Source organism: Peromyscus eremicus, chromosome 4 (genome assembly GCF_949786415.1).
Source record: "Peromyscus eremicus chromosome 4, PerEre_H2_v1, whole genome shotgun sequence".
NCBI lineage: Eukaryota > Metazoa > Chordata > Mammalia > Rodentia > Cricetidae > Peromyscus > Peromyscus eremicus.
This window is the reverse complement of record NC_081419.1, coordinates 103,365,563-103,437,651: the sequence shown is the minus strand read 5'-3', so window position 1 is coordinate 103,437,651 and position 72,089 is coordinate 103,365,563. Positions and strand designations below refer to the sequence as shown.

At 46.9% G+C, this 72,089-nt stretch overlaps 1 long non-coding RNA gene across 3 annotated transcripts; it reads left to right on the top strand.

Annotated features, from left to right (window-relative positions):
• The first annotated feature begins 35,336 nt into the window (after positions 1-35,336).
• On the top strand, positions 35,337-64,773 carry LOC131909650 (uncharacterized). Of its 3 annotated transcripts, XR_009378894.1 has the most exons (7): positions 35,337-35,483; positions 35,756-35,829; positions 39,071-39,127; positions 48,142-48,320; positions 54,146-54,215; positions 59,610-59,694; positions 64,562-64,773. It is a non-coding gene; the product is annotated as an uncharacterized LOC131909650 (long non-coding RNA). The 3 variants fall into 3 exon arrangements; XR_009378895.1 differs by lacking the exon at positions 54,146-54,215; XR_009378896.1 differs by lacking the exons at positions 54,146-54,215; positions 59,610-59,694.
• Positions 64,774-72,089: the final 7,316 nt, after the last annotated feature.

Sequence of the window (72,089 nt, the reverse complement as noted above, 5' to 3'; positions counted from 1 at the left end):
AGAATTCCCTATCAGCAGGTATACATGGAAACACAACATGGGAGCTCAGGAAGGCTTATATGTATGTGGGGGTGAGAGTGACCCTCTGGAAGTGACTATCCTGGGATCACACAGTGCCAAAATATACCTGAAATCATGTACCTTTGGGGCCCTGACCATGTACCTGGTAGGGTATGGTATCAAATAGAACACATCTCCCCTAACTGTGTGATTCTTAGAGGCCAGCAGGGCTGGCAGCCCCTCTGCCATTTCCCTCTTAAAGATGCAAAGAGAAGATGGGCATAATGGTGATAGGCAATGCAGACACCTGGTAGGGGCCAAAGCTGGTGCAGGGACCTGCCAGAAGGTCACTTTGTTGTCCCTAGCCTTGAAGGTCCTGCTTGACTTCCGTTCAGGCACCTCCCACTTCTAGCAGGATTTGCTCCTGGAGACCCACCCCAGGCCCAGACTCAGCATGCCTACTCACTAGCTCCCTCTTCCTACTCCTGCTTGTTTCCAAGATTTCCCCAAACCTATCTGCCAGTTTCCTTCTGGGCAACCCCTGCCCCTTCTGCCTAAGCAGTGCCCCTCACTGTCACTGCGCAGCTGGGTCCTGCCAGCCTCTGGAACCTGGATCTTTCTGCCTTCAGTCTCTGCTCCAATGCAGCCAGGCTGTGCCCCAGATAGTTTTCCTAGTGACAAGATGGTGTCCTCCACACTTCAATGGCTCCCCTGTTGTCCTTAGGGTGCAAAGCAGTCCTTCAGCCTCCATGTCACCAAGAGCTGCCCTGAATCTGTGTGACTGTCACATGGCATTTCTGTGAACATAACTGTACATCTTTGTATAGCTACTCCCTTTGCAGAGAGCCTTGTTCTCACTGCACCTGCATAGCTAACTCTTACCTATTTGTGAGACCAACTCTCAGGAGCCATATTTAAAGAAGGACTTCATCAGACTCCTTCTTTCTTCCTCTTTCTCTCCTTTCCCGCTCTCCCTCCTTTCTTTTACATTTATTTATTTCATTTTATGTATATGTATGAGTGTTTTGCCTGCATATATGTATACGTACGGACCATATACGGGTTTGGTGCCCACAATGGTCAGAGGAGGGCCTTGGAGTCCCTAGAATTAGAGTTAAAAATGGTTGTGAGCTACAGTGTGGATGCTGTGAACCAAATCCAGATCTCTGCAAGAACAAGTGCTCTAAACCGTGGAGGCATCCCCCAAGCCCCAGCAGGTTCCTTTCTATTGGCCTCCCCAGGCCGCGCAGAGCCCCTTCCTTGGGGCATGTACCCTTGAATGTCAATAATGCTTTTTTTCCCGCTCTAGACTGTGGGCTTCAGGACAAAGAGGTAGGGCAGTGAAGCCAACAGGCTCTGGGGCCTCCACCTCAGTTCCTGACCTGGCTCTGTCATCTTCTAGCTGATCGGCTTCCCGCAGCTGTTCTCATCTGCTAAATGGAGAAAGAAACCGTGTTATTGCTTGCGAGGAGTTGTGAGAATGCAGTGAGTGTGAAAACTTCAGAGAAATCGTAGCACATAGTACATGCTGACTAGGCACATTTTTATCGCTACCCCCAGATCCCACATGGACAGCCCCCCCACTAAGGACCTGTTTACTTGACAAATGACAAGTTACTTCTGCTGTGTCACAACTGTCTCTAAGTGATTCTCAAACGCAGGTGTGTTTCAGAACCTGCTAGGGCCATGTTAAAAGAAAAGAAAAAAAAGGTAGACTAGCTGTGATGATTGATGTAGATTGCCAACCGGACTGGATCTAGACTACCCTAGGAGGAGACACATCTCTGGACACATCCGTGAGAGGGTGTCCCAGCTGGATTAATTGAGGTGAGAAGACTCATTCCAACTGTGGGCAGCACCATCTTATGGGTTAGCGTTCTAGAATGAGTAAGAAGGAGAACATTGCTGAGTGTCAACTTCATCTCTTTCTGCGTCTTAACTGTGGATACAATGTGACCAGTCACCTCAGGCTCCGCAACCACGATTTCCCTGCCATGGAAGATTGTACACTTCACTTGCTAGACAAAATAATCACCCGCTTTTTAAACTTGCTTTTGTTCGGGCAACAGAAAAGTAACTAATATACAAACCAAGTCCATTAGGATAGACCTGGGCTGAGCCTTTTAGAAAGCTTTTGTACCATATTCTGATACAAATGTTTCACCCCTGGGTGTAGAGCAATACCATGAGTGATAAACCAATCTTTGCCAGAGCAACCTGAGCCCTGGGGAACCTATCCAGGGAGCCCCTACAGAATGATGGTTGGGGTGTAGCCTGAGAAGGAAGAATTCTCAACCAGTCAGAGGGCCCCGGTGGTTCCCTTTCCTGGATTTATCTTCTCTGGGTTACTTTCAGCAAGGGCTTTATTTTGTGCTGATGGAGTCTAGCTCTTGTTCAGGGCCCAGCACCTGCATACAAATGCCAAGAGCAGTGGCCTGCTCTGGCTCTCCATCCTCGCCAAGCCCTGGGCTGTGAGTTCTCAGTGGGGCGTGGAAATCCTGGGACTCCTATGAGGCGGGGACCACCATGCCTGTCCAGCAGGAAGCAGCCTGCCTGGGGTCCCTTTGAGAATGAGTGTCCCCATGAGAGAGTGGCTTCTGGAAGGACTTCAGGGAACTTGGGAGCCACTGGGACAATTGGAGGCTGTTTGGGGGGGATGAAGCTGGCAGGGACCTGGCACTCGGCTTTGAGCCCCTGCAAGGCTTTGCCAAGCCTAGGCCTGGTTTCCCATTGCCTGTCAGCTCCAGGGTGCTGGAGAAAAAGGCCTGTGGAATCCAGTGCCCTTCTCCAGAGTCCACTATAGAGCGGGAAGGCTGTGTGCAGCTTGTTTGTTAGTTGTGAATACACTCTGCCTAGGCCTTGCTGTCTGGCTGACTGGGGAGCAGGTATGCTTAGAACCAGCCTGGCCACCAGATGGCTAGAGACGGGGGCTCCCCTTCTGAGCTGCCAAGGGTATGCATAGGCCATGGAAGCACAGAGGTCTGGCATGAGCTTCTATGGGCTTGCTAACTCCGGGTGGCCTTAGTCAAGTGCCTTGGCTGGAAAACAATAGTGAAGGAAACAAAGCATCCCCCTCTTCTGCAAGAGGCTGGGAGTGGGAGCTGGTGGGAGTGCAAGGGAGAAAAACACAGGCTGAGTGGCATCCAGGGCGGTGACATAGGACCAGTTTCTGCCAGGAGGCCAAGGAGGCCTCTAAGCAGAGCTATGCGGAGGAAAGGCTTTCAGGCTGAGGGAGCAGCATGTACAAAACAAGCTGATCAGGGTCAGGTCCTGCCTGTTAGAAGAGCCCCAGAGGCCAGTGTGGCTAAGCAGAGGGATGGAGATGGAGAGGGAAAGGGGGCAGGCTCAGCAGGAAAACCCTTCACAAGCACCATCATGCCAGAGCCACAGATGGGAAACAACACACGCACGCACGCACGCACGCACGCACGCACGCATACAAGTTAGACAAATGGTTGAAGGCCGCACAGCTGGTAACTGGAGGTACCTCGTTGGACACCCGTTCAGTGTGATGGTCAGGGTCACCAATTCTGTGGCTGTCATAAAGTGAAGGATCCCGGGTAAGACCAGCCCACTGGGTGCTGGTTGTTTCTCCTGTTACCTGTAAGCATATTTAGCAAGTGGTCCCTCGACTTTCCTAGGCTTCAGTTTGCTTCTCTGTGAACTAGGACTAATTCTACCTGTCAGGTGGCTGGCTGGGAGAACAGCCTGCCTGAGACATGGTGAATGATTAGAAAACATCACCCCCATAATTCAGGTCTCTACAGTGGTTGTCTGGGCCCCCAGGGCCCCCTCTGTCCCCAGGCACTGAGTCTGCAGGCCGGGGGCCTTTACAAAGGATGTTCTGTGCAGGGCCTAGAAGACTAACCTTAGGGCTACAGAACCTCATACAAACGGAACGGGAAGCCCTGGTGTCCTCCTCTGTCGCTCCTGGAGGTCTTGCTCTGCAGTTGCTTTGTGGCATCCACCATGCTTGTAATTACTTGTTTAACATCTGTCTGCTTCTCTTGGCTGCATGTTCTTATCTCAGCTGGCCTTGCTCGTTCCTGGGTCCCCAGCACTGAGCCGTCTGCCTGGAGCGTGTTTGTTAAGAAAACAAACAGCCTGGCGGGTGGATGGGGCACATATGTGGATGCTCTTTGGAGCAGCTGGACCCAGGGTCTCCTGGAGGCTCTGTTCTGAGGCAGACTTGCTGGCCACATACCCAGTGCAATCTTGGGCTCAAGTTCTCTGTGAATTGAGGGAGATTAGTGGTGCTAGCGGATCTCAGGAGTGCTGGAGGAACCTGTGCAGCAGGATTTGGGGGGGCAAGGGAACCATATCAACGAAGTCAAGGAAGTGGTAAGGTACACAGCAGGTCTGCAGACTCCCGACATTGGGTGGATGGGAGCTCTCAGTGCACGGTGGGATCTCTATGAGCTATGGCTGCATGTGTTGAGTTTAAGTGTGTGACATATTACTGCGGACAGGGAGGTGTGTGCTAGGAAGCTGAGGCACAGAGAGGGTACAATTCTCACTGATGTTTCTTGGGTGTTTTGTGGCAGTTCCTGCCACTTTGAGGAACTATGCCTTTGGCCTCCTCCTTTCTTAGCCTCACAGGGAACTAAGTGGGCCAGATGCTGGGTGATTTGTGGCAAAAAAAAAAAAAATACAACTCTTACCCCTTGGGAAGGGGTTTCATAAATCCACCAGATGATGCACAGAGAAGTAGGACAGGGCAGAGATGCTAGGGGCCTCCAAGGTCAGGCTATTGGGCTTGAACTTAGGCCTCTTGAGTCAGCAGCCTAAGGGTGCCCTCAGATGGCCCTGACCATGGCGCTGCAGATGAAGAGATACTGAGAGTGAGAGCTCCCTGCAGATACTGAGCTTTTTTTTTTTCTTGTGGGCAGCCTAGCTCAGCACCTGTGTGCGTTCTGCATCTGAGTGTGTATGGTAGTGTGTGTGTTAAGGGTGGACCCAGTGCCTCCGAGAGGGGGAATTCAATCACAGCAATCGTTGCCGGTCCTCCGTGGCACAGGGTCGCGCAGCAAGCTGGCACTGGAATATTTTGAGCTTGCGGTAATGAAAGAAAGCTCACAGCAATTTGGCCCATCTTCAGTCTTGAAAGCCGCAGCGCGACAGTCAGTCATAGGCGGCTGGGATTATCCGCTGCTAATGGGGGCTGCTGCTCCCGGGCCGGGGAGGGGAAGGAGGGCTCAGAGAGGTTAAGTGACTTGCCCAGCATCACAGGATGGGTAATGGGAGGGCAAAGTCCGAGGCGCAGTTTGGCCTCTTCCCCTCCCCCAAGGCAACCCGGCTCCCCAGAATGGATCTTTGCTGAGTTTCCTGAGCGCTGGTTTCCATAGCAGCAGGCCATTCCTGCACAATAGATTCCTCCTCTTCCCTGGGCTTCCTGGCTGCGGAGGCTACAGGGGCGGGGATGCTCCATCGTAGGGGACTGCTGGGTGCAGGCTTCCAGGAGTGAGAAGGGCCACTGAGGTGGCTTGGGGACCACCAGCCCTAACAGAAACCCCACCCCACCCCATACCTTGATCAAGGTTTCCATTTCCACTCCAGAGTTGGCTCTGCTTTAGATTATGAGTGGGGACTGAGGAGAGAAATACAAACTCCACAGAAGCAGAATGGGAAGCGCAGGCAAAAGCAATTATAGGAAAACTAAGGCAGGACAAAGGACATGTTTGTCTGCGGATAAATCATCTCACTTCTGCAACCTTGGGAGGGAGGCTCTGTCCACGCCTCTTACAGACAGGGAAACTGAGAGAAATGGGTGCTTCCCAGAGTACAATCCAAGAGCCAGCCTCTCTCCCCTGGGAAGGCCTGGTTAAAAATGCAGATTCCCTGACCACACCCCCGCCTACAGAGTCCAACACTCTGGAGTGGAACCACAACTGTACTTAGGCAGCTCTCTGGGAGAATTTTCTAGAAGGCTAAGTGTGGAACTAGTACTGGTTAGAATGGCCATCCTAGGCTCAGCTTGAGTTTATACAGCAGGGAAATGTAGAGCTAGGGTTTAGGGCCCAGACAGGAGCAAGAAAGAGAAGAAATTGACAATGAGAGGATTCTCAAAGCAAGACACATGCCCGGGAAGAGACGGCAACAAGCAAAAAATGTAAGGTAGTAGGAGACGAGACGCAGAGACAGTGGGCAGAGGTGCCCTGGGCCAGGAGGAGGGGCACGTGGGATGATTAGAGCAAGCTTTCAGTGAAGGTGGCTGCCTGTCACTCCAAACATGGCTCCTCCTTAATCCCCATGGCAGCTTCTCGAGGGAGGTTCGTCTGAAGCTTCGATTTTCTGGATGAGGAAATTGAGGAGGGAACAGATTACCTTTGAACCCTCTGGCTGCTCAGGAGGGGTGCCGCCTTTAATCACTAGGCTGCCTTTCGGGGGGGGGGGGATGCTCAGACCCACCTTCAAATCTTGGTTCTAGCACTGACTGACTAAATGGGGGAGGGGTTCTTATCACCCTTTGCCCTCGGACTGACTGACTGGGTCAAGGGGGAGGAGGTTCAGCCAGTGGATTCTGCTAAACTGAATCATCCATGGGACAGAACCAGTCATCACCTCGTGTTCACATCTGCTGATGTAAGTCACCACCGGACTTCTAAGGGAGTTCTCCATCCTGAGACTCACGAAGTTCATTCCCAAGGCTCTTTGGCACAGAAGTGGCTACACCCACCATGAGCATTGTTGTGTCTGTTGGACATCTGCCAGGTATCCTACCCACGTGGCATGGGTGCTTGGGCCATAGCTATGGGGACTGCATCCTCCAGGTACACTCCCAAGGATGTACTTGTATGGGCTCATTTTTCCATGTCACACTATGTGGGGCAGAGGGACGGCAAAATCTGGGTGGTGTTGAGCTGCTCTACTCCTCTCTGTTTCTGTCCTCAAATGTGAGGGGACTTGGGATGGGGGTGGGTAGCTAGTTGACAAACAAACCTTGTGATCACAGAGTTCTCTCAGTGGTGACAGCTTCTTGGTTTTACTATTGCAACAACACAGACCAACTAAAAGTGCTCATGTCTGTTAACTCCGTGACTATATTGTGCTGCATTTTATAGAACCAGATATTTGGGACCCAGCTTACCCGGGGTCTGTCCTTTGATCACATTTTACAGAGGTGAAGACGGGGGTGGGGGGGCACAGGAACTCTAAGTAGAGCGAGAGAGAATTGCACCCCCCCCTCCACTTAGGTTCCCAGACCTATTCCTAACTACCTCTTGGTTCTCAGAAATGTGTGTGTGTGTGTGTGTGCGCGCGTGCGCGCATGCGCGCGCGCGCGAGTGCACAGAGCTAGAGCTCTAAGATGGTTTCGCAGAGGAGCAAGATCTAGACTGAGGCTTGAAGGACCCGGAGAAAGGCTGACAGGCTGGGAGCATGACTGTAAGTGTAAGGTACCAACGCAGGTAGCTGGGTGGCACTGGTCAGGGCCGGAGCCAGAGCAGACATCTGGCCAGTTTGCAGAGGCACAGGGCTCTATGAGCTGAGAATCCGTTGCAATCTCCTCTTGTCATCTGGTTACACTCAATAGGGGTCACACACGATAGGGGTCACACTCGAGAGGGGTTACACTCCCTCCTGCTCCCAGGATACTTCTGTGCTCTCCACCTACAGAGGAAAAGCTGGGTCCTTGCAGTGGTCTGGGAAGCTCCGTCCTGGTTGAATGGAGCTGCTTCTCTTCCTTCTCGTGTGGCCAGTCTCCTCCTTGTTCATTCAGCTCCAGCAACACTTTTGTAGGTGTGTGGGGCACATTCCTGGCCCTTCTGCCTGTAAGGCACTTCTCTGAGATAGCCATGAGATACCGATACCCTCACTTGCTGTATCCATAGAAAGGCCTTCCTTGACTTTCAAGTGCACCCCACTGCCACACTTATCGCACTCCCCACTCCCCTTCCTTCATTGTTCTTTCACAGTACTTAATCACTGTTGACATGCTATGCATGTTACTTGGGTATTTGTTTAGTGTTTGGCTGTCTCCAGTCGCCAGGATCACATCAGCTCCAGCATGAACAGGATTTTCGCAGTATCCCTAGCACTGTACCTCACTCCTATTATGTACTTAGTGTACATAGTTCCTGCACAAATAAAGATGGACAGCAGAGACTGACGGTCACAGCATTCATTACTCTACAAGTCACTTTCTCTGGTTTTGCCAGTTTGGGAAATTGAGGCTCAGAAAAGGTACAGGTGCAGGTAAGAGTGTGTGTGTGACAGGCACCCAGTAAGTCAGCAGAGAGCCCCCTTCGGGGCTGTCCAGTCGAGAGCAGCCTCATTTGAGGTCATTCCCTCTCCTGAGGCACCAAAGACTTATCCCTCCAGGGTCTAATGGTCCGAACTAATGGCTACAGCTCTAGGTTGATGGAGAAGAAAGAAGTACAGTTGAGGCCCCAGGGAAGAGTGTTTTAGATGTGTTAATAAACTGAATTGTGATCTCTCCCACTTCCTCCTCCCCATTCCTACATCCTAGTGCTTTAGGATGTGATTGTATTTGGAGACAGGGTCTTTAAAGAGGTAATTAAGTTAAAAATGAGGTAATATGGGAGACTCTTAATCCATACCATGATGTCTTTATTTGAGGAGCAGATCAGGACACAGACATACACTGAGGGAAGACCTATGAGGCCAGAGGGAGCAGATGGCCTTCTGTAAGCCAAGGGAAGAGAACCCCGCAGGAACCAATTCTGCTAACAGTTTGATCTTGGACTTCACCCTCCAGAACTGTTGAGAAGATAGATTTCTGTTGTTGCAGCCACCTGTAGGACTCTGTGGTGTATTAATTGTGTGTATTAATAATGCAGATGCATTAGCCCATCCAATTCCTACATGAACTACAAGGTAAATACTATACTGTTCTTATTTTACAGATGAGGAAGCAGGCTCAAAGTGGGGAAGTGACGCGTCTGGGATCGCACAGTTCAGGTTTGTGTGGAACACAGAGCTACAGCAGCATGTGGTCTAGTGGGAAGGTAGGGGATTTCCTAGAAGTGACCTAGACACTGACATCTGGACCCACTATCAGGCCAGTGTCATAAGAATCTTAAGGACTAAGGGATCTACATGGTTGGAGTAATCATCCTTACCGAAGAGAGAATGGTTTCCACCATTTGGGTCTCAAGGCCCTTTTACGCTCTTTTAAAAATTAACGAGAACAAAACAAATGAGAAAAAAAATTCAGTTTTTATTTATATCAGTTTATCTTCTGAAGCTACCATGTTAGAAATGAAAACAGAGGCATTCCGTTAGTTATCAAAATAATGGAGTTATCTTTATAACAACCCTCCAGTGTGGGCATTATTAATATCATCATCCCATTTTATAGGCAAGAAATCAAGATCGATGATGCTAAATAGTCCTAGGGCTCCTAAAGCCAGGATTGGACTATAGGCAGCTTGGTTCCAGAGCTCAAGCAGTGAACTACTTTTTATGATACTTGGACAATGTCTTAGTTGCTTTTCCCATTGCTGTGATAAGATACCCTGACCAAAGGAAGACAAGGTGTATTCTGCCTCACAATTTGAGGGTATAGTCCATCACGATGAAGAAATCAAGATGTCAGGCCTTGAAGCAGTTGGTCACATTGCCTCTGCTGTCAGGATAAAGGGTAACAATGGATGCTTGTGCTCAGCCAGCTCTTTTTTCTGCAGGCTAGGACCCCTGCCTAGGGAATGGTGCTTCCCCCTCTTTTGGGGGGGATCTTCTTATCTCAGGGTACCTGATCAAGATAATCCCTCACAGGCATGCCCAGAGGCTAACCTAATCTAAACGATCCCCCCACAGGTTTGTATCCCCTTCAGATCTAAAACTTGTCAAGTTGACAATAAGCACTCCCCATTACAGACATGATATAGCCATCCCTTTCCTACTAGGGAGTGGCCATTGGAACATTCTTCTGCAGACTTGGGCTAAGTCTGTAGCCTGTCTGGGACAAGGACAGGGCACAAAGAGTTAACCTTTCTCAAGATAAAACTTGAGATTGAGAGAAGATTTCTTTCCCTAGAGGCACACCAGGCATCCCACACCCAGGCAAGGGTGAGAAGTCTGCTCTTACAGCACAAGCCTTCCACGAGTTATTTATTGAAGTGTTGTGGCACCCTTGCCACATCCCAGAGCCTCTGGATGGAGGCTCCTCTGCAGAGTCTGTGATTACCCAGAAAGACCAGGAAGAAATGAGTTCTTTGAAAAGGCTGAGAGGTAGGATAAAACGTGGCTGAAATATGCCCTCCCATGAAAGCCTCGCCCAACCCACGTTTGCCTTTACTAGCTCATTTTCCCTCTGTGAATATCTGCTGAGGACTCCTGTGTGCCGTGTACCTTCTCAATCAGAACAATGTTTAAGCCTCACAGCAACTTTGTGCATCCGGTCATTTGCAAATTCAATCTATCAGCACTTACTAACACTGACTGTGTGCCTAGCACTTAACTGGGTACCTGGAGCATGGTGCAGAGGAGAAGACAGATAAGGACCTGTCTTTGGGGAAACTCTGACCATATGGAGAAAACAGATGAGGAGAGAGGCAATCATGGGCAGCGCGGGATAAAGAGAAGCATAGGAGTGAGGACTGGGCTAACCTAGACTAGAAGCTCAATAAAATATTTGCAGTCATTAAACTGAGGACCCCCCCCCATGGTGAAAGCTCTAGGCTAGATCAGTACCCACAGTTCCTCTAGATGCATTTAGCAGAGGAAAGTGATGCTAAGTCTTGAACAAGGAGGGTAGGGATGTGTTTAGGAAGCTGGTATGGATTCCGGATGGCCACAAACCTCCACCCAGTAGGTGCCCATTGCAGTGTGGGAATCGCCATCGTTACACTTCTGTTGATGAACCCAACTCATTGTTGAGAAAAAGCAGACTTTGAAGGGTTACTTTTTTTCTTTAAAGATGATTTTTCGGAATGACTAGACAAAGGGACCCAACAGGGCTGTCATCTCTGCTTGCCTTTGTCCTGCTTGCAAGTTTTTAGCATTTAGAAGAAAGCATGGTCACTAACAGGTAGCCCCAAACTTACGTGCTCCAAGATGATCAAGTCCGCTGGGAGAGAGGTTTTCTTTCTCCTACACAGTGAGTATGTGCCTATGTGTTTGTCCAGTTTTTAGTTTCAGAAAAAGCATGTTGTTTCTACACTGAACTCATGATCACCCTTGTTTGTGTGTCTTAACAAAAGCCCCTATAGTGTTGAAAGTACACGTTTCCCCCAAAGAGACTCAAACAAATAATACTATTGTTGTGTAGCCATTTTCTCTGACATTAAAAACCTTCCATTTTGGAGAGAAACTTCTTAAGACAACAGGTTCTAAGGGGAAGTAACATGCTACAAAGAAGCTCATTTAAGTTTAGTATCAGAAGTCAACAACTCAAAACAGTTTCAGGAAGTCCCTGAAAATGATCAGATTCACAAGGACCCTCCCCCAAGAGTATATAAACAGTAAAGACTGTTGAGAGTCAACAAAAAAAGATTCTCAGACAAGCCCCCAGAGATGCCTGAAGGAAGCAGAGGCAAGGCCAGCAGCCTGTAAGAAGGAGAAACCCGCTAACCTGCCCAGAAGAAACAAGGACCAGCAGAGCTGCCTGGAAGAGGACCAGACCAACCTGAGCCACCTGGGAAGGACACTTTCCAACCTGTTGAGCTGCTACAGGCTGTGCCATACACTCTAGGCTTCTAGCTTTTGGGAACTGTCACCCATGTTGGGTGGGCTTTGGTGATGCAGCTGCCTTTGAGTCATTTCTGCTCCTTTAAATAGTCCCTCACTTATATTCCTGTAAGTAACCCCAATAAAACTCGTTGGTTCACTAAGTTGGACTTTGGTAGTATCTGTACTTGGAGTGAGTAGATGTGTGTGCGTGTGTGTGTGTGTGTGTGTGTGTGTGTGCGTGTGTGTGTGTGTGTGTGTGTGTGTGTTACATCTCCCCAGGAAAAGTCTGTAACGCAACAACTATCAAGCCCACAGTGGGGCACCTTATGAGAACTATCCAAGAGCAGCTGGCCTATCACACAGTCCTGGAAGTCAAAAGGGGATAGATGACATGACGAACAGGTGGCTAACGTATTTATTAAAGGCCAGTTAAAAACTCCTAAAAGAAGACGGAGGCAGACCGTGTGATTTTTCCAGTGTTAACGGTGTCTTTTTTTTTTTCTTCTTCCCTGGCTTGTATTCAGAATAATCAGTCACAGGAGCCCAGAGAAGAACAAAATGCCAGCTTGTTACAGACAGAGCTGCTTGGAGAACACGGCTTGGGCAGACAGGCACCGAGAGCTGACCCCTGTGGTGCTGAAACCACAGCCTTATCTCTGCAGACATCGATGAGCCCAGGCTCTCCTGAGGCTTGGCAGGGCTGTCTTCAGGGGCTTGCCCCAGTTGAGGAGAGGATGAAACTCCTCTCCCACTCTCATCAGTCAGTCCAGGATATGGCACTCTGATGGAGACATCCCCTTCCTCAACAGAGCACCGAAGTTAGCCATCAGAGGTACAAGCTGGTTTCCCCTTGGGGTGGTGGTGTTCTTTCCTGGGGAAGCTAGTGGAATTTGGGATGGGTGGCAAGTCAGAGAAATGAATATACTCATTTTCCTTCTTTTTCAAAAATGATGATGCAAAACACCACAATCCAGTGTGAACATAAAAATTACAGAGAAAATTACTGTAAAAACGCAAGCCACCTGCCATGCATGATCTTATCCTAACTAGCATTATATGTTGGTGTGCATCCCTTCAGCCTTATGAGTGTTTAAACAAATGAGGGCATACTTAATAAGTTTTTATCTCCAAATTTCTATATGAAGCATTTGAGCATGCCCACAAGGCTGCATGCAACACAAAGAAAACAATCATGCCTGTTTGATCATTGCTGATCCCCATGGCTAAGCACCTATGCTACATTCTAAAAAAAATAATAGTCACAGGTCATTGATTAGGCAATGTGTAGCTATCAAAGCATATCATTTAATCACCTCCTACCATAAGTAAGTACAACGAAGTAAGTACAATAGTCACTTCTGTGAACCACGTCTTATAGAAGAGGAAACTGAGGCCTGGAGAAATGACTTAGCACCTCTCCCCAGACACCACAGTGCAACATCTTCACAGGACCATTTCCCCACTCAACATGTTTGCTTACATTTCAGTCTTCATCAGAGACTGGGGGGACAGCTCTGTTCCTACCCTAGGCAGGACTTAGCAGACTGTCCTGGGTTGCTCACTGCCCCAGGAGTCCTTCACCAGCATGGCTGTGGGTCTGCTTTCACTTGGGCCATGTGAACTATGTCAAGCCTTTATCCACTAGCTGCCCCGGGGCATCTGCTTGCATAACAGATGTCAGGCTTTCACCAGGACCACTTCCTGCCCTGCAGAATTGTGCAAGACCACCCTCCAGTCAACACTGCTGCCATCTTCAGGAGGGCTGGACCTGCTCACAAAAGATCGTCATAGCTGGGCTTGTTGACTCTTATATTCTTTCATAGAAGGAAGGGGAGGTGCTGAGGGTTATGGGATGGTCACCCAAGAATCCAGCCCCTCCTCCCAACCAGCTGTACACAATTCTGCTCCAATTGCATGTGGCTTTGAGGACTCGGGAAGGGCTGCAGCCCTTTTCAATCCGTGGGTTGTGACCCCCACAGGGGTTGCATATCAGATGTCCTTCATATCAGATATTCACATTATGATTCGTAACATAACATCACATAACTGTAGCAAAATTACAGTTTTGAAGTAACAACAAGAATAATTTTATGGTTGGGGGTCACCACAACTTGGGGAACTGTATTAAAGGGTCACGGCCTTAGGAAGGTTGAGAGCCACTGGGCTAGAGTATGTTGGTGGGGTAAGACTAAAGGGGGGACCTCAGTTACATAGCCACGAGAGCGTCATCATCCCTGCTGGGTTCAGATCTTCCAATGTGGCTGCTTTAAGGTCCCCTGTGCCCCTGCCTGTAACCTCTCACCCCTGCTCTGTAAGTAGGGTTAACTGAGTAGACTTTGGTGGAACCACATCTTGGTCTGCATTGGGACCTAAGGAGGTGGGGTAGACATCATCACATCCCCCCAAGGAAAGAATTTGAGCAGCAAGAAGCCAATAGGCTGAATGCTTTAGATGACTCCCCATCCCCATTTGGCCTTTCTTTCCTGTCACAGGGTCTGCGTCCAAATGCCCATCTGCTAGACTTTCTTTGTTTTTTTTTTGTTTTCCCCTATAAATGAAGTCTAGTTTTTTTTATCCAAAGAAGTTCCAGTAGCCATATTATCAGTGCTTTTACATTGGTTCCCTAAGTTCCAATTCTCACAGCATGACAGAGAAAGAGCCATGTAATCCCTACACAATCTAATATGTCACATTATAATAAAGAAGGAGCAAGCTTCAGGAACCCAAGCCCTTTACAACTTGTAATAAGCTGCCCTGCTTTTTGATTCAGAGGGGTAATGTGAGTCTCTGTGAGGACTCTTTGGCAATGGAAGCTGCTCTGCTTCTAAGATGCCCTGGGAACTAAAGTCCCCTAAGAGCAGCTTCTGACCAATAGTAAGGACTTGTCACTCCAGCTCTGGGGCATGCCAGGAACTGGCTTCAGAACTCCCAGTGTGGTAAGACTCCCGTTGCCCAGGGTGGTAACTGGTTTGTTAACAGTGTTTCTTCCCCTTCCAGGCTGGAGCATTCTGCTCTGGGGTCACCTCCATTTGAACCTGGATCCTTGGTTCCCTTCTCCTCTTCTCCTTCACTCCAATACCCAGCAATGATTGTGAAAACAATTAGCTCCCCCATAAGTGCAGGTAAACTCTCCTGTGTACTCAAATCCTAGGATGCAACGAGGTCAGGACAGGATGGCATCCCTCATGAGGCTGAATCTGCTGTCCAGCACTATGGTACCCAGAATCAGTGGTTCCATGACTTTGAGTGGCAAGGCTACTTGGGAATGACTGGATGGATGGATGGATGGACGGATGGATGGATGATGGATGTGAAACCAAAACTGAGAATGCTCATCAGCACTGGGCACAGACTGCATGAAGTTGGTAGAGAGGAGAGAATGTAGGAACATGGAGATGCCAAGCCTGAGCCAAGAAAGTTGTTTTGCTATGGAATATATTATTTTTGCAGGTTGCTATAGTTACCGCTGTGAAATTAAAAATTAAAACCTTGTGAAAGAGAGAGGGTTGACTGAGATGAGGCAGTTCCTTGACAGGCTGAGTTATTTATCTTTTCCCCATGTAACATCTGGTTACGTGCTTGCAAATTTATTTTTAATTCAGAGCTCTAAAAAAGATTTTGCATTGATATGCCATGCAGAAATGAATCACTTGGGAGAGAAAGATTAACGGTTAGTATCCAGTGGCAACTGGTGACCTCTGGTGTGTCCCTTGGCCTTTGCTTCTGCTTCTCAGGCAACCTCTAGGCATCAGTGTAGGATTGGCAAGCATCTGGAACCCCTGCCAATCAAGCAGCAGCCGTAACCATGGCTCCCAGATACAGAGCCTTGCTGGTGGCTGCTCTCAGTTCTAGTGACTCTGACCAGGAGGATGAGTGTGGCTCCTGGAAAGAGGCTTTGAGATCCTTCCTCTCTAGTCTGTTCCCCAACCTGTGAAACCCTCAGTATAACCCAGGATCTTTTTGAGCCTTTGAATCAGATCCCCAGAAAGACAATGCTTGTGGCTTAGTGGAGGTGATACTGGGTGGAGCTAGAAGATGTGGGATCTGGGTCCAGCCCAGACACAGCAGACTGTGTGTGCTTGTGAAAGTAACCCTTCTTTTTGACCCCCCCTTCACCCACTTCTTCAGGGAGAAGTTGGAGTCTGCAGTATTCCCTAAGCTGGTCCTAGAAGTCTCAGGATTCACCGGGCATCCTTGTTTCCTCTCTGTCACCTAAAGAGTAAGGTTGGGGTCCCAGGGTGGGCTTCTCCCCACCTTTCTCTCACCTCAGGCCTCTGACCTGGGTGTCTCCAGTACACAGGGATCTCTTCACTCGTGTTCCCAGGGCTTTCCCACAACCCAATGACCTCTGCTCTCCTCTTCTGGCACTCATCCCAGCTGGGCTCCCCAGCTCATGATGCACAGTTTGGGGTTCTATGCTCTCTTACCATCATCAGGCATCTACCAGGTGGTCCTCTTCTTGGTGGATTAAAGATTTTCCCTCAATGCATTGCTGCAGTTAATTCTATTTGTAATTGTTGCTACTAATCCCAGTTTCAACTTTAGTACAAGTTTACATGTATGTACAGGAAAAGGTGTGCATGAATTTCAGTCATCTCCTGGGGACAAGGGGTGACTACTGTAGTGTAGTTTCTTCCTACCTTCCTGTTGTCTGTATCAACAACAAAGATTATCTGTCCTGTATGTGCAGAGTAGGGTCTACAGTCTACACAGCATAGGACTTAATGTTTTTTGAGTAAGTGAATAAATGGAGTGAGAGAATGAAGAAAACATTTCTCATTCCCCACTGTATGCTAGACCAGGTGGAGATAAGCTACGATGGGAAAGGAATGTGACCCCCACCCCACTCCCAAAAAAGCCCCATAGGCTAGGGAAATAAATGCCAAAGGCAACTGTATAGGAAGAAATCAGTTCCTTATAACAGCCGAGGCATGTGCACGCATGGAAAGGTCTATGCAGCTGAGGCATGTGCATGCATGGAAGGTCTACAGCAGGGGGCTTTTCTGCAGTGACAGCACCCATCCTGTTGGGCATAAAGGCTAAACAACGAGAGTACTAACAGCCACTCTGTACTGAGTATTCCTTATTATCAGACACAGTGTTTTAGAGAAGTGAATTGACTCTTTTAGCCCTGTAAGATCACTATTATTATTTTCCTGTTGGGTCCCCAGTGCCCAGGAGGGGCACAACACACATTTATAGATGAATGAGTCTCCGTGTCATTTTCAAGGCATCAGATCTGACAGAATGGTGTTTTGTCTAAGAACAAAGAGGGAGCCAAGTCTGTTTGGCTCTGTCCATGGTGGCAAAGGGGACCTTCCCTGCATGTTGACTTATTTGAGTCACCTTGGACCCTGAAGAAATGACTCTCCATCCCCACCCCTCATCCACCATCACAACTGGCTGAATCTGAACAGTGCTGGGCTGGGTGGACCAGCAGCCAGGAGAGGGCTTTCCTATCAGCAGCAGACACAGCCTGGCCTGTGTCTTTGAAGCATCTTAGCTGGCGTCCTCCACTGCGTCTGACTGGGATGAAGTGGGAGGATCAGGGAACAGTTTGTGGGCAGACATATCCAAACTTCTTGACAGGTCTGGACTCATCACCCTGGTTCCCCACATGAGTGTGCTCCAAATTCATGGCTGAAACCCTGGGCTTGTACGCTCATTGGAGGGTGAATAATTAACTAGCTACCAGTGCCAACAGCTGGGTGCAGAGGGTGCTGTGGAGCTGACAACACAGTGTCCCAGCTTGACTCTGGTTTGGGGGAGGGGCTGTTGTTTCTGGCAGCGAATTTGGTAGTGCTGAGAGCAACGAATGGGTCTCCTGATTGAGGGGCCTCTAAGGCTGTTCCAGTGAACAGAGCCACGATTGGAGAGGTAGTGCTTCCAGATAAACCAGGCACAAGTCAAGTTGTCCTCTGGACAAAGGGTGACCTTTAGGGTCTGTTCTTAGCTCCTTCCCATTCCTCATCTCTTCTGAGCAATGGCAACTTGGGCTCCACTTTGAGCAGGAGATTTGGACCAGTAATGCAAACTCGAAATGTCTTGGAAAGGCAAGGGCACTGTCAAGAGGATCTCTTGGTCCCTGCCTCGCTGACTGCTTTGCTCTAGACTATGAACTCTGGTAATAGGAACTCTGCTGTGCTGAGATCTGCATGGCTTTAGGAATTGACCCGACTGGGGTATGTGTGGGGGGGACGTAAAGAAGGGACAGACACACATCTACAGAAAAAGCAGGACCAGGTGGGCCCTATGCTCCTAGAGAGATGCACAAGCAGCAGCCCAGAAACATAGTGCATTTATTTATACAGCTGAACAAGGAAGTGGGCTTATTGTACACAGAGGAAAGAAAAGGCAGATTTAGTTAATCTTGGTAGGAGGTCTCTATAGGGGACCAGTCTCAGGCTGTAAACATCCAGGGGGAGGAAGTTGCTGTTGACATTTCACACACACTGACAACATCTGCACACAGACCAAGGGAAGACTTTACCATTTCCTGAGCCTGACCTCAGGAAGGCTTTGCCATTCCCCTGGGTCTGAGGCATTGGGGTCCTTGACATGGCTGTGCTCCTGTCAACAACACACGTCCACTTAGCACTTCACCTGCTTCCCACACTGCTGGCTTCACTCACCTGTCAGCACTGGGAATTTGGCATCATGTCCCTCAGTGCTTGTCTAGATGGGAACTGTAGGCTAAGCTAGATGTTTGCTCAAAGTCAGTAGGATGGATTCTCGGGACCTTGGACATTTCTCAGCAGCGGGGTTTAGGGCAAGATCCACACTTCATTCTTCAAGATCCTTGAGTTTGTTCATGTAGACTGTTCTGGTGGCTGGCCACAGTGTGGCCTGAAGAACAAACAGCATAGGTGCCTTTTCTGAGCCTGGGCCAAGCACAGTCCTGAAGCTGGTACATTTGGAGAGGAGAGGCGATCACACACATATGTGACAGTGTGATAGTGTGTCTGGGCTCAAGAAGTTCTTAGGTCCTATTTAGGCCCCACTTTTGGGAAATTTAGGAATGTATATAATGCAGCTATAAGTAATATCAACTATTACTGTATTACTATCGGCTATAATCCATTTGCCCTGTAAGGCAAGGAAGCCTAAGTTAGTCACTGGGGACTGAGGCTCTGTTTGCTGTTTTTCCTACCTCTAACAGGTACCTTGTTATTCTCATTCTTGGTGCTTTGTGATTATAAAATGGCTTTTGGGTTTCAGGAAATGCACCCCTTTTCTGTGCAGGAAAGAGGGAGAAGCAATAACCATTGCTGTAAGAGCTTTGTAATGCACAGTAACACCTGAACATACACAAATCTTCTTGGTTCCATCGGGGTCATGTACCACTCCTAGTGAAAGGGGAAAATGAACACTTGGCTTCTCTGGAGGCACAATGAGGGGAGCTATTAGCTATCTGGAAGGCAGCTGTGCACACATGGTAGCTCCCTGAACTCGGAAACCCCCTTTGTCTACGAACACTGATAATTTGCACTTCTGTAAAGAAAGTCTACTTACCTCTAATAACATATGTACATGACACAGGCAGTGTAGCTAGGCTACAGGATCTAGTCCCACTCTGCCAAGCGCCAGCTGTGTGTCTCACACAGCCCCTGACTCCTCTCTGTGCCTGCACTAGCTCCACTGGAAAACGGAGCATGTTGTTCCCCAATGGAGGGATTTACCAGGATGAAAAAAAAAAAAAAGGTCCCGGAACCAATGTTGAGTCATGTCTGACCTTTCTTGGTCATCAAAGAAAAGTCAACACAATCACTATTGTTATCACTGTTGTGACTATGACTCCCATGGGGAGATTAAAGAGAAAGATCACTATTGTTATTATTGTGACTGTAGTCACCACTGTGCAGTTTTCCTGTGGGTAGAAACAAGGCCTAGGCTCCTAAGGCATGGCCCAATGACCTGTTGGTGACTTCAGACAAACCCCATTTGCAGCCAGGTACTCCCTCTGTAGGGTACCAGTCTGGTCCCACCAGTGTCGACTCTGTCCTGAGTCCTGCTGTGGAGCGCAGCCAACCTGAGCTGGGAGGAGGGAGGTTGTGGCAAAGTTGGAGGCTCTCTTCCAATGGCCGGTCTAGGCCTCTCCCTCATGGGCTGAAGCCCCTCTGTGCTCAGACACCTCAATTACTGTATCTGGTTCCTGGCCCCTTCTCCCTGTGTTCTTTCTCTCCGGACACTTTCTCCTTTCTCCTTACATTCATTCTCTCCTGACACTTCGTCCTGCTTCCTGCAGTGGGAGGCCATGCCTTGAGGAGGGGTCCCTCTGGGCCAAGGTCCACAGAGTTTGTACTGGGAGGGAGGGAGAGAAAGAGGAAGAGAGGGAGAGAGGGAGGGAGGTGTTTTCTGAAAGGGTGTCTAGGAGACCTTTCTGCCTTCTAGAAAGGGCTTGTCTCCTAACTTCTGGTGATCTCAGCAAGCTCTCATTCTTTTCTATGCCTCAGTTTCCCTATCTGCTCAACTGAAGAGCTGAGCAAACTGCTTTTGATGAGTAGGCACATTTCTAAGTCTCTAGACAGCATCTGAAATGCAGGTGTCCTTATATCAACTGTGGTGTCATAGGCAGGGACCAGAGGGGATGGGGTTCTGGGAATTCCAGCCCTACGCCACCAGGCAGGGCAGCAGGCCTTTGACTATTTCTTACACAGTGTCGACTGAAGTTTTCAACACAACATTTTAACTCCGAAGTTAAAATGCGAAGTCTGACAGCAGTAACTAGTGGGTATAGATTTACCATGTGTCAGGCATTTTGCTAAAATGTTTCACACGTATTAATTTATGATGTAATCTTCCAGTAATGCAGTGAGGAAAGCACTATTAATAGTTTAAAATTGAGTAACGAGCAATTGAGTAACTTACCCACGGCAGCTCAGCAGATCGGGGAATCTGAAAACAGTTCACTTGGCTCTGAACTACTGCTGTTTGTTTGGAGGGGGAGGGGAGTCAGCTCATCTTTTCTGATGTTGGAATCTCTCTTGCAGCGATTCTCTTCGAATTCTTTGCTTGGCTTCAGCTTGTACACCTGCAGGGACGGAGAGCTCACTACCTCCCTAGGGATCTAGCTCTGGCTGCATCAGTATGAAAACACTCCCTCAAGTTTGTGGAGTGCTTAATAAGTCTTCAAGACTCAGAGTGGTTTCCTGGGAAACAGAGCAGCTTGCTCAGCCCCCAGGGACATGGTGTGGTCTGGATTACAAGTGAAGAAATTTAGAAAGAGCCAAAAACCTCACGTTTTTTTGCCACGGGAGAGAGGACATGTTGTGGACCCACAAGCAGAGGCTTATTGTGTGAGTTGTTCCCGCCTTGAGCTTAGTCCGTTTTGTGCTGCCATCCAGAGTACTGCAGACTGGGTGATTCATAAACAGGGAAGTTTGTTTGGAGCCATTGTGGTGGCAGCTGTAATCCCAGCAATCGGGAGTGGAGGCAGGAGGAATGTGAGTTTGAGGCTCCACAGTGAAGGCTAGTCTGAAGAAACTAGGGTGTCGATAGAGCTTAGTGGCTCTGGGTGTGGTCTCCAGCACAGCCAGAGGGAAAGTTGACTGGCTTGGTTTATGGGTCTAGAGCAGCAGTTCTCAACCTGTGGGTCAAGACCCCTTTGGGGGTTACATATCAGATATTTACATTATGATTCTTAACAGTAGCAAAATTACAGTTATGAAGTAACAACGAAAATAATTTTATATGGTTGGGGGTCACCACAGCATGAGGAACTGTATTACTAAAGGGTTGCAGCATTAGGAAGGTTGAGAACCACTGCTCTAGAGGGCTGTGAAGACCAGGATCAGGGAACGGGCCTCTGATGAATGTCTTCTTGCTGCCACGGCAGAAGAAAGAAGGGCAAAGGGGAGCATGTCCATGTGCACACAGATGATAGACAGACAGACGATAGATGGGAGCCCCGACGGAACTCATGTTTTATGGCCTGCCATCTCATTAGTTCATGCAGGAGGGTGGCACTCTCATGATGCAAACATTTGGCCCTGACTCCTGATACTGTGACAGGGGAATTACAGATTAAACTTCTCGGGAGACAGTTCCAAGTCACAGGACTGAGCATCAGCCTCACTTGTGACATGTCCTTTACGAGACCAGCTTCTTCCCAGAGTCTTCATAAGGGCGGTAGAGCATAATACACAAGAGGTGCCAGGCAGAGCTAGACACTAATGTGTCCTGGGATTTTGGCATTATCTGTATTAAAATCCGGTCTCAGGCTAGTATTTCTGATTGATCAATGGTTTGATCATACAGCAAGTGAGGTCAGGATGTTGACTCTTGACTCCAAACTGTCCATACAGAAGAACAGAGTCCCTGGGAATTTGGGTATTCCAATTAGTTGGTGGCCTAAAAAAATAGCCCATGGAGCAAAGTAAAAGGTAATTAGCCAATCCCATGGGCTATCTTAGGAAATGTGAGGTCCAAGATAAAAAACAGGCCCCTGGGAGGACATTGTCTCCTTGGCACTCAGCTTTCTAGAGACCATCATTGTGGGTCCACAGAGTGTTCATCCTAATATCCAGTGTTCCATGAGGAGTGTCCATGCTTAGCTCTGAGATATGGAACAGGAGAGAATGCCTTTTGTGTTTGAGGACATAAGTGCAGGAATGGACCTATGGCTGAGTGGCTCCATGGAGAAAGCAAGGACTCAGGAAATGCGGGTGGCCTGAACCCAACTGCCCTGTGTATGTGACCACCCTGAGCTTTCTGTCTCTTCATAGAGTTGAGACTGTTGAGAGACTTAAAGGTGACATGGACAGCTAAGTAGCTGGGAAAGAGAGGAGAGAGAGAGAGAGAGAGAGAGAGAGAGAGAGAGAGAGAGAGAGAGAGAGATTGAGAGAGAGAGATTGAGAGAGAGAGATTGAGAGAGAGAGAGATTGAGAGAGAGAGAGATTGAGAGAGATCACTTTAGTCACTCTGCTTTCTTGAGAAGCGAAGCTGGGCATCTCTGGCCCCTGGAGTTGCACTGTGCTCCCACCACTGGGAGGGCTCAATATAGAGACCCGCTGGTCCAGTCCTTTTGCTCTAGACTCCCCTCTCCTCCATGTCCTCCCTGGACCTGGAGGCAGCTGGGCCAGCTCAGGGAGGAAGGTTCTAGAAGAAGCACCTCCCATTCCCTGGAGGTGTTTGCTCAGGGCCACCCCAGGATGAATATTTCCTTTTATAATGTTGCTAATCACTTTCCCCTGCAGGCAGGAGCCAGCCTCTCCACGGCTCCTGCAGCTGTGGTGCCCTGTGGGCTCTTCATCAATGTTACATGGTAATTAATAATAGATTCTCCTGCTCCAACTCCTGCTCCCTCTGACAGGCTGGATCTTCCCTACCAGATGAGACCGAAATCAAAGGCCTGAAATTGCAACTGGAAACATTTCTTCCAACAACTCGAGGGAAGAAATCGGGACAGCTTAAACTATGGGTGGCTCCAGCGCTGGATGACTTTCTTGTTTTACCCTAGGACACCGCAGATGAATAGTTCTGCATCAAGGACTGGAGACTTTCACTATGTGTTCAGAGGGGGTTATAGTCTAGTGTGTCTTGGTGTGATGAAGTAGATGGCAGTGGAACTCAAGACTCACTCCTTCCACAAATGCCCGACTGGTGCTGATGCTGATAGTCCAGGCACCACTCCCTGAGAACCACTGCTTTATTTACTACGCACATACAGAGAGTTCGTAGGTACTTGGCTCCGGGGACATGGAGTGAGTAAGGCAAAGTGGTACCCACTCACTTGGATAGAATCAACTCAGGGCATCATGTGATGGGTTAGAAAGCAGGTTCTAGAATTAGATGTGCTGGATTCAAGGCCTGAGTCTGTAGCTACACATGGAAGAGCCTCCGATTTTTTTGAAACTGTCTAATGGGAATAATTATGTATCGTGTCTCAGCTGGCCAGAGGGACAGTTGAGAAAACGGATGTAAAAATATCTGCTCAGAAGTGTGAGTGACATAATGTGACTTAGCATGTGGTCACTATTGTTACGGAGTGACTGTCCACAGTTGTGTGACTAGGTCTTGTGGTAGAGGGGTGACATTCATTTATCAGTTCGTTCCACACAATTATCTTGACCTCCAAGAACATTCTGGGTGTGGGAAACACAGAGGCAGATGCATCAGCCACAGATCTCTCCTCTCATGGGGTGGGTCGGTTGGAGGGGGGAACTTCTTAGCAAAAGGCACATGTATTTACAAGACTCCAGAGAAGTGTGACATGTGACAAAGAGGAACTAAACAGCTCAGGAAATAGATGCTTTGTTAGAGATCAGAGTCAGCTGAAGTTCCTCTGACAAGGTGTCCACTGGAGAAAGAGCCCACTAGGCCTTACGGAAAGCTAGGATGTATCTTGAGGAGGGTATCCTAGGAATGGTAGGCCTACGTCTGTGCAATGTAGCCCAGCTGGGCATCTCATGTTGCTCATCCTCTGAAGGCCTTCAGGGACTCCAGACCTTTGGACTTTAGAAGAACTAACCTCTCCAGAAGCGTATATTCTTATACTCCAGGGCTGCTCAACCCGGCTACCGGATATGGAGCAGCTTCAGAGGTGGCCAGCTGCTTTGACCATTTTCTTGTCTGAACCTGGCTTGATTGACAGGTCTGAAGGATGATAATCTCACCTTTACCTCTGGTAGAGTGAGAGTTAGACCACTCCTGGCTGTAAATGTTTTGCAAGCTGGACACTTAATAGGTGCTCCGAGAATAGCCTGCTGAGGCTTGGCTCCAGGTGGGGCTCCTATCAGAATCCTCATTGTGCCAGGGTGTGTGTTCTGTTTGCATAAATTTACTTAAAACTTCAACAGTTGCCTCCTTTTCTGCTGTTAGCTCCTGTAAGTACAGGCCATCTCCCTTTTCTCCACTACTCCCTTTGCTCTTTCAAAGCATGTCAAGAGTTAATCAGACATTCCGGTGTGGAGGCTGTTTTGATTGGGGCCTCTTTTGCAGGAGGGCCTGTCCTCCATGAGACCCTTGATTCCCTGCTTTCCTGGAAGGAGACACCAGCAATGGTCTCAGACAGTGGAGGGGCCTGGAATCTTCAAAGGGAAAGTCAATTTTATTCTTTCTGCTCACAAAAGGAGAGCATAGAGACAAGGAGACCATCCAGAGCAGCAGCAGGAAAAATTCACAACAAAGTCTTTAGAACAGCCTAAGCAAACAGTGCTCTTAATACAATAGTGCATTTCGTTACTGATTTATTTCCCTGTAATATTTCCTTAGAGTTGGCACTCTACTACACCCACACCACCACCACCCTGACACACACACTAGTTTTATATATAAAACTTTTCTCTATGCTATTACAAACTTGCCAACATCATTTTTCAAAACTATGAAGCATTCCTTAGTATAGGAAGTTCTTAATGGGCCCCTGTCATGGAGTATTTAGATGGTATTGGGTTTCGTTGAGGTACTTGTGGCTGTGATGTATGCACTCCTGGCTTTTTCTCATTGAATTTTGGTTACAGGATGGGAGAAGCAGGCAAGATGAAGGCTCCGAAAAGACTTCGTGGCAATTGTTTCTGGATTTCAGAATGTGCTTTTGGGTTGTCTTCACCACAGGCCTCTCAAATCCATAAGCCACAGCGCCCCTTTGATAATGGTAGATGAGACATACTCCTGCAGCGTGCCTCCCAGCTTTGGGGCCCTCCACTCAGTCCAGACGCTTGCTCCTTTGTTGGGGTGCTTGAATGATAGGCCTTTTTGCAAACACCCTTGGTGCACAACACGCAACTGGGATTCAAGGAAGCTTGAGCTGTCTCTAATTCTCACACATCTTACTTTGTCAAAACAACAAAAAAAGACTTTCTGTCAGCCAGAAATACCTTGAACTTAAACAAGGAAGTGTTGCTAGTTTCTTTTCCTTCCTTCCTCCTCCTATTCTTCCTCCTCCTCCTCCTCTTCTCTTATTCTTTTGATAAGAGCATTCCATGAGCTAGCTACTCAGGGAATGTTCAGCTGTCTAATGATGCTGTCTAGCGCTTGGGTCCTGTCTTCCTTTCCTGCCATTCCTGAGAAGGGCACATTTGTTTTCACACTGGCTGCCCCATGGCCCCATTATGATTGCCACACCTCCATGTACCAGGTTCTCCTCCAGGGTATAAAGAAAAAGGAAAGTCAAGGGAGTGAATGGCCTTGTCATCAAGCCCATTTGCTGTATCGGGAAGACAAAAGCTTTCCCTACACAGAAGACTTTTTGCTTGCATTTCCATAAGCCAGAAACAAGTTGTGTGGCCATTCCTAAACAAGTTATTAGTGAATAGAAAAGTGTTACCAAGATTCACACCCAGGGCTCAGTGATGGCTGCCTTAGCGGTAAGAGAGTAAAACCAATAGGAGAATAAAACAGAAAGGACTCAACAGGGAAGAACAGCGTGGAGTTCATGAAAAGGAGCTCACCAGGAAGAAGACTTCACCACAGACTTTGTGGAAGATGGAATCATTTCACCCCAGAAGGATACTTTTGTTGGCTGATACCCATTCCACTGGCCCCAAAGAGTAGCTAACCAGGGCTAGGGGACTCACAATGTTCCACAATGAGAAGAGAAAGGTGCAGTGTGAATCTATGGCACCTGGAATTGGTGCAGCCATGTTGCCTCCATGAGGGATCCAGGTTGGAGATCTAGATGGAGGACCTGTGCTCAGATGAAGGGACAGAATTGGAGCCAAGGTCTTGATTTAGATGTAACTGTGGCACATGTGACTTCTAGACTTTTTTCAGTTACAAATGTTAGCTAACATGTTCTCAGAGTTGTGCAAATGAGCTTATCGAGCAACCAGAAGAATGGTAACCGACAGAGATGCAAACAGGAAGTCACCAAAAAGGGCTGCATAAGGGTGATATAGTTTTGAAAAACTGCATTGGGCCAAATCTGACCAACACATTTTGGGCTTGACTTGAGCAGACCTGCTGATGTGCACTGTGGTACGCTGATGTGATGCTTCCAGCAGTGAGAATGCTCCCATCGCGGGATACACTGTTGCCCAGCCTGACCCTTCCCTGTGAGCGTTAGGCCTGCACCAAGGTCAGACCTAGAATTCTCATGGACAGAGGCCTGCGGAGACATAGGGGAAGGGCAATGTTTTGGTTCCTCAAATGCTTCCCCAATGGCTGCTGGGCTTCCTCCTGTGGGAGGCCCTGTGTCAACAGGCAAGGTTGGCAGCTGATCAGAAGTAGACAAGAAAGAAATCCCAGGAAGCTCCAGAGAGCCTGGGCAGCCTTGGCATGAAGAGGTGAGAGGAAGTGGAAGGGCAGCTAGCGTGTGCCTGCTCCTGCCCCAGCGGAGCTGCTGGCTGTTCCCTGCTCCTGCCCCAGCGGAGCTGCTGGCTGTTCCCTGCTCCTGCCCCAGCGGAGCTGCTGGCTGTTCCCTGCTCCTGCCCCAGCGGAGGCTGCTGGCTGTTCCCTGCAGCTCTGAACAGAAGCCTTCCCTGGGGTGCAGTGGTCTCGTGTGGGAAATGCACGGCCAGGGCCAAACTGACAGCTGTCTCCAGGCCACAGTCAGGGCTGGATTTATGAGTTCTTCCTCAGCACCAGGCTGTGGTGGCCTGCTAGAGAGAGATGGATGACACTTAGCCCTGCTCTCCTGGAGCACCAGTGTGTGAAGACACACACACACACACACACACACACACACACACACTGCATGTAACTGACAGGCAACAGGGGTTAGGGGAAAAAAAACTAACAAGATTTAACCTATCTATTTGACTCTTTCAAATTATTTTAATTCCAATTAACTTGGAACGCTTTGGTCTTGAGACAGTATCAGGCTCGGTGGGAGAGCAGGCCGATGGCTGGGCACTGTTGGTATTGTCGTGGGCCCATGGCTACCTGTAGTGCCCACAGTCTTGAAGTACAACATGAGTGGGATGAGGGGTAAATGGGCTGTGGGGCGGAAGGAGACCTACCTGGGTGTGTTTGACCTGGGAAGGATGCACTGGCCTTGAAGCTGGCAGATGAGTGGGACCTGGCCACCAAGTAATGTGAGGACTCTACATGAGAGGAACAGGCATGGGAGCCTCTCTGTGCATGTGCTTGGGGCATAGCTTCTTTTGCCTGATGGGGGAATAAGTGTGGAGGTTGAGGGGGGAAAGCCATGAAGAGTAGAGACAGATCAGACAGGACCCAGAGGTCATTATAACGGTTCTAGAGCCTGTGCCGAGGCATGGGGGTTATAGTGAAGTCTAAACAATGATAGTTTTGTACCGTTCAGGAAGTCTTCTCTCTTACTTCTGGGAGGATAGGTGAAAGGGTCGAGAGGAGGCCAGGCTGGTCAGGGCTGTGGAGAAGGACAAGGGAGCAGGTGTGGGTAGGTGTCTGCAGAGCTTGGGCCCTGTTCTCTCCATAGGGGCACAGGGCCGCTTGTTGCTGCAAGGTCTAGTTTCTCTGGTGAGTTTTCTGTCACCTTTGCTGATTTTGAGTAAAAAAAAACAACTCACATCCTGCCATTATGGAGCTGGGATGGCTCAGCTATATGGCGGCTCAGGGCCTTCAGGGCCAGGCTCTGGGAGATGGCCCTTGGCAACAGTCCTCCAACAAGGTCAACGAAATATCTTGGGAAGATTGGGAGGGGTACTCAAGGAAAGAGCCTTGGGGTCCTTGTCAGCCTTTATAACAATGCTGTGGTTGGGTTTCGTCAACTGATACAAGTTAGGATCGTCTGGAAAGAGGGAAACGCAATCGAGAAAATGCCTCCATCATATTGGCCTGTAGGTAAGGCTGTAGGGGAATTTTATTGATTAATGATTGGTGTAGGAGAGTCCAGCACTGTGGGCAGTGCCACCCCTGGGTAGGTGGTCCTGGTTTGTATAAAAAAAACTGGCTGAGCAAGCCATGAGAGGGAGCCAGTAAGCAGCACCCCTCCATGGTCTTTCTTCTGCTCCTTCAGTGATGACTGTGATCTAGAAACATAAGCCAAATTAAACCCTTTCCTCCCCAAGCTGCTTTTGGCCATCATGTTCTTATCACAGCCACATAAACCAAACTAGGACAACATTAATAACAATAAGGACCTCCCACCTGTTATCAGTTGATCCTGTAGGGTGCACCCCAAATCTAAACCCTGATGTTCCATCTACCACCTCCACCTCTACCCCAGGTACCCTAAGTTCTAATGCACCCCCCCTGCTCTTCTACAAGCTGTTCTTGAAGAATTCTATTAGTGCAGATCTCAGGTCACAGTAGGAAACTGATAGGTTCCTGTGGCATTCATGGGTAAAGCCAAGAGCCCCACGTTATCTGCTCCAACTGGGGGCCCAGTCCCTAACCCTTTCACCGAACTTCCCATCCCTGCTTCCCTGACCCTGTCACCGGACTTTCCATCCTTCCCCACCACCCCGCTTTTCTGTTCTTTCCACTGACTGACCGTGGAAACAAACGCTTCCCAAGACAGTCACATGGTTCCCTTCGCTGTTGGTGATAGCAGGGAGGGAAATGCAGTTCCTATGCTGCAGCAGCCTGTGGAGTTCCCTTACTCCTTACCGAGAGCTCCACTCAGGGAAAACCCAAACCTATGACTGCTACAGAAAGGAATTTCACAACAAGTCAGCATGAAACAGAGCTGTGGGTTATTAAAAGAGATTTAAAAATATTTCTTCAAGTTTATAATACAATTACATCATTTCCCCCTTCCCTTTCCTCCTTCCAAACCCTCCCTTAAATCTCGTCCTGCTCTCTTTCAAATCATGGCCTCTTTCCAAAAGAGATTTTAAACATAGATTTAATGCATGGGGATTCAGGGAAAGAATAAGACATCCCTAAGCATGAGTATGGGCTTTTCAAGGGAAAGCCATGCTTCATGGCCCTTAAAAAAATCCATGTACTATTTATTTTTATTATTTATTTTTCAGTAGTACATCCACATACACAGTGTACTGTGATTAAAGTCTTCCCTTACTGCTCCCTCTCACCCCTGTCTTTCCACTCTGAACTCCTTCTTCTTCCCAGCTAGACCCTCAATGGCTACACCACTGAAGAAAATGCCATCTCCTGTAGCGATTATAAACACTCAATAGTTCCTTGGGGGAGGTGTGGGAGCCTGCCCCAAGCTGAGAGGGACACAAACATAGGCTTGTAAACATAAATGTTTAGAAGGAAGTGTGGCAACATGTCCATTTAGGGAAGCAAGAATAGTATGTTCCCCTTTGGTCTCATGACTCACTCAGTCACAGGCTTTCAGCCAGGTTTATAGTACTGAATGTGTATGCCCTCCTATGGAAGAGGCCTCCTGTACAGGCTGGCTACCCCCACTGTAAGCATGCCACTATTCCGCAAGTGGGAAGTAGGTGTTGCAGCAAGCATGTTCTAGAGTGGACGAGACTGTTGATGGTCATCCCCCCACTCCCCACCCCCACCCCCATCCAGCAGCCTGCTTAGCAGGTTTTAGCACTTATGTATGCAGCCAGCAGAGAGGAAGTTTCCAGCTCAATTTCAGTTTGGTTTCTTGACATCCTGTAACCAAAGTATGTGGTATCTTCAGCAGTAGGATCCTAACATCTAGTATTGGTAGGATACCAAAAGTGATGACAATAGCCAGAATGCTTTTGGAAAGTTGCCTAGCTTTGCAAGAGTCATATGTATGTGTATGTATATACATATATACACACATATATGTATGTTTATATATGTAATATATATATATATATATATAATTTTGGTAATTGTAAAGTTATTACCTTCAAAGAGTTGTTAGACTTAGCCTTTAATGACTGGTGCATTTCTCCAGCCCATGCTAAGAAATTTAAATGAAATCATAATGATTCATGAGATAAACCAGACAGGAGTCCAGGCACAACTCTAGATCACAGGGATGTAGAGAGTTAGGGTATCTTTACTGTAAACAAATATTCAGGGTATCGTTGTTGGGATTCCCAGAATGTATACAAGAGGAGTGGGACTCTACTTGAGACTATAAATGCCCAGACCCGAAGTCTGGTTTGATGCTATTTTAACATTCTTACTTGAAGATATCTGTAGAAGAAATACTCCTCCTATGTCAGTAACCTTCACAGCTACTGTTAATAGCGCTGGAATCCTCGATTCTCCACTCTGAGAGGCATCATGGAGGCGCTGGACCGAGAGGCTCTCTTTCTGTTTGTCGATGAACCCTCGACTTTCCCTTTCTTGCTGCACGCTACCCAGTTTAGATTGTTGTTCAAATGTTATCTTCTTATTCAGACCCTGCCCAAGCATCTTATTTAAATATACATCCTCAGCTCTCTTCCTCTGGTCCCCTTCTGTGACTTTCTTCACTGGCTCTGCCACCATGTAACAGAACATTTTATTTATCTATCAGTTCAACATCCCCCCTCTCGCTCCCTTAGCTTGTGAGCTCCGGAGGGCTGCATTGAGAGCAGTTTCCTGGAGACAGAGTTTCCATCCTGATCACTGGTGAAGCCTTGGTGCTGAAAGAAGTTGGCACAGGTGGCGATGCCATCATGTTTGCTCAGGGATGTGGGCACTATCCCACCAAGCACGGTGCACCCGGGGCTGCGCTTCAACCTCTGCCACATCCAGGGAGCTGGTGCTGCAGCTGGAGATTTTTGCGTCAGAGGTTTGCTACAAAACCATCACCGGGCTGTTGTTTTCTCCTGTGTCCAGTCTAATTCTAATCGCATCTCCAGAATCCTTCCTCTCTGGCATCATGGCTCATTAGCATGGGGTTAGCATGGCCAGCCAGCTTTTTCTCTTCTGAAACTTCCCATCTGTTTGTGCATGCTGTCCATCTTTTCTATTAGGTCCTTTAATCACTTTGTAATGATTTGCATTGTGTATGTATGTGTACCATGTGCATGCATACATAATGTAAGCCAGTGGTTTAAACTTCTGGTTTAATAATAGATGGCTGTTTATTGAGTATCATGAGTCAAGCACTGAAACAGTAATTTTAATCTTTTCAACCAGAGATTTAGATGAGAAAATTGGGGCTCAGTAACTATAGGTTACTTGTCTGGCTAAAAGTGTCCCAGCCCCCTGGCAGACTGACTGCAGAGCCTTTGTTATAATTGGCTCTCCTGGGCTGCTGGGCTGATGCCAGCTATTTGCTGTCCTGAAGACCTTCACTCAGCTCGCCAATTTATCCACACCAAAGGATCCAGGTGGCTCATCCCCATGGCACCTCACTGTGGCTTAAATTCAAGCACCTCCAATGCCTTCCAGCCCCTGCCATCTGGCCCCATCTGCCACTCCCTTCCTCTCCCCAGAGCCTCTCCAGCAGGGTGCCAAGCTGGTCCCAGCCTTTGCCAGGAGGATGCCACACCAGTCCCCATGGTTTTCTATCTCCTTGCTCTTCTTATCCCACCTCCAATCTCGGTTTACGCTCTCATTCACTGGGCCTACTCATTCAACACAAACGACATGGCTGAGCTCTGGTCTTTCCGCTCACCAGTTGTATGACTTACATGATCAATTTGCCTCTCTGTGTCTTTGTTTATTTGTAAAGCAGAGATAATGAGAGCGCCTGTCTCGGGAAGTCCACGCGAAGGCTCCGCAAGCTAGACCAAGGGTCATCATAGAACGGCTGTCTCAAGAAGGGCAGCTGTGACACAGTGGTGGCACAGACCCAAGACTTCTCTGGGATACCCCCTTCTCCAGCTGAGAAGCAAGAGGAATGCGAAAGGAATTCCTATGGTCAAAGCTAGAGATGGCCCAGACCCCAAGCTGGGCCTCCCTGCGCTTGCCTGTCTATTTAGCCGCTTGGCTGGTCAGGTCAGAGTCCAGCTGGCCGAGCTGTGGCATGAGTTCTCCTGCACTCCCTCCCCTTGTCCCCATGCCAGCTACATTGGATTTTTGTCACCAGAGACAGGCCACAAATGACAGACACGAGAGTTTGCCCGAATAAAGACACTTCCTTCGGAAGGAATGGAGTGCTCAGGAGGACAGAGGCCCAGACAGGCACACACACAGACAGAACTCCACGGAACAACAGCTCGCACGCTGTGCCCAGGATTTATTTCATGTATATTAATTGATATGATTCCAGAATTGGAATTTCTGGGCCATATGTAATCCTCTGATCTAGTGCTTTATGTAACAACTTGATAAAGTAGTTTTTTTAAAAAATGATTATTCCCATTTTACTGATATGGAAGGCGGAACAAAGAGGGGGTTAAATTTGCCCAAGGTCATATCAGGCCAGTGGCAGACCTATATTATAACCTAGGGAATCACACTACCTGGATAGAACTCTGGAGACTGTGTGACCGTGGTGTGCATGTGCAATGACATATGCTTGGTTGTAGACATTTGGATGCAGATGCTGTCCCCTGATGGACATGAAGACCTTCCTGTAGATGCACGAGGTGGGACAAAGATACCCACTCACACTTACAGGTGGGGGTGGCTAAGAAATCACTGTTGACCTCATGGGAGCCAGAACGTAATAATGCATATATACTCAGGCACATCTGCACTCAGAGGTAGGTACACTCATGGGCACACGTTCTAAGACTGCTCCCACATGTACACAATCACATGGATTCAGTGGCAGCCCCAGAAGGACAGGTGCTCTCCTGCAATTCCTATCATGTCTGACACTAACATGTGCTCAGCTCATGCTTTGTGGCTTCCTGTCTGGGAAAAGTCCATCCGTTTATAGTTAAGAGCCCTGGCTCAGTCAGATAGGCCCATGATCCTGCTATGAGGCAGGTGACTGCCTGTTCTAAAGCTTGGGTCTTTCCAAAGAGTGTGCCTTCCTGCTCCAGTGGTCACCTGGCTGTTGTGCCGGTGTATTAGGGATGTCCCCACCCAAGGCTCTTGTCCCAGATGGATCCAAATGGCTTCTTCCTACATGTCTTTCAGGTATGTGCTTAACCGCCACTCCCCCGCCAGACTTTCTTGGTCTCCTGGTGAAATTATAACTCTCTAGCTCTGCTCTTGACCTCCCCTCCCCCAGAACTCTATTCCTGTCTCCCTAGCATCCTTCCCTGAAACTCCTTTAAGTTTTCTGTTTTCTGTTACTCTCCTATGCTAGAGTGTAAGCTCCATAAAGGAGTGTCTTCTGAGCCCAGAGCAGGCCTGATATGTGGCAGGAGTGACCTTCACTGTGACTAGGTGCCCTTGAAGGCCTGTTGGGAGGTTTTAAAGAATCATCATGGGTACTTGAAGGGATGGAGGGAGCACGGCTATCTCAGAACTCCTTTTGAATATCACCAGATACCATACAACTAAGTCTCTACTGAAGAGTCTGCTGAAATGTGGAATGAATAAGAGTCCACAGCCAGCCGATGATTTCAGCCCGGTCTCTGGCTCAGTACTGTTTGCATGGGGCGTCTTTCCACATTGACATCTTTGAAGATACAACGCCACAGGAATATCATGAGTATATTCTGGGCATCGCTGAGGTCACCCTCCATTCTTCCAACCAGTGCTTATAGAACACATACTGTGTGCCACTGTGCACAGTTGCAGTGTTTTTTAAAAAATGATATAATATTCCATCACGTAATATCTACCATTTTAGCTGCTTTTAACACGGCCCATTCGCAGTAAGTGCATTTATACTGTTGTGCAATCATTGTTACAGTCCATCTTCAGAACCTCCTTACCTTTTAAAACTGAAATTCTGTATCCATTAAACACAGTCTCTCCACCCCGTCAACTACTGCTCCTTCTGTTGCTATGGATTTGACTATTCTGGAAACCTCATGTAAATGGAAGCACAGAGTATTTGTTCTTCTGTGACTTGCTTATTCACTTAGTATAATGTACTCAAGGTCTATGTATATTGTAATGGCAGAAACTCATTCTTTTTGGAAGCTGAATACTATCCCACTGTTTGCACAGCATATGTTATCTGTTGCTTCATCAGCAGACACAGGTTGCTGCCACATGTTGGCTACTGGGACTACTTTGAGATAAGGTCTCATATATTCTAAGCTGGCCTCAAACTCGTTATCTAGCTGAAGATGACCTTGAATTTCTGATCTTCCTGTCTCCACCTTCCAAGTGCTAGGATTATAGGCATTTTAGGTGGTCCAGAAGATCAAGCATGGGCCTCATGGACGATGGGCAAGCACTCTACCGAGTACGCTTGACCTGAGCTCCAACAGATTTATTTTTGAGATCCTGCTTTGGGTTGTTTGGGGGTATGCACCCAAAGTTAGAGTTACTGAGCCTTGTGCAATTTTCTGACTCAGTGTTTTATGCAGTGGAGTTGGGAAGAGGAGCCTTGCATAATATTACTGACCAGCCTTGTGGATCCTTCCAAGGTGACAGATAGAGGCCCACCTGCCTCTTTAATTATTCAGGACACTTCTGCTTTCATCCTTAATTCAGGCTCTCCCCAATTCCAGGAGTCAGGTGGGAGGAAGCCTGTAATCTCCTTAGGTCAGACAAAGACATTTGATTCACCGGGGGAGGGTGGGGCGGGTGGGGAGTCTCTCAGCCAAGGTCACTGGCTGAGCTGTGGTGGATCCTCCAGGTCTGTCTTGAACCCTGGGCCTGCCTTGGTCGTGACCTTGGGGACAAGGATGGCACTGTGATCATTCCTCATGCCTTCCTCCTAGTAAGTAGGGCTGAGCATCCATAGAAAGCAAGATCCTGAGCAACTCTTGTCGCCCTGTGCCAAGTGATCAATGAATATGCAGCCTACCCAGGCTGGAAATCCAGAGCATCTCAAGGCTACCTGGAGAGTGAGGGGAGGTAGCAACCTCACAAACTGCCTGCCCTCTGGAAAATCATTCAGCTCCCTGGCAACCATAAATAGGCGTCAGCCATGGCCACTCTGCACAGGGGCTAGGGGTCTCTGGATGTGGAGAAGAGCCCTAGAGTCCTCCTTTGGGCTGGGCACCCTTTCTGGACCTCAAGTCTGGGAAAGCAGGAGGGATTCTGGTACCCCTGAGACGCCCTTCCTTCTCAGCAGGGTAGGGTCTGGTGAAGGAGCACGTAATCTCATTTTGCTTTCACTTTTTGGCAGTCTGATTTTTGTGGGATGAGAGCGGGAGAATGTGCACCCCTGGGCTGGAATATCCCCAAGGGAGCAGACATGTCCAGAGCTCAGTGAATCCTTGCTAGCTCACTTCTCTCCTGGCACAGGAAAAAAGTGCTTAATGAATGTGGGTTGACTGGCTAAATAGAGGTGGGGGGAGGGTGGCATGGGCACTCTGCTGATTTCCTCTGTCCTCATGAATTACAGCCATGATACCCCTGTGACAGAGGATAAGACAAAAGCTTCGGGAGGTGGGACAAGGTGCCTGGGTCACACAGATGGTAAGCAGTGTGTGTCTGTATGCTTTGAGTGTGCGTGTATATGTGTTGGCATGTATCTGTGGGTATCTAAATGTCCTCTGTATGTCTTGGAGTCTGGGCACCTGGGCACCACTCTGGATTTGTGTTGCCCGTGGGCATCTCCTCCTGCAGCTGCTGTGTGGGTACCTCTGTTTTTGAGTGCGCATCTGTGTGCCTTTGTAAACCACTGCGACACCTTTCACGTTGCCTGTCCTCTTGTCTCTGCATGTCTTGGACTTTGTGGGTCGACAGGCCAGCTCTGTTGGATCTCCAAGCCCTGTTTTGTGTGCCATTGTATTTCCCTGTGTGTTGCAGACTCCCCCAACCTCCTGCAACCCCTTGACCTCTCAGATGTGAGTCCCGAGACCTTTGGGCACAGCATGAACTGGGGCAGAGGAGACACAGGCAGGCTCTGTGTAGCCCTGGAGCCCAGATTCCAGTCCTTATCTCCAACACTGGGCTCCTGACGTAAAACTGCCAACCCTGTAAGGTAACGAGATGACTCTTTGGATAAAACACTTGCCACACAAGTATGAGGACCAGAATTTAGACTCTTAAATCCCACTCAAATGCCAGGTAGAACTGATGGCTCACCTGTAATCTTAGCCCTTGGGAGGCAGAGATAATAGATCCTTGGAGCGAGCTGGATAGCTAGGCTAGCCATGTCTGTGAGCTCTTGGTTCAGTGACAGATCCTACCTCAGTAAATAAAGTGAGGAGGGATGGAGACAGATACCAGACATCAAACTCTTGTCTGACCTCCACATGCATCTGCATGCATCTGTGCACCCCCCTACACGCACACACATGTATACACAGGCAACAAAATCAACAACAAAAATCATCAACCCCAGAATGAGCAACCAGAATATCTGTTCGCGGTTTGTTTCCATGACAACACAGAAGCTGGCGGGCCTCTGGCTCATAAAACAGGTCATAAAGGAGGGAGATGGGTGGGGGTGCTGCTGGGCTTAGTAAGGGGTACTTCCAGGTGTTGCTGGGGTCCTAGAGACTGGATTGTCTCTCAGGGAAAATCATACCTGTGCTGTCTCTACCCATGTTTGAGTAGTCTTGGGAGAGTTCCTCTGTCTCCCTGAGCCTCAGTTTCCTTCTCCAAGAATGGGAACAGAACTAGCTCCATAGTTCTGCCCCTCAGGTGTGATGCTGACTGAATTCAGGAATACCCTTGGTGAGAGGGCCCAGCAGGACTCGTCTGGAATGAGTTCTCAGGGCCTCAGTGACCCTTTGGGAGAGATCTGAGGAGAAGCAGCAACAAGAATAAAGATTTCGTTGGGTTGAGAGCTGAATGCACACCTCTCTTTGTCTGTAAGCTGTGGGACCTTGAGGAAGGGTTGAAATCTCTGGGCCAAATTGAGCTCTGAAAGAGAGACCAAAATGTCATAGTTTTTTTTTAGTGAGAAATGAATCCAAGTCTGTAATACACTCAATATGGCTCCTGTTCTGGTGTCTGGGTGAGGTGTGTGTGGTCGTAATAGCTATTAGAAATAATAGTGCCTACTCTGTGCCAAGCCATCACCTAAACGCTTCACACATGGCATTTATTTCACCCTTACAAGTAATTATTCCATTTTTCAAATGAAGGCACTGTTAGGTCCAAAGCAGGCTCCAAAGCCGGCAGTCAATGTCCTTCATGACAGTCTGGACTCAGCTCGGGGTGGACTCTGACTGGGTAAACAGAAAGATTGCTAGTGGATAAACAAAACCTAACTCAGCATTCCTCAGAAACCTTGTGAATCGGGTTTCTGTTTGTTGGATAAAGCCATTACTTCCTTTATCCACCCCCAGTAGCCAAGGCAAGGGTATCTAGTTTCCAGTGAGCTCACACAAGCCTGGAACAAGCCAAAGTCCCCATACTAGCTCCCAGGCTGTTCAGGCTCACCCCCTGCCTGTCCCCTTAAAGCTGACAAAGTTTCTCCCCATATTTTTGCTGTTCTGCCTGCTCCCCCACTCCCTCAAGAGAGCCCCAGCAGAGTGGAAGGCTGCAGAAGTCTGCTGCAAGCCAGACAGATGTTAGCCAAGTTCGAACCCTAAGGCTGTCAGGAGAGCCGTCAGCCATCGGTGTTTGTCCCCTGATCATCTCATGGGAGGCAGGTGATGGGGCAAATAGGGATCAGATCTAAATTTCTCACATCAAGGGCTCCTCCATTTGTTCATCCATTCCCTGGCTTGAAGCTTATTTCCCTCAGCCCGTCCGCTCTCTCCTGACCCTATCCTGAACTAAGTGGCCCAGCTGATGACGCTCTTACCTGATGGTCACATCATGCTCCATCCAATCTATTCTCACAAAACAGTCAGGAGACTTTCTTGAAAATGCAAATTAGATCATGTCACCGGCTGAACACTCTTACAGCTTCTTGAGTCATCCAGAGTGAGTGTAAGATTGCATGACCAAGAGCCACCCAGGCCACAGCTACAGAGAGAGAGAGAGAGAGAGAGAGAGAGAGAGAGAGAGAGAGACAGAGAGAGAGACAGAGAGAGAGACAGAGAGAGAGACAGAGAGAGAGAGAAAGGAGAGAGAGAGAGATCATGTGATTACCACACACATGCGGGAACATGCATGGACAAACGTAAATGCGCACACATTCACATTCCTGTTGGCCTGAAGTGAGGAGCACCATGGAACTTATGACCTGCTTGGTCCTGAGTCTAGATTTCCCCTGGCCCAATGAGCTGCACTTGATTTAGAAGCATCTTAACTTTGGCTGAAGGCCCCATGGTTTTCTCCCAGGTCCCCTTTGTATCCTTCTTTCCTCCAGAATCTGTCCTACAGGCATCATGACCATGATCTGAGCCGTGGATAACTCTGGAAAGATGTGGAAGGAGAGGGGACAGTGAAGTTGGAGTATTTATTCCTAGTCTACTGATGCAGGGTCATTTTGGGATCGCCAAGCCCTCCACTGAAACCCCAGCTCTGTTGGGAGTCCTCATCTATCTGCTGACGACGACGACGGACTTCTCTTTCCTCTTACTGTGAACTGAGGGTCCTGATGAGTGCTTTGTGGTCCCCTGTAGTCTTGTCTTCCTTTGTGAGTAATCCCTCTACTAAACCCTAATCAAATTGCCTGACGCAGGGCCGGCTGCTCCTGCGGCGCTTTGACTACCACGGCTGCCATGAGCCACAAGGCCGGGTTTGAATTCTGATCAGGTCTCTCCCCCGGTGAAATCACAGCACCTCACCAGGCCCCTGCATTTCTCTTGTACAGAGATCGGAGCAGAAACAACATCCAGAAGAGGACATCTTTCAACTGCAGCGCAAACCAGTGAGTTCAGGAACTAAGTCATTTTCTGTTAATTATTACGGTCCCCTCCCTGGAGCCTCATAGAGTCCCCAGCATGTATACGTCTTGAAAAAAAATTTGCTGCAATTACAAAGGAATAAACGGGCAGCAAAAAGCTGTAAACAATGACCAGGGGGCTTATCCACTTCACAAAAGGGCCGCACTTCAGCTGCAGAAAGCAGCTTTTGTTTGAAAGTCCTCAGCCCCGACAAAACAGGGGGGTGTGAATGTCTATATTTATTAAAACATATTTAGCTTCTCTTTCTCTTTTCTACACATCCACTGCACCCTTGAGAGGCAGCAAAGAATGGTGGAAGAACTATTTAACCTCGGTTCCCTCCTAGCTCTGCTGCCCACTACTTTTTCGTTCTCAGTTTTCTACTCAATAAAACAGAGGTAGTGATTTCTACCTGGTCAAGAGCCCAGCAGCGAGGTTTGAAGAGGTACACTGAGGTCAGCCACAGAGGTTGGGCACAGCCCTAGAGCTGAGACTGGACCACTTGGAAAGGCGTTGTGGCTGGGACGTCGGTCCCCTGAGGGGCTCAGGAAGCCCTGGGCTGGTAGTCTGCACTTCTCCAGCTGAACGGTGACATCAGACCAGCCGTTCCCAGCCCGTGGGTGGGCAAGCAGTCTCAAGTCTCTAGTTGTCCCAGTTTCTGCAGACAACAGGCAACTCTCCCTAAGCTCAGCATCATCCCCAGGTTTCTGCAGCTGCCATGGGGCATTCAGGCCTGCTGGGATTAGAAACTGGATCACAGCTCGAGAGCCAAGGCCCCAAATATAGGGCTGCCAGTGCCTACTGCAGAAGACCTTGGCACCAGCTGCTCCACCTCCTCAGACCTTATGACGTAGACAGGGAAACTGAGGCCTAGAAAGGGAGGTGGATTTTTCCACTGTTGCTTGGTGAGTAAATGGGGGCCAGACTGAAACTTCCCACATCAAGGGCTCATTCAGTCCCCAAATGAAGCTTATTTCCCTCAGCCTGTCCACTCTCCCTGGCCCACCCTAAACTATATGTCCCAGCTGATGACGCTCTTACCTGATGGTCACATCACCCTCCACCCAACCTATTCTCATACAACAGTCAGGAAGAGACATGTCACCCCTTGAATGCTCTTACAGTTTCTTGTGTCACCCAGAATGAATGTAAAATTACATGGCCAAGAGTCACCTGGTCCCTCAGAGCCTTTTTTTTTTTTTTACATTGTGCTACATATACTCACATATACATTATCTTGTGTTCACACATACACATACACATATGCATGTGATCACCACACACAGCCATGTACATGCATGGAAACATGTGTTTATGCATACACATTCACATACACGTACACATAGCATGCACATAACTATGCACATCCATACAAGCACATGAAAATGGGCACACACATGCACACATTCATGAATACACATACATGTAGGCAAGTCATGTGCATATATGTACACACACACACACACACACACACACACACACACACACACACAGGAACGTACTGGTATTTGCTCTGCCCACGATCTTGGGCTATAGGGCCCAAAGGAGGCAGTGACCTCTTAAAAGGTAAGGGAGAAGGGTCATGAGTCCCTTCTCCCTGCTTCCTGCTTCCTGGTGTGATCAAACTGCCAGGTGGATTTGCTCCCGGTCAGATCAGAGGATGACTTCAGCTGTCTACTCTGTTCTGTGATCGTGAGTGTATTTCTTCAATTTATATCTTAATAAATCCCTACTACCCATTAAATAGACTCATGTGGATTGATCCTAATAATGCATATGAACATATATGCAGGCATAGATATGTGCCTTTGCATGGACATATATAGTTGTAGGCACACATGAATAAACATATATTCACATGCACACAAATAAGTACACACACACAGCTGCACACATATACATAACGTATACATACACACGGATGCATACATACAGTAAGAACCTGACTATGTTGGCCTCTTTGTTGTCTCTGGGAGGCCCTGTACCACTGGGGCCTATGTGTGTAGATACACACATGAATATGCCACCCTGAGTATGTGTGCATGTGTACTGTTTTATGTGTATATGAGCATATGTGTACACCATGTGCACATCTATGTGAATACATGTGCATATTTTGTATGCAAATGTGTGCATGTACACGTGTGCCTGGGTCTTTGTGCCTGCTTCTCTTTCCTTGAATGCTTGTCCTGAATATCACCATGCCTGGTTCCCCTCCTGTCTCTCATGCTTCTCTCTTTAACCTACAGTGGCTCCCCTTGTGACCATTTTGTCCTGCTTCTAACCCACCTCTTCGTTTTCATGAAAACGAATTCATACTCGGGGGTGATAACAAGTTGCTTCTGGACAAAGACCATTTTTATGTTTAAGCTTTAAAGGCTAAATAAAACAAAACAAGCAGACAAAGAGTAGCTGGTGGTGGTTTCTGTGCTCCTCGTAAGGTTGAGGACCGTCCTAAGCCCCTGGAACTGTACTCAATACGCGGCAGTTGCTCCCGAGTGAGACAGTCTACATGGCTTTTTGGATTGTGCCCGTGCTTGTCACCTCATTCCCCTCCCCCAGCCACCATTTTCCCAAGATAAATCAGCCAGGTCAGCCACCACATTTTAGTGAAAAAGAAACAAGTTAGTCTTTGGACTTGACAAAGTCTGCCTTTCTAGGGGCAGAGGGGCCGGGGCAGTCAGGAGCATGTGGAATTGGTACTGCAGGGGCCAAGACAAGGCTCGTTTTGTGTTCTGGGACAAAGATAAAGTGTCCTGGCAAGATGGGGCCAGGGCCTTTCCAGCGCCAGCTCTGGCAGACGGGATTGGCTGGCAGCGGGTCAACTCACCCCGTGTGACTGGATGGCCCAGCTTCCCACCACCTCCTCCCCTCTTGTGAGCAAACAATTGAGAGCGGTGAGACAATCATGAAAGTGAGTTGTTCGCCCTTCCTGGCCACCTGGCATGCCCGGGCATGGGCATCCTCAGATCCTGCAGACTGGGATTTGCTGCTTCCATGGCTTTGGGAGAGGCAAAGCTGGCCTCAGTTCTAAGTCAGGTGACTTTGGACTCTCCAAGCCTCTGGCTACCATTGGAAAGACAGCCCAGCTGCAGGACAGTTCCAGCTGTTCAGATTCGGTGACGTGTTTCCTAATAACGGCGAGGCACATGCTGGATGCAGAGAGGGCTCTCGGGCTTCAGGGTGCTGCTTGACATCTGGTGTCTCACCTGATTCTCAATGTCACCCCGGTGCAGGGAGCAGGGAGCAGGGTGCTCATTGCTATGAGTAAGAAACTGACACTCTAGGGGGGAATGAGACTGGCAAGGTGGTGGTAACATCTGAGTAAGGAGGCAAGAAAACCTCCATCGTGGAAATATTTAAGAGTTAAGAGTGCTGGGCCACACCTCTGGCCCTGTGGACCACTTTCCCTCCTGTAGAGGATGCCCCTCCTCCACCCCCAGCTAATGGACTTTTCCTTTTATGACAACCTAACCTAGAGTAGGAAGATATTTGCTTTTCACTGGGAAAACTTGTATGCTGTTTATAACTTTTTTATATGTGGAAATTTTTTTTTTTTTGAATTTTGGGATTTGAGTTTTGAGTCAGTTTCTTTGTGTAGCCTCGCATGCTCTGTAGACCAGGCTGGCCTTGAACTCAGAGATCTACCTGCCTCTGCCTCCTGAGTTCTGGGATCAGAGGTGTGCAACACCACCACCCTATCTGGAGGATTAAAAAGTGTGTTCAGCTGTATGGCTTATTCACTGGATAGCTCTTTGTTGAACATCTGCTCTCCTGGTTGCCAGACACTGAGGAACAAGTTAGAAGAGGTCCTGGTCTCCAGGAGCTGGTATTCAGTCCACAGCTCTGGATCCTAGTGGCACAGCAGGATCATTTGGGGGAATGTTTACCATTTTTGATGGTTGTGTCCTATACTCAGGCCATGGGACTTTAAATGGTGATTCTAGGGGCCAGCTTTGCTGAGAACTGGAGCGTGAGGAAGGAAAGAAATGAATGACCACCTAGAAAAGGAAATTAGCCTAGGGAAAGGAATCCATAAAAAAAAAAATGGGGCTGCTTCAACATAGTTCAGCCCATGGGGCCACTGGTGAGAAACCTGTAGCAGGAGGGACCCATAAAAGCTCCTGAATACACCATGGGAAGTGAGGGGGCATGGGCCCAGGCCATGGGAGAGCAAGGGCCAAAGCAGAGTGGGTTGGAGTGTGCTGATTAGTAAGGCAACATATTACTGCAAAGTCACAAGTGGGCCACAAGGCCCAGGTGTGGTCTATAGTTACCCAAGGTCGGAAGGAGCTCACACTGCCTCAAGGTCCATCCTGTCTTTACCCTGTAACCCAGATGGTGAGGAAGGCCTATGTCAGTGTATTCAAAGGCTGATCCCCAGGACTCCCCCTACCCACCCTGCCCCCAAACCAGCCCCACCTCACAGAAGCCTGGGGTGTGGAGTAATGAGCAGGGAAAGATAAGCAGGGAGGTCAAGGGCTTTAGAAATCTATCCCTGCTACATAGCGGGGTGTATCTGATTGGGTCCTTGAGAGGCCCAGAACTGGGGAGTGCTCTGGCCTCACAACCAGGGTGTACAGGGCCACACACATGCCGTGGTGAATAGTCTGTAAGGAAGCCATGAGCACTGAGCATGGCTTGCCCAACACAAACCCAGAGTCACCAACACTAAAGTGGTACCTGAGGAAAGTGTTCGAGCGAGTTGAGGCCGGACTGTGTTCCAATAACACAGACCTCGTCCTTTTTTTTTTTTTTTTTTTTTTTTTTCCCCTGAGGAGCCTAGATGCTGTGTTCCATATATGAAGAGTCTGCACTCAGATGCTGGGGGTCATGCTCTCTGTTATAAGGGTGGGTTGCCTTGGAGTTTTAGATTGGAGTGTTGGTAAGAGCTGTGTTTTAAAATGTTGAATTAAAATACGAATCTGTGTTCGCACATTCTGTTTGTAATAGGATTTTAGGGCATTATGCTAAAATATGTTATTGCATTGGAACGTAGTGTCACTGTGCTTTGTTAGTATGGTGTGTGTAAACTTACAATCAAGAGGATGCTCATGGAACTGTGGGAGTTTTGGCAGCAGCAGAACGATGCCTGGCGTGATTGTCAGGGACAAGGTTTGGGCTCCGTTTTGACAGTGGCTCCTCGAACTTTATCTTTGCTGACTTGGTGTCCCCACTATTCCAGCAGGGATTGCTAGGCAGTGTTACCTGCAGGCCCTCTTTCCTTCTGCCATGGATCGGGCTCTGAGTACAGCTTCTGAGTACCGGGCTCTTTGCCTCCTTGAGAAGAGAGGAGGCTCTTTACCAAGGAGATTGATCTTACCTGGGAACAATTGACTTTCCGGGAGTAAACAGCCTCCTCACTGAAAGGGAAAGGATGAGGATCAAGTGACCAGGCTGAGAAAACTGCAGACCTCATGGGTCTGGGGTGGCAGCCCGCGGCTCACACCTGATCTGGGGTGGCAGTCCGCTGCTCACACCTGGTCTGGGGTGGCAGCCCACTGCTCACACCTGGTCTGGGGTGGCAGCCCGCTGCTCACACCTGGTCTGGGCAGGAACCCAGCTCTCCCACAACAGTCTTCCTCACCTCCCCTGCTGACCGCACTGCTGCCAAGCAATAGGAGGAACTGCTGGGTTCTGATCACCTAGGACCGCACCCCAGGGCCTAGTGAGGTCCTGTGACTTTTGAGTTCTCCATTCCTGTGTGGGTCAGGCTCCTTCAGAACAGGCTTTGAACAAGTGGTTTGTGCAAAAATATCCTGGGCTTCCCCACACCAACTCTCACTGCTTCTCACTCACTGGAAATAAAAGCAAGCCATGCCAAGGCAGCCCGGGAGTATCCACACACTCACAGAGGCTCTGCTGCCTGGGAGTATCCACACACTCACAGAGGCTCTGCTGCCTGGGAGTATCCACACACTCACAGAGGCTCTGCTGGATGCAAGTATCCACACACTCACAGAGGCTCTGCTGGATGCAAGTATCCACATACTCACAGAGGCTCTGCTGCCTGGGAGTATCCACACACTCACAGAGGTTCTGCTGGCAGGACACCTCAGCTTTGCATACTTCTCACTGCCCAACAGTCCAAGCAATCTATAGCCCAAGACAACAAGGGAGTTAAAAGCATGGCTCAGTTAACGTCCATGAGATCTTGTCTTGGTCAGTTTTGTAGTTATAACAGAATACCTGAGACAATTTGTATACATAGCTTATTTGCACTAGGGTTCCAGAACGAGTTTTTGTAAATCAAGTCTCTTGATACTTTTTTCTTCTATTTTATTTTTGAGATTATAATATAATTACATCATTTCCCTCTTCCCTTTTCTCCCTCCCAATACACCCTTCCCTGCTCTACTTCAAATTCATGGCCTCTTATTTGTATAGACATATATGTTCCTAAATGTAACCTGTTGACTCCATGGGATGTTACTTGTATGTATATTTGCAGGGCTGACCATTTGGTACTGGGCAATCTCCCCCAGCTTTCCTCGGTTGCCTATCATTCTCTGGGTCTGTTTGAGCCCTTGTGGCTCTTCCCCATCCAACTTGGCCTGTCCGTTGGTGTCATCCTTGTTTGGTACACATTTAGGCAGTCATGCTGGTGAGACTTCATGGGTGTATCTTCTGACAGTACCAGGAGACAGTCTGCTAGCAAACTCCCTAATCCTCTGTCTCTTATAATCTTTCTGCTCCTCTTCTGCAGTTTCCCTGAACCTTAGATGCAGGAGTGTTTTGTAGATGTATCCACTGGGACTAGGCTCCATAACAATGTGTTTTAGCTGGTTGTGGATTTCTGTAGTGGTCTCTGTGTGTTGCAAAGAGACTTTTCCTTGACGAGGGGTCAAGCCTACATTTATCTGTGGGTATAAGGACAAATGTTTATAGATCGTTGTTAGGGATTATAATACTTCTGAGGGAAGATGAGGACTTCAAAATCAGACCTGAAGCTGGGCTTGGCTCTGGGTCTAAGCAGCTTCATTGGCGGTTGTACTAGTTAGGTTTTTATCACTGTGATAAAGCACTGTGACCAGAAGCAACTTGGAGAGGAAAGTTTATTTCACCTTACAGCTTAGAGTCTGTCATGAAGGGAAGTCAGGGCAGGAACTCAGAGGCCGGACCTGCAGAACACTGCTTACTGGCTTGCTCTCATTGGCTCGCTCAGTTTTCTCATATACCCCGGGACCACCTGCCCAGGAATTGTACTGCCTACAGTAGATCAGGCCCTTTTACATCAATCACCAATCAAGAAACTGCCCCCATAGGCCAATCTGCTAGGGGCATTTTCTCAGTTGAGGCTTCCTCTTCTCAGATGACTCTAGCTTGTGTCAAGTTGACAAAAACAACAACAACAACAACAAAAAAAAACCCAAAAAACAAAAAACCTGCCACTGGCTGGTCTCTTTCCAGCTCAGCAACTTAGTTATCTCATCTGTAAAATAAGGCCTAAAAGGGAACTTCATTTTTTTTCTTGTGGGTGCGGTGAACTTTGTTGATGGTATTTAAGAGAGTAGGGCTCCCTAAGCCCCTCCTGTTATTCTAGGGGTCTGATATGGAAACTGTAAGGGGGATGCTCAGTGTCAGGGGCTGAGCTGGGACAGGGACTCCTCAGCCACCAAAGGCCTCTCTCTTGCTCCGATGTCCTTGCTGGGGAAGGTGGTCCAGGGCTCCTTACACCTTGGAGGCCGTGTACACCATGAGGTCTACCACCCTGTTGCTGTAGTCATGTTCACTGTCATACCAGGAAATGAGCTTTACAGAGTTGGCATTGAGAGCAATGCCAGCCCCAGCATGAAAGGTAGAAGAGTGGGCATCACTGTTAAAGTCGCAGGAGCCAACCTGGTCCTCGGTGTAGCCCAGGATTCCCTTTAGTGGGCCCTCTGATGCCTACATCACCACCTTCTTGATGTTATAATACATGTCAGCTTTCTCCAGGCAGCATGCCCGATCCATGATGAACACACTGGGGATAAGAACATGGAAGGCCATGCCAGTGAGCTTCCTATTCAGCTCTGGGATGACCTCGACCACAGCCTTGGCAACACCAGTGGATGCAGGGATGATATTCTGGGCTGCCCCATGGCCATGACGCCACAGCTTCCCAGAGGGACCATCCACAGTCTTCTGAGTGGCAGTGATGGTGTGGACTGTGGTCATGAGTTCTTCCACAATGCCAAAGTTGTCATGGATGACCTTGGCAGAGGCAGGGGTGGGGGGGGGCGGGTGGTAAGCAGTTGGTGGTGCAGGAAGCATGGCTGATAATCTTGAGTGAGTTGCCATACTTCTCATGGTTCACATCCATCACTCAGCAGAAGGGGCAGAGATGATGACCCTTTTGGCCTCACCTTTCAAGTTGGGACCCAGCCTTCTCCATGGTGGTGAAGACACCAGGAGACTCCACAGCATACTCAGCATCAGCATCACCCTATTTGATGTTAGCAGGATCTTGCTCCTGGAAGAGGAAGATGGCCTTCCCATTGATGACCAGTTTCCCATTCTCAGCCTTTGAGTGTGCCTTTGAACTTGCCATGGGAAGAGTCACACTGGAACGTGTGGACCATGTAGTTGAGGTCAATGAAGGAGTCACTGATGGCAACAATTTCCACTTTTCCAGACATGATGGCAGTTTGGGTAAACAGGCACCCAATATAGTCAAATCTGCTCACTCTCCTTCACCATTGAGTCTTGAGGATGAGGCTGGTACTTCAGGAGAAGATATGGCTTTCTCTGGATCAGGGAGGAGCAGAGAGCCTAAAAGAGAACTTCTTTTAAAAATATTTATTACTATCATTTCGTGTATCCATGTTTATGGTGTGTGCATGTGTGGGCACGTATGTGCAATGGTGTGAGTGTGAATGTCAGAGGACAACTTTTAGGAGTCAGTTCCTCCTTTCATGTGGTTCCCCAGAATAAAATTCAGATTGTCAGGCTTGTAGGCAAGTTATGTTACCTTCTTAGTCATCTTGATGGCCTAACACTCAAATTTTTAAACCCACAGGACCTCCATGGGAGTAAAATTGTCATTTGGTATAACATGAATATAGAAAAGGCTGAAAAAAGCCTTATGTGGCAGAAGGCAGAGGACAGAGCATCATGGAAAGTGGCCAGTGACAAGGGACGTGAATGACAGAGGAATCATAGAGTATGCATAGTCTCCTAAGAAACAGCATGCTACAGGTAGGGAAATGAATAGACTCAAGTCTCTCTGAATGCTAGCTTTTCGGTCAGCTGGCTGTGTGACTGTCAGCTGATACCCTACCTGTCTGGGTTTCAGTGCCCTCCTAGGAAACGCCAGCTCCAATGGGGAAGCCTTTTAGAGTTTTCATATTCCCCTGACATGTACTCACAAACCTTAGAATGCTTGACTGGGGAGACTTGATACACCTGTCCGAGAACCCTTGTTCTCCTGTTCACGACTGGAGCACGGGTAGCAAAGAACAGATACCCAGTTCCTGAATGGGGCATCCAGGAGAGCTAAGGACGGCCAGTGACAATCCCCAGACCTCGCCCATTCATTTTCCTCGTGGTCACTTGCTGGGGACAGTGGGAATTGAGCAAACATGCATAGTAAGTCTGGGCGCTGCAGCTAGGGAGGGAGCGAGCCTTGTCTAGGACTCAGGACTGCCCTCAGGACTCCCATTCAAAGGGTGGGCTCGGCCATTTGCCGCACGTATATGTAAAAGTGTCACATCTTTTCAGCAAATTGACATTTTAAAAATAAATATATAACGTTCCTCTTTGTCTCTTCAAGTCACAATTGATTTAAAGGGCATTTTATATGACAGTATAATCACCCCCAGATTTCTCTTGGTTACCCTTTACATGAAATACCTTTTCCATCACCTCTCTTTCATTCTGTGCACGTTGTTGGATCTAAAGAAAATCTTTTTTAAACACCAAGTAGTTGAATTTTATCTTCATTTAATCCATTCATCAGCTTATGCCTTTGTGCATGTATGGTGTGTGTGTGTGTGTGTGTGTGTGTGTGTGTGTGTGTGTGCGTGCACATGTGTATTTGCCATGGTGTGTGAATGGAAATCAGAGGATGGCCTCAGGTGTCACTCCTCACCTTCCACCTTGTTTAAGAGTGTTTCCATAGCTGGGCAGTGGTGGCGCACGCCTTTGATCCCAGCACTCGGGAGGCAGAGGCAGGCGGATCTCTGTGAGTTTGAGGCCAGCCTGGGCTACAGAGTGAGTTCCAGGAAAGGCATCAAAGCTACACAGAGGAACCCTGTCTCGAAAAAAAAAAAATGTGTTTCCCTAAGAGATACCATGATAGAGGGAGACATCAAAGGAACAGGGAGTAACAGGGTGCTAGGGAAGTTCCCAGAAATCCACAAAGATGACCCTACCTTAGACTACTAGCAATAGTGGAGAGGGTGCCTGAACTGGCCTACTCTGGTAATCAGATTGGTGACTACCCTAACTGGCATCATAGAGCCTCCATCCAGTAACTGATGGAAGCAGATGCAGAGATCCACAGCCAAGCACCAGGCCGAACTCCAGGAGTCCAGTTGAAGAGAGAGAAGAGGGATTGTATGAGCAAGGGGCATCAAGGTCATGATGGGAAAATGTAGAGACAACCAAACTAAACTAGTGGGAACTCATGAACTATTGACCAATACTTGTGGAGCCTCCATGGGACTGGACTAGGCCCTCTGCTTAGGTGAGACAGTTGTTTAGCTTGACCTACTTAAGGGGCCCCTGGTGTTGGGATCAGGATCCATCCTGCTGCATGAGCTGGATTTTGGAAGCCCAGTGCCTGTGGTGGGATACCTTACACAGCCTTGGCTCAGGAGACGGGGCTTGGACCTGCCTCAACTGAATGTACCAGGCTCTGCTGACTCCTCATGGGAGTCCTTGCCTTGGAGGAGGTGAGAATGGGGGGTGGGTTGGGGAGAAAGGCTGGGGGGCAGGAGGAGGGAGGAGAGGGGCACCTGTGGTTGTTATGTAAAATAAACAGAATTGTTTTTAATAATAATAATAAAAGAAAAAAAGAATGTTTCTCTTGTAGTGTTTGGCACAGTGTACACCGGGCTGATCGGCCCCTTGAGCTTCCCGAGACTCTCCTGTCTGCACCTCTGTCTCGCCACAGGACTGGTATTACAGAGTGTGCCACTGCCTGTCTTTATGTGGGTCCTGGGGACTTTAACCCAGTCCTGGTGTTTGTGTGGCAAGTGCTTTACCCACTGAACCAATTCCCCAGCTCAGTGTACCCCTTTTGACTGAAAAGCTTAATCCTTCTACATTTAAATGAGTTACTGATACTTACTTTGGCCATTTTGTTACTTGTTTCCAAATCTTTTAGCGTTTTTGCCTTTTATTCTCTCTTCTATCACTTTCTTCTTTATTTAGCTGGGTTTTTGTAGTTCTGTTTTTAATTCCTTCTCATTTCCTTTTGTGTATTTTGATTCTTTTTTTTTTTTTTTTTAAGGACACCCTCTTTCCTCTTTTTTTAATGTTACAGTTTCATTCTCTGAGACAAGGTCTCACCATGTACCACTTGCTGGCTTGAAACTTGCTGTGTAGACCAGGCTATCCAGGAACTTGCAGTGACCCTTCTGCCTCTTTCTGGGAGCGGGGGTTACTCGTGCTAGCCACCATGTCCGGCAATGATGCACCCATTCTTTGAAAACAAGTGTGAATTGGGGATCTTACCTTAGTTTGGAGCCAAGATCATTCTTTCTCTTTCTCTTTTCTTTTCTTTTTTGTTTTTGTTTTTGTTTTTGGTTTTTTTGAGACAGGGTTTCTCTGTGTAGTTTTGGTGCCTGTCCTAAATCTTGCTCTGTAGACCAGGCTGGCCTCGAACTCACAGAGATCCGCCTGGCTCTGCCTCCTGCGTGCTGGGATTAAAGGCGTGCGCCACTGCCACCCGGCTCTTTCTTTTCGTAATGAACAAAGCCCAATCCAGCTGTGTGTCCTGGTCATTTTCTCCCATATGGCAGTGTTACTGAGTGGGGCCTAGGGCTTCCCCATGGCCTTTTAGTTTTCTTTGATACCTTACATATTGATCCTGATCAAAGTTACTATTTTTCTTTCCTTGATTTCTGAGAAACGTTCAGGATAGACTTTAAATGTTTCCACTTAGAGTCTCGTGGAGCTTTACCTGGCTGTCTCACTGTTTGGGACACAACAGCAACTGTGTCATACTGTCACCAGTCAGGAGTTTCTGTCACTCTCAGATAGCTTTGATTTTAGTCGGTAGTCACAAAGTTATTAAAGTAAAACAGCGATGCAGACATTATCAAACGACTGCCGATCGGACTCGAAAACATTTGTGTCTTACCGCTGCAGACCCATACTCAACAGTATAGAAATATAACAATAAATAACCTGCATCCTCAAAAAAAAAAAAAAGTAAAAAAAACCCTCCCTATTGACCAAGTTAAACTAGCAAGAAATGCTTTCACAATTGCTACTTTCCAGGAGTTGAAAACAGTTATTGTAGAATAAGGCTATAAAGGTTCAAGTTAATATTTCAATGAAAATTCCTAGGAGGCATTCACAGTCTGTTGAAATGAGAGGAGTTGATTTGGTCACATCGTTGCATTATTTTATAGAGAACTTCAGGTCCTGCTGTGTTCTCTCTGAGTAGCACAACATTTCAGTGGCCACACATGGCCATAGAAGTATGGCCCAGACCTCTCCACAAACTAATATGTCCTTTTATAATATATTAACATAGTTTCTATTCACGTAGTCATTCTTTTAAATGAAAATAACCTTATAGAAAGACAAACTCAGGCTGGAGAGATGGCTCAGAGGTTAAGAGCACTGGCTGCTCATCCAGGTGTTCTAAGTTCAATTCCCAGCAACCACATGGTGGCTCACAATCATTTGTAATGAGATTTGGTGCCCTCTTCTGGCCTGCAGGCAGAACACTATACACAATTAATAAATAAATTTTTAAAAAAGAAAGACAAGCTCCCTATGATAGGAAGTATTTTTATTACTTTTTAAGATTACAATATAATTACATCATTTCCCCTTCCCTTTCTTCCCTCTAATCCCCCCCTTTCAAATTCTTGCCCTCTTTTCTTTAGTTGTTGTTACGTATGTGTGTATATTCACACATATACATATCTTAACACACAAATACAGTCTGATCAGCCTATATGTTACTTGTATGTATATGTCTTCAGGGCTGACCATTTGGTGTTGGATAAATAACTGCTGTGCTCTTCCCTGAGGAAGACTGTTTCCCCCCCTCTCAGCATTCCTTAGCTGCCTGCTGTTCTTTGTCTGAGGTTGAGACTTCATGGTCTGTCTGTCTTCCATGTTAGTATGTCTACTCATACTTAGAAACAGCTGTAGTTCTGTGACCTGTCAGACTGCAGATATTTCTTCATGGTTTTCACAGGGATTACACACATCCTAACTTCTTAAACTGTAATTTTCACCCCACGTGAGGTCTTATAACTGAATGTGGGAGTTGGGGAAAAAAATCTGGCAATAGCCAAAGTTGCTGAAGGCGTAACAACGAAGCATCCATCCTTCAAAATCAAACGTGGAACGAATCCGAAGTTTCAGGCGGCGTTCACCCATGTGGCATCTTGAACTTCGTGGAAGCTGTGGTTCTGAACACACATGTGCATTTGTACTGCACACGCCATGGTGCAAAGTAGCACTGATGTCCCCAGCTTCTGCCCGGGGTCACAGATGGCTTATTATGTATGCCTTCCACAATCTTTGGCCATAAGCATCTGTGACCTATTGTGTGCCCTGCTCCGTTTTCTTTAACAGAGCCCGTGGGTGGTCTCTGCTTGGGAGAGATCAGAGTCAAAATAAACAGAGAGTAACATGCAAGTGGCATCGCAGCATGCTGGTATGTTGTGAGTAAGGTTTGCAGGAAGAGAACCGGGAGGACAGCTACCTCGTCTAGTCCAATACAGCAGCTGCACTAGGGAAACATTGGGGCTGAGCCAAGCAGAGGCCAGAGAACGTTTCCTACTGTTTTGATAGTGGCTGTTCCTTAATTGGATATATACTTGGTTGTTATAAACCTGAGGCTGGTATCCGGAGCTTCTGTATCAATTCATCCTGTTCCTGAGTGAGTTAGTTTGGTGCTTCCATAGAGGAATGAGACCTTGGAGTTTTCTGGCTTGCAAAAACAACCTGGCAGAGGCTACACACTAGAAATGCATTGACGTGGACCACATACTCGAATGGTGTTCATGGAGGGCGGTGCTAGAGATGAGATCCAAAAAGACCATGGGGAAGGAGTGGTTTTTGAACACAAAGGAAAGAAGGAAGAAGCCAGGAGGGAAATTGAAGAAGGAACAAGAGCTTGGAGTAGAAAATCTGGTTTGACCTGGGTCCTGGTGAGGCAGAGAATGTGGAACAGAGCCAGGACAAGCACTTTAGCCCCTGTTCTGTGAGGACAGGAGCTCATGAAGGGTATGAGGAGACTTGTCGCTTAGTCTGAAAGGGACAAGGTCGTTGTTCTGATAAAGGCTAGGACTGAAGCAAATATACCAAGGAATAGACTGTGTAGATACCCGGGCAAGCAATATAGCCAGCGTGTCCGAATCAGAAGCAGTGTTTGGCAAGAATTAGGAGGCTGAGAGTTTAATAGCAACAGATTGGCAGATCCCTGAGGGCTTTCAAAAGAGAGCCAAGGGAAGGCCTAGCTGAGGAAACCAAGTCTGGCCCTGAGAAAGGGAAATGCTCTGGCTTCACGGGCTCCCTCCCTCCTAGGAAATGAGATACGTTGTTTTTCTGGGCTTAGCTGAGACAATATCTTTGAAGTCTATGCTTTTCAAACGGGAACCATTGAGAAAAATGAGGAAGCTTGGGCACAAGGGAGGAATGTGATTATGGACTTGTTCCCTGTCGTGCGGTGAGTCAGTTCCCTCAGACACTCAAGTGTCAGCATTTTTAGTATGTCTTAGGTTAGACAGAGAATTCCAGAGTCAAGCTCCTCTGGTCGGTGTCCTGACCCAACTGTGAGGTTGTGTAGGCTGCTGCTCTTCTCTGAACCTGTTTTCTCATCTGTCCCACAGAGGTGACAATAGTCCTGAAACCCTGGTTAGGATGAGCTACACAAAGTACTCAGCAGGAATCCTGCTCATTGTAAGTGCCCCCTGTTGACAATTCTAATGATATTATGATTATTGGGATGGCTCGACTCTTTTCTTTTCTTTTTCCTTTTTTATTGATTCTTTGGGAATTTCACACAATGCACCCCAACCCCACTTATCTCCCAGTCCTCCATATCCACCACTCACTCTGGTAGTGTCCCTTCCAACAGAAAGCTAAAAAAATAATAAAAATAAAAGAGAAAGAAAGAAAGAAAGAACACCCCCCCCCCCCCCCGCTCCTTTCCCACCTCTCCATCCCCTCTTCGTTGATCTTAGTGGCATTGGGAGCTGCTGTGTATCATGCAGTAGACCCTTTTGTCCGATGTTCATTGTATGATGAATTGTTGGTCAGGCTCAAGGCCTCTGGCTTTGGTCCATCATCAATGCTGGACCCTCACTGACATTCATCTCCAATATCCTGCTGTTGCCCTGGGTCATGGAAATCTTGCAGCTATGGTTCCACAGGATAAATCCCTTCACACCCTCCAGCAGGTCGTAGATGGGGTAGATGTTGGGGTGGGTCAACTCCAAGCCCTGGATATGTGCCTGGGTGGTAGCTGAGTGGGTCTGTCCAGGCTGCTAGGACCACTCTTCTCAGGTGAGGGGTGGAGCCAGCCCCATGGTGAGGGGTGGGGCCAGCTTTCCCAAGTGTGGAGGGCCAGCTCTTCTCTTAGGGGTGGGGCCAGCTTTCTGGTGCAGGGGCCAGGAGGTTCAGGGTCAGCTCTCCTGTGTGTGGAGGAGCAGGTCACCCTGGGCCAGTGAGGGGTGGGGCCAGTTCAGCAGGGCTGTAGTACTTCAACACATAGTTTGCATGGGCCCCTGTGGTAACACAGGCAACAGACATCTACAGAGACCCCAGTTGCTGCAGTACTACGGATCCAGATGTGATCATTGGCAGCAGCTTTGAGCTGGATGTCACCATGGCCCCGGGCGGCAGCGCAGGCTTCTCAGATCCAGATGGGCCTAGCAGCAGCGGTAATCCCTGCAGGGCTCCAACCTGGCTCGGTGTGGTGGTTCAGACCTCAGGCGGTCAATCGGCCGATGGTAACAGGAGCCACAGACCTCAACACAGACTCTGGCTGCAGCAGGACCACGGACTCAGAAATGGCTCCAAACCACAATTCAGGCCCGGGCATCAATATGGCCCTGGGTGACAGTGCTGGCCACCCAGATTGAGGGCACCAAGATGGCCTCAGGTGTCAGCCAGGGCATCTGCTTTGCCTTTGGTTGTAACCAGAGTCTCAGACATTGATGCACACCCTGACTACAGTGGGGCCACGGACACAGACATGACCCTAAGTCTCAGTTCAGGCCCTAACAACACCATGGCCATATGTGGCAGCACAAACCACTGAGGTTGGCATAGTCCTGGCAGCACCATGTCCTTCAGACTCCCAAATGGCCACAGGTGGTGGCCAGAGGTGGTAGTGGGGTAGGGTTCTTGTGGTCTTTGGTGGGCAACGTGGACTATGAATATCACCATAGAGCCAGGTTGTGGTAGAACCACGGACCCAGACATGGTCTTGGGTGGCATCCCTGACCTGGATGTCACCATGGCCCCAGGTGGCTGTACAGGTCACTCAGATCTGCATTGTCCCAGCTGCAAGGTGGCCCTCTGACAACAGTATGACCTCAAGTGGTGGCCCAGATCTCGGGCATCTGTCCGGCCTTTGATGGTACCAGGCACCATGGATATCAACACAGACACGGACAGGGCCCCAGGCTGCAGCTCAGGCCCACGTGTCACCATGGCCCTGGGTTGCTGTTCAGGGTACTCAGATCTGCATGGCCATGGTGGCTGCAGGACCTTCGGACACCAACATGGCCTCAGGTTTCAGTTCAGACCCTGGATTTCTGCACTGTTTTTCATAACAGGAACCATGGATATCGGCAGAGTCCCCAGGTATGGTGGGGTCATGAATCCCGACATGGTCCTCGGCTGCAGCCCGGGCTGGACATCTCCATGCCCCCAGGTGGTAGCTCTACTTTTTAACAAGGTATCCTGTACTTTGAGACACCTTCAGAGCCCCAAACTCTAGCTTGATTCTGTGTCCAAGAATGTCAGGCAGATCCCTTCTTCCTGTTTCCTCCATCTTAATCCTAGAGTTCACCTGTTCCCAGGCTCTGAAGGGTGTCCTAAGTCAAAAACGCCAATGTCAGGGGTGAAAGGGAAGGATGGGAACAGGAAGAACAGGGAGAGCTGGCACTCATGCCTCCTAGGCAGATGACAATGTCCTTAGGTTGGCTTGGAGTTGCATGTGCCATGGTGACAGGAAGTTTGCAGTGTTCAGAGTCTGATTGTAAGCTGCTGACCCCAGGGCATGGGAGGAGAGTGTCCCTAGCTTCCCCATCCCCTGCCAGGAGTGAGGCAGGACCAGAGGCTGCTGCCTCTGAAGGCTCTGTCAGAAAGCACACGGTGGTAGGTTACTGGTTACCACATAAGCCAAGCCCTTGATCTGCATGTTTGAGGAAACCCTTTGTTCCTTTCAAATCTCGATTCTCTCAGTTGGCTGGTACAGTGACTGGAACAGTCAGGTTTTTTTTTTTTCTTTCTTTCTTTCTTCCTTTTCTCTTTGGATTTTTAAAAATAACTGGCTTGCGAGTTCAGACAGAATTGGGTTCCAGGCTTGGTTCAGGGCCAGGGACTTCTGCATCCTTTTAACCCCTTCCAAGGCCCAGTAAAGAGGGAGAACCTGAAGACTAATGGGGGCAGGGGAGGACATGCAGAGGTGCCCTCTAGCTGAGGGTCTAATATAGTGAGACCGACAGCGTAGCGAACAGGGTGTACACACCCAAGACAACAGGGAAGGCTTTGACAGACACAGGTGGTGAATGAGCTTACCATCCACAATAAAACAGGAAAAATCGTTTATTGAGTATGCTGCAAGCAGGCAGCAGCCTGAGGCACAATTAGAGAGAGTCCTGCCTATAACATAATGTTGGAGCAATGTCTCCATTTCAGAGAAGCACTTTCGGTTAGGATGAGTGTCTTGTGTGCAATTTCCTAGCATGTAATTCATGACATGCAAAGGGAATACAGCTCAGATTGGCTGGTGCACAGTCTAGGAGGTTAACAGGAGTTGCTGCACACATAATTTCCAGTTTTGTAGTCTCTGGCATGCAAATAAGGTCTATGTAAATCGTGGCTGTGCAAATATGGACAGCCCTGGCTGATTAAGGTTCCATCCCAGCCAAAGGTTCCGGTTATAGGGCACTTGGCTCTGTGCTATGCAACATTCCAAGACTAGCAGTTAGGGATTCCTGGAACATGCTTGTGAAGAATCCTTAATTGGGATTAGGTTCCTTTTTCTGCTCTCCTGTGAATGGCCTTCCATCCGCAAAAGACACAGAAAGAATGATGGGGATTCCTATGCTGTCTGAACTCCAGGTACCCCATCTCTTTCTGGAGCTCAATTTCCTTTGATATAAAATCAGAGGCCCTGGGAGACATGGCTGCTTTGTTGGTTCATGCCTGACATTGTTACTCACTTTTCCTCATGCACTTTGGATCTCAGATCTCTGAGAATGCTTTTCAATACAGTGCTCCAGTTATCTACTACCAATTGTATTTGGCCTTCAAAAGGAGACCTTTCTCTCATCCTGAGACAAGATCATCTCCAAAGGACCAACAGAAATTGAGTATGCAGTAAATATTTGTTGAATGAATGGACAACTGTTTTTAGCTCTTATTACATGCCAGGGATGTTTTAAGAAATTTTTTTTAAATTTTCTTTCTTTCTTTCTTTCTTTCTTTCTTTCTTTCTTTCTTTCTTTCTTTTTTTTTTTTTTTTTTTTTTTTTTTGAGACAGGGTTTCTCTGTGTAGCTTTTGGAGCCTGTCTGTAGACCAAGCTGGCCTCGAACTCACAGAGATCCTCCTGGCTCTGCTTCCCGAGTGCTGGGATTAAAGGCGTGTGCCGCTGCTGCCCGGCAAAAGTTCTTGACCTTAATATAATGTATATGGGAGATGGGCAGCAAACAAATAAGGAAAAAAAGATACATCGCGTGCTAGTTAATGAGCAGTTCTAACAAGCGAACAAACATCAAGCAAGAGAAAGTGTCATTGGCCAGGGCAGGTTGCAGACAGGAAGTCAGGAAAAACCCTCGATGGCAGGAACACAGAAAACAGAAGTCAACAAATTGAGGGTCTCCTGGGAGCCCTGTCGATTTTGAGTCTAACTTGGTCTGACTAAGATTTCAATCTTTTAAGGAAGACCCTAGAGGTCTAGAAAAGATGAGTTACTTTTCTATTGTTGTTACAAAGTGCCATGACTAAGTCAACTTATAAAATAAAGAAAGTGTTTAATTGGGAGCTCAGAGTTCCAGAGGACTGGAGTCCATGACCATCATGGTGGGAGCACAGTGCTGGAGCAGAAGCTAAAAGCTCACATCTGATCTGCAAGCACAAGGTAGAGGGAGGGAGGGAGAGAGGGAGAGAGGGAGAGTTGGGGGGATGGTGTGGGCTTTTGAAACCTCAACTTCCATCCTCAGAGACACCCCTCCTCCAACAAGACTACATCTTCTAATCCTCCCCAAACAGTTTCACCAGCTGGGCACCAAGCATTCAAATATATGAGCCTATGGAGGCCACTCTCAGTCAAACCACCACCCCTAGGAATCTAGGCATCTATAACAAAATTATAAATTTCCACTGCTCCTGCATTGCATGACTATGATTACATTGGTTTTGGCAACTCTGAGATTCTAAGGTTCACTGGAGCATCGATGCTTAAATACACCAGGAAACATTGTTTACTCTCTTTGCCTTACTCCTAGGAAATGGGTTTTTAAAATACAGTTTATTTTATTTTCTATTTAAAAAATAGATTAAGAAAAAAAAAAACAGTCAAAAACATCCATTTCAATTCTAAGTGTCATGAACTGTAGACAGCAGGGGTCCTTGTGTTCACAGATAAGCACTTGGGGAACCTGGAATGTTGGCATACTGGGTTGTTCCTTTAAGGGGAGGAATGCTATACCTGTTACTCACCAGGGAGTGAATGAGCATTCTAAAGCCCATTGTCCTTTGTGCTAGCTGTGTGGCTGGAGGCCACACTCTTTCCCAGACCCACATCATAAGCTTGTTTTGTTTTGTTTTTCTGTCAATCTATAGAACCTATGTTTATGGAAGGTGTCACATATACTTTACAAAGAATTTCAGTGTAGTCACGTCTGATCTTTATTTAACTGTCTTTATTCCCCCAAGAAGATCTCTGTATGCTTTATTGTGAACACTGGATTGAGTTAATTATCACCAAGAAAATTTCACTGAATTGTGCTGTGCTTAAATATGCTTAAAATAAACCACTTGAGGTCAGACTCCCAAGGTTCGAACTAACCCTGGCCACTTAGTCGTGTTAAGCATAACTGCCTTCTTGCCTCCCACAGATCATCACTCTGCTGGACGTGGAGGTTTCAGAGATCTCACAACTTGGAGAAAGCAGGAAAATTTTTCTTTTAATAGAAGCGGAGGGTAAGAACTCAGTCCTCTCACCCAACAAGTTTCAACTGTAAGAGAGAGTGAAATAACATGAGTTCTTCTCAGTCCTCTGAGCAAAGCATTTTATACAGTTATTGAGATGTCTTTTAGCAAAATATTCAGAGAGTTCATGCAAGTGACTGTAAAATCCTTGGCTTCCTGAACAAGGAACCACACACGTTGCCAACTGGAGAGGCACAGGAGCAAACGTGAACAGAGCCCACGAAGAGGGGAGCGAAATCCTAGTCAAATTATTTCACAGTCTCCACTGCGGTGATGTACTGCTTGGAACTCCTCCAAGAGGATCATAAAGAGGAAGATCCTCTGGACACATCGGCTGGGGGCTACTGCTCCTACCTTTAATGAGACTGATTTAGATACATATGCTGCCCCCCCTTTCAAACACCTCAATTTTATAACCATGTACAACAAATGCTCATTTTCAACGATCTGATTCAGAAATTCTGTCTGTGCTGCCTCACTCCACAGACTACTTATAGAAGACGAGGGACATAATCAATAGGAAAATGACTGGACCGAACCGCTCACCATCTTGTGATGCCTGTGATTTTAAATCCTTGAGTGTGTGATGCCTGTGATTTTAAATCCTTGAGACTCAAATGTGTGTCAACATTATCAATTTACTTTTGAGTGCTCAAAGAATTTCAGAAAATCCATTGCTGATACAATATGGGAAAATTTAAGCAGGGATGTTGTTACTCCTTGGGACAATAAGCAAGTATGTAAAGCTTCTGCCCAGGACAATATTTGATATGGAAAGCAAAATAGTATGATGACTGTGATGAACAGGCAGAAATAAACCATAGCAATAATGTCCCTATTAACTCGACATGCTTTGGGGAGAGGGACAATATAGTGATGCTCTACTACAGACGAGTGCTTTGGCCCAGTGTTTTGACGAAGGATAACCTTTGTGCACTACGAGCCTGGAGAACTACTCCCGATCATGGAGAAACTGAGGACTCTCTGGCCACCAAAACAAAAGATCAGTGAGCCTTGGTCTGCGTTTCCTAGTCAAGTTGAGAGGCTGTCCAACAGAAAGTAACTCATGGGGCAGCTGAAGTCACTGCAGCAGCTGTTCAAGAAACTTTTCAAAGAGGACCTTGCTTTGAATGTGAGGATAAAGAACACTGAAAAAATTAGCTCAAAAAAAAAAAAATCTAGTAATCCAGCCCCTTGCCTTTGCCCATGATGTCAAAGAGGAAAGCACTGGGCTAAGGAATGTCAATCCAATTTTGACAAGGATGGTAGGCCTTTAAACTCCCAAGGGGGCAATCCCCAGTCCTAGAATCAAGGGCAAAATTGACCCAGACAATAAAACATAAACCAGACTCAAAAGCAGTGTCCAGTCACTCAGGATCTAGTGTAATGGGATTAAATCTCTTAGCTCTAAGGATAAGACCTATATCTGAGGATGGACATCCTATGTTGACCTTATACATGGAAAACTATTCCATTAAAAGCATTCTAGATACAGGGGCAGATTATTCAGTTATTATCAAGAACAGGGCCCCCACATTGCCAATGTCTAGAGGCCCACGTTTACAAGGTATTGGCAGCCAACAGGATTCTTTAAAAAGTACTAATGTCTTAAATTGGATGGATGAAGATTTTTCCTCTGTGCAGCCTTATATTGTCTCAGGACTTTCATATAATCTGTGGGGAAGAGATACATTGTAACAAATGCAAGCAGTGCTTACCATCGCTACAATGAATCATCTGATAATTATAATACAAGGAAGTATACCCCCCTAATAGGGGTCATTGATCAAAGGCCATTAAAAATACAATGGGTCTCTGACGACCCAGTACATATTGATCAATGGCCCCTTCATGGGGGAAAAGTAAAACATGCCCAACTTCTAGTGCAGGAACAATTACAGCTAGGACACAGAACCTTTAGTCAGTTCCTGGAATTCCCCTATTTTTGTAATTCATAATAAGGCAAAGAATAAACTTCCACTGTTACATGATCTCAGGGGCATAAATGCTACTATGAAAACAATGGGGGCCCTCCAGCAAGGGCTCCCAGCTCCTACTATGATTCCTCAAGATATGCAATGTTACACTTGACTTAAAAGATGGCTTTTTCTCTATTCCTTTACATCCTGGTAATAAGGAGTGTTTTGCATTCTCTCTTCCTACTTTAAACAATCAACAGCCAATGACCTGATATCAGTGGAAAGCTTTACCACATGGATGAAAACTAGCCCCACTATGTATCAATATTATGTACATAAAGCACTTATGCCAGTGCTGATTTAGTTTCCCAAGCTATTGATCATTCATTATATGGATGACATTCTGCTCTCCTGCTCATCTAATCAATACTTAGATGAGTGCTTAACTTTCATGGTAAATAAAAAGAGAACAAAATGTAAACATAGTTCCAGATAAAATCAAAAGCAATCACTTTATGATTATTTAGGATATTATTGTGCAACAATAATATCCACCATCCCCTGCTTAGAACTTCCCAAACAATGTTCCCTCAATTATTTACAAAACCTTTTGGGCCATATCAGTTTGATGCATCCATATTTGCCTATCACTACTAAAGATTTGACTGTGCTCTTTGTTGCTTTCCAGAGACTGTCAGTTAAACTTTATAAGAAACATAACACTGAAGCAGAGGGAGTTATTAGTTTATTAAATAATGGTGCTGCATGGTCTGGGGCTGGAGAGACAGCTCAGAGGTCAAGAGCACTTGCTGTTCTTCCAGTTCCAGAGGACTGGAATTTGGTTCCTAGCTCTCATGTCAGAGAGCTCACAACCACCTTTAACTCCAGCTCCAGGGAATCCAGTGCCTCCTGGCCTACTACACATAAATCAAAATCAAACTTTAAAAAAGGTATAGTGCAGTCTAGAAATATAGACTGTCTACTAATACCTGAAAGTCAAAGGTATGCTAACTGGGGGGAAAGATCATTGCATGAGCTAAGTAAGCAAATGCATACAAACTTCTGAAAGATTGGACTCAAAATGGTAAAGTAAGAAATAAATGTTGTTCCAGATCAGAGGTTAAAAACTGCAAATCCCTTCCCATATCTCCTTTCTTTCTTGGTGCTGGGGGGATTGAACCCAGGGCCTTATGTATGCTAAGTATGAGCTCTACCACTGAACTACATCCCCAGATCCAACCCTGCTTTCTGTTCTCTTCATTTTTAGAACTTAGCATTTCAATTCAATATAATGTTTGTGTGTTATGGGATGTGTGTAAAGGTAAGTAGTTAAGAAAACCAAAGGCAAAGACTTGACCAATAGGCGTTTGAATTCTTTTAATTACAAAATAAATAGAAAAGTAATAACTAAACTTTCAAAAAAAAATGTTGCTGCTGAAGTGGTGGTTCATAGAATGAATCCCTTACTTCCTTATCCTGACTTGTCCTTCCTTCCTCCTCATCACCTCCTGGACTTACATATCAACAAGGTAATGGTATTATAGAAATTTATGCATGTCATAATTATCTGTTACTCCTTATTTACAAGAAATTATAGACTTGATAATGGTAGGAAAGACATTTCTTGAACAACTTACTGGTAAAGATCCTACAGAAGTCACTGTGCTATTAAATAAAAGGCGGTTGATTATTTGTTTCACACTGCTAATAATTGGCAAGTAATATTAGCATGTTACTCTGGATCTATAGTTAATCGTTATTCCAAAGATCCCCTTTTAAAATATTTCTGAAAACACACCATGAGTATTACCTAAAATTACAACTAATAAATCCTACAGAGATCCCTTTTAATGCTTTTACAGATGCCTCTTCAAAAGGACAAGGAATTTATGTTTTATATACAAATTCTACATCCTCCACAAAAAAGATTGAACCCATCCCAGTTGTCTGAACTCACTGAAATCAATCAGCTTTTCTTAGATGTTTCTCAGCCATTGACTCTTGTAACTGACTCCGTGTATTGTGCTCAAACTATTTCTCTTTTAGAAACTGCAAGACTGAAACCCAAGGCCATTACTAATGTTATTTCATAATTATTTCTCTCTCTTCAGATGTCTATATGATAATGAACTCAACCTGTTTCATAATTCATATTCCTGCTCATTCTAATTTGCCAGGTCTGTTAGCATCCACTAATGCTCAAGATGCTGCACTGGCTGCCTCCTTGCCCCTAGTAAGATCTTTACTGGCCACTCATAAATCTCAAGAACTTCTTCATCCAAATGAGACTTCCAAGTACAATTCTCTTCCCTCATGAACAACGAACCATTTGTTCCTGTCCTTTTCTTTCACCCCACTGCCCTCTGCTGGCGTAATTAATCCTCAAGGATTAAAATCCGGTGCCATTTGGCAAACAGATATCTCAGAATTTTGAAATTCAAAATATGTTCATGTAACAGTTGATAGTTTTTCTAACATGATTGTTGCTTCTGCTCACAAGGATGAAGGCATATTGGATGCCATCAATCATTTACTAAACACTGTTTCCTTTCTAGGACTCCCATTACAACTAAAACCTGATAACATGGTCCTGCTTATACTAGCAAGAGCTTTAAGGAATTATGCAATATACAGAATATTAATCAAGTAACTGCAATCTCTTACAATCCACAGGGTCAAGCTATTGTGAAATGACACCATCTAACATTTCAATGGCAAATTAAAAAAATTACACACCCACCTAAATCCCTACACACTATGCTACATTTAGTCAAGTTCACTTTAAAAAAGGACAATGCTTCTTCTGCTGCCCCCCCAACTTTTTGCCCTAAAGGGTATACTGCCTAAAGTATTTGTTAAATGAAAATATCTAGAAACTAATTGACAGAAATGACCAGTTCTTTTAACATCAAGGTGAGGCTATGCTTTTGTCTTTCCAGAAAATGAATGAGGTCCCAGATGGCTCCAGCTCCAGTACACCTGACCAGGACAGCACTGACCTGGGGAGACATTAGGACTTTAACTCATCAAGTCAAGACCTTGGGAAGACAACAACAAAGCACAATACTACTGACCCTAAAATGATGCTGTGGTATTTACTAACTGTATCACATGTTAATTCTCAGCTTGTCAATATAAAATACAAATGTCAGTGGAGAGAAAAAACATGCCCTATTAGGAGACAGTATCATGCTGTTTTTCCACGCTGAGGATTGTTTTTATGCCTTTTTTTTATTATCAGTACCAGGCATGATTACTAGAAATCAAAGAGAGATTTCAAAAATAGCCTGTATGATTAGTAAAACTACTAATATTACAGCAAACATATCAGCAGAAATTAAGCAAGGAATGGGTGAGTTAAAAACTACAGTTTTACCCGGGCCTCGGTGGTGCATGCCTTTTAATCCCGGCACTTGGGAGGCAAAGCCAGGCGGATCTCTGTGAGTTCGAGGCCAGCCTGGTCTACAGAGCAAGATCCAGGACAGGCACTGAAACAACACAGAGAAACCCTGTCTCAAAAAAAAAAAAAAAAAAAAAAAGAACCACATTTTTCCAAACTAGAGCTTGTTGTGGGATATTTGTGCACTATGAAGATGTGTTGCTGTGACTGGTGTAATAAAAAGCTGAATGTCAGCCAGGCAGTGGTGGCGCACACCTTTAATCCCAGCACTCAGGAGGCAGAGCCAGGCGGATCTCTGTGAGTTCGAGGCCAGTCTGGGCTACCAAGTGAGTTCCAGGAAAGGTGCAAAGCTACACAGAGAAACCCTGTCTCGAAAAAAACAAAAAACAAACAAACAAAAAATCAAACAAACAAAAAGCTGAATGTCCAATAGCTAGGCAGGAGGTATAGGTGGGATTTCCAGGGAGAGAAAGGAAGAAGGGGAGGAATCTAGGTGCCCAGGAGATGCCAGGAGACACAGAGAGGAAACAGTAGGTGCAAGATGGAAGAGGGGTGAGGCCATGTGACAGAACATAGATTAATATAAATAGGTTAATTTAAGTTATAAGAGCTAGTTAGGAACAAGCCTAAGCTATAGGCCGAGTTTTCATAAGTAATAAGTCTCTGTGTCATTATTTGGGAGCTGGCTGGCAGGACAGAAAAAGACTCATTACAAGAGCTACTACTGTATATTTATTTGTTGCTCCAGCATAATCTTGGTTGTCAACAATTTCCTGGCATGTGTTGCTTTACTGTGGCAGATTTTTCTCACACTATTGATGATCAAGTTAATGATCTGCATAAACAGATAAACAAAATCTCTCAAGTGACCTTTGAATGGCCATCAAGGTTAAGAGGGTTTTCCCTTTTCCTTGATTCTCTGCTAGCTATTCTTATAATTTTGTTATGCTCGCTTGTAATAGACTAGCCATATAGGTAATGTATATAACCTTAGCCTCTACTGTACCCACAATTTTTTCTTTAAAAATAAAAAAGGGGAGATGTAAGAGGCATGGAGGTCCTTGTGCTCACAAATAAGCACTAGAGGAACCTGGAATGCTGACCTACAGGGTTATTCCTTAAAGGGAATGCTATACTTGTTATTTGCCCAGAAGGCTAGGGAAGGATGTACATTCTAGCTTGGTGTGGTGGGAGACTGCACTGGACCCTTCCCCAGATCCTTTTCATAAAGTTATTTGTCTCATTCAATCTATAGAACCTATCTGATGGAGGGTGTCACATGTACTTTACAAAGAATTTTAATATAGTCATGTCTAATCTTTATTTCGCTTACTTTGTTCCTCAAAGAGTCTTATGTATGCTTTATTGCACACACAGGATTGAGTTATTTGATAGCAGGAAAGTTCACCAAATTGTACTGTGCTTAAATATGCCTAAAATAAACCACTTGGGGTCAGACTCTCGATGCTGGTGTTAAATCAAACTGCCTTCTTGCCTCCCACGGATCTTTACTCCTCTGACTGTGGAGGTCTCAGAGATTACCCGCAGTAAACTAAAGGTCTAATGTTGCTCTGAAAGTTTAGTTGCAGCATTTTTATACATGCCTGTTCAGGAAGTACCTGTAAATTAATAGAGAAGAGTGAGACCCTCTGGTGCCAGTGCTATCCCTGGCTCTGGCACCTGGGGCTGACGCTTCTGGGGGTGGACAAAGTCTCATCAGTCAGAACTCTAGCAGGCTTGATCAAGCACTTAGAAAATCATTGTGACAGTGTGGTGGTTTGAAAGAAAATGGCCCCCAAAGGGAGTGGCACTATTAGGAGGTGTGGCCTTGTTGGAGGAAGTATGTCACTGTGGGGGCGGGCTTTGAGGTGTCCTTTACTCAAGCTACTCCCAGTGCCACAGTGGACTTCCTGTTGCCTCCTATCAAGAGGTAGCCAGCACCATGACTGCCTGCCCCACCCAGAACTGGGGAATTGCTGTGAAAGGCCTGATCATGTTTTTGTTTGGAGGAATTTGGACTTTGGTACTTTGGATTATGAAAGCAGTGAAATGCTTTAAGCACGGCTTAATGGGCCGTGCTAGTAGGAACATGGAAGACAGAAGTGGTAAGAGTTATTGGAACTGTGGAGGCCTGGATCTAGAGTTTTTGGAGGAGAAGAATATTAATATGTGGCCTAGAGATCATTCTTGTGATACTTTGGTGAAGAATGTGGCTGCTTTTTGCCCTTGTCTAAAGAGTCTGCCTGAGGCTAAAGTGAAGAGATTTGGATTAATTCCCTTGGCAGAGGAAATCTCAAAATAGCCTAGTATAGACTCTGTTGTGTTGTGGTTACTAGTGTTAATTCTAATGAAGATTTATAATGAAAAGGATCAAGTTGAGCAAATAAAAATAACAAAATGCACAGATTGAGAAAAAGGAATAGAGCTAAATCTCGTGTTCAAGGAGATAAATGGATTAAGAAAAGGAGTAAAGGGGGTGGTGAACTCCAGGCAAGCTCCCACCCAGCTAAATTTCCAACTTGTGAAAAGGAACTAAAGAAAAGCTTAGAGCCAGGTGTGGTGGTGCACGCCTTTAATCCTAGCACTAGGAAGATAGTGGCTGGTAGATCTGAGTTTGAGGCCAGCCTGGTCTAAAGATCCAGTTTCAGGACAGCCAAGCTTAGGCAGTGAAGAACAGAAAGCTGGTGAAGATGTAATTGAACAAGGGGTGCGTGTTCCAGCCCCAGCAAGCAGCAGAACTGGGCAGCTTTGACCATGTGGTTCTGGCTTTAGACTTAAGGATAGAAGAAATGGGTTGTTAACTTTGCCTTCACGCCTAAGAAAAGCCACTGAGGTCTGGCCTGTGTCAGGGGTGTCCCTGTAGTAGAGGCCTAGAGAGGCCAGTTCATGAAGCTGTGAAATTGAAGCCTAGGTTGCTTTAGAGACCCTAAGATGTTAGCGATGTCAGAGTCGTAGGATGCCTGCCAAGGAAAGCTGTTAACAAGGAGCAGAACCAGCCCAAGAGAAAGAAATCTGTTGTCATCAATGAAGCAGAAGGAGTTAGAGATCTGAAGATCATTTTGACATCAGACCTGGAGATAGGGAGTTTGGAGTTTGCCTTGTTGGTTTTTGGTCCTGCATTGGTCCAGTATTTTCTCACTGTGCTCCCTTCCCTACGTTTTGGAATGGTAATGTATATCCTGGGCCATTATATGTTGTATGTGATCTACTTTTTTATTTTAATTTTACAGGGGATTACAGTTAAGAGATTGCCATGAGTCTCAGAAGAGACTTTGGATTTGAAACAAGTTTGAAACTGTTATAGACTATGGGGGCTTTTGAAGTTGGACTGAATGCATTTTTGCATTATGATATGGCTACCAGCCTTTGGGGGCCAGGGAGTAGAATGTGATGGCTTGAAAGAAAATGACCCCCCAAAGAGAGTGGCACTATTAGGAGGTGTGGCTTTGTTGGAGTAGGTAGGGCCTTGTTGGAGGAAGTGTGTCACAGTGGGGGTGGGCTTTGAGGTCTCCTATGCTCAAGCTACTCTCAGTGTTACAGTCTACTTCCACTACCTTCTGATCAAATGTAACCAGCACCATGTCTGCCTGCACTCTGCCATGCTCCCCACCATGATGATCATGGACTGAACATCTGAACTGTAAGCAGTGAGCCATCACAATGAAATGTTTTCCTTTGTAAGAGTTGCCATGGCCATGGCATCTCTTCACAGCAATAGAAATCCTAATTATGAGGACAGCATTCAGGTGGGCACATAGTCACACCCCTAGCTCAAGAGCTACTTGCATTTGATTCATCTGGGAGAGGGAAAGTCGGTTTTCTTTAGTGATGTGACACCTGGTGTGTGACACCTGGTGTTGACCATACTGTGGGGCAAACCCCACGCCCAGGAGTAGTTAGTTAAGACAAACTGGACTTGATGGGGGTCAGGGTTGGGGTGAATATGAAGTTGGGTGGGTAGGTAGGTTGGGGAAGATCCAGGAAAAGTTGGGAGAGAGGGATGAATATGATCAAAATACATTGTACGAGATTCTTACAGAACTAATACAAACATTACTTTTTAAAGACTCAATTAAACAACAATTTCCGCTTATAAGGATCTCATGCAACAGTAGGCTTCATAAAACTGGAATGAAATGGATGCTTCAGTCAAGTAATGTGTAAAGTGCATTGTAAAGCAAGGTCTTATGGGAGGTAATTCTTTGTTTCTGGGAGGCTGGAAAAGGCCCCATGGAGGAGCTGTTGGTGTTTGAGCTGGGTTTTGAAAGGACATGGGGAGGGGTGAATAAAGGAAAGGAGGTAGTTTGAGAGAGCATGGCTTGTTAGGGGCCAGGCTGGCTGACTCAATGGGTCTGGGGAAGGATTCTGGGGGAGAGGAGGTTGGTTCAATTTGGAAGAGTATATGCCATGTTTTGGCTTGCCCCTGTCCATTCAGCTCTTGCCTGCCCATACCAGAGCCAAGGAATTTAATTAGGTACCAGCTCTTTAAAAAGACACATCTGTTTAGCAGATGTTATCTTTCACCCAAGATGAAGGTACAGCTTTTCCAAGGCATCTAATTTGCAAGGCTGTAGAAGGGAACGGAATGCAAGACACTATGATCATCCTTCAACGCCACTCACTCATTACATCCCCTTTCCATGACTGTACCACCACACACATCAGACATTCTTGTTGGCTTTGTCTGGGATCGGAGGCAGAGAGTCCTACTAGCTAGGGACCTGGGGACTAGCCTTGCTTGTTGTCACTCAGAGAAGAAAAGTGGCCAATTCACAGAGCCTATAAAAACACCGATAACAATGAAAAATGCCACAAATAAAAGCTGTTCTCTGTCGAGCCCTTGCACAGAGCCAGGCAGGTTCCAGCTGCTTCTGGTGTGTGGTCTTGAGTCTCTGATCCTTCCTGAAGCCAGGCCCAACCCCTCAAAGCAGCAGGAAGTGGTGGCACACACCTTTGATCTCAGCACTCCAGAGGCAGAAGCAGCCTCTGTGAGTTCGAGACCAGCCTGGTCTACAAAGTCAGTTCCAAGATGTTACACAGAAAAACCATGTTTCAAGACAAGAAAAACAAAAATAGAACAAAGTGAAGGCTTGTATTTTTTCTTGTCATTATTCCCTAAACAGTGTAGCAACTACTTATTGTTTTTAGGTATTATCATTAATCAATATAATTAATCTAGAGATGACTTAAAGTGCATTGGAGAGTGTAGGTTATACACACACACAAGGCCATTTTACATAATGGACTTGCTCACCGAAGGATTTCTATATTAAGAATCCTAGAACCAATCCCCCATGGTTACCAAGGGGAGATTGTACTGTTTAGTGTCTATTCCTCTTCTCTAGAATTTAAACTTCCAAGGGCAAGGATTTTGTCGGTTCTGTTCATTGTGGGCTTTGTAGCATTCAGAGCAGTGCATTCAGACACGGGTTACAATTTCATAAATATTTGTTCAGTGAGTGGAAGAATGACCAGTGTGGGTCTCTTTGAACATATGAGAATAATGTCATCAAAAGCCTCTTCTAAGAGTTACAGCCAGGAAACCGTGGGATGGGATTAGAATGCAGGTCTGCATGATGTTAAGGCTTTGCTTTCTCCATTTCTCCTTTATAACTTATACCTCTTATAGATTCTTGATTGCTCCTGGTTTACCTCCAGTTCCTCCCACTGATATGGCAGCTCCTATTTATCTGGTTTGTTCACAGCTGAATCCTGGGTACCTCCTCAGTATGTGTCGAAGGAAGGGAGGAAAGGCTGGAACTGGAATATGTGAGGCTGGGGATTGGCTGGGGGGTCTGCATACCTTGGATGTGCTGTGATTGGGTGGATGCCTAGCCCCTCTCACATACAGATTGCTAGCAAGAAATCACTAAGCCTTTACACATGAGCAAGTTGAGCTCAATCAGCTCAGCCAGCTAATGAGTGGCAGAGCTGGCATTTGAACCCATGTTTCCAGAGCGCACTTGTCATGCAGAAAGGACTCCAGTTAATGCTTCCTGGCTCATTCTACCCAAAGGTAACAGCTGTCTGGCCAGAAGGTCCACTGGCAACCAATTAGGACCTATGTGTCTCATTCAAGGTCAGAGCTTTTGGGGACAATGTGAAATTTACTTTTAATTCACAACTCCCCAGTTGTAGCCATTTATGTAAAAACTTTCATGTTATTTAAGCTCAAACCCCCCTTGGACTTCAATAGAAGCTTTGAATCTATGTGCAAGGTCAAAAGCATTTCTTTGAAAGTGTGTAGGGACCTGGTAGAAATCACATTAGCATATTCATTATCATCAGGGTTCTTTGAATGTAGCTTTTTGCTGTTCTCTGAAAGTGATTGGAGGACTATGGCTCTTTTTTGTTCAAAAATGCCTGGTCTGAAGTGAGGCTCTGGCTGCCTACTGGGTGCTGCAGCATACCTTCCAACAAGCAGTAATGGATCTGTGTTGCATAAGGCAGTGGTAAGTGTCATTCCATCCATGAGGAGTTTCCACGGTGACCGCGCCTTGTTGGATTCTGGAAGACATACCTCTCCCACTCATTAAGAATAATTAGTGGCAGAACCCCAAGGCAGGGCTTAGCTAACAAAAGATGGTTTTATATGGAAGTCAGGCCATGTGGACAGGAGAGCCCTAGGTGAGGCAAAGAATCAGAGTTGCACCAGGGCTGACTAAGTAGCAGGTCAGTTCTACTAAGTGCCAATACCATTTGAGGGAACATTTAGTAACCTTAATGCCTAGCACTCTTAGACTGTTTGGATATAATTCTTAGTGATGAGTGGAAGAGACAATTTAGCATGAAAGTTCTCAGTGTCCTTAGATGCCTTCCACGTACACACAGATATGCCCATTAGCAGCAGAGGATCCCAAACAGGAGGTACTATTGGGTCATCCCAAGCGACATCTTGGCAGCTCAGAACATGGTAAGAAGTAGTCAGGCTCTACACTGGAAACCAATAGAACCTGATGGCCAAGGAAATATTGGAGAAGAAATATTGGAGTGAGAGACAGGAGAGCAGATGGGGATGGCTTCTAGGTACTGATTTCTACAACAGAACCACAGGGTTATTGGTGTTT